The 60,948-nt window shown below is 40.5% G+C and overlaps 2 protein-coding genes across 12 annotated transcripts in view; both read left to right on the forward strand.

The window, feature by feature from the left end:
- Nucleotides 1–4,611, forward strand: part of LOC117458057 (T-box transcription factor TBX2b-like) — a 5,092-nt gene extending 481 nt beyond the window's left edge. The window contains exons 2-7 of the mRNA XM_034098295.1: nucleotides 268–535; nucleotides 628–774; nucleotides 995–1,071; nucleotides 1,150–1,307; nucleotides 2,339–2,805; nucleotides 4,348–4,611. Of these exons, the coding sequence (XP_033954186.1) occupies nucleotides 268–535; nucleotides 628–774; nucleotides 995–1,071; nucleotides 1,150–1,307; nucleotides 2,339–2,805; nucleotides 4,348–4,611 (1,381 nt within the window). The remainder of the gene's footprint in view (nucleotides 1–267; nucleotides 536–627; nucleotides 775–994; nucleotides 1,072–1,149; nucleotides 1,308–2,338; nucleotides 2,806–4,347) is intronic.
- Nucleotides 4,612–16,736: 12,125 nt separating this feature from the next.
- acaca (acetyl-CoA carboxylase alpha) lies at nucleotides 16,737–60,300 on the forward strand. Of its 11 annotated transcripts, XM_034099832.1 has the most exons (56): nucleotides 16,737–16,909; nucleotides 18,401–18,659; nucleotides 22,241–22,373; nucleotides 22,574–22,712; nucleotides 23,303–23,412; nucleotides 23,504–23,585; nucleotides 23,677–23,775; nucleotides 23,941–24,047; nucleotides 24,245–24,355; nucleotides 24,506–24,715; nucleotides 25,029–25,199; nucleotides 26,764–26,925; nucleotides 27,536–27,699; nucleotides 27,822–27,972; nucleotides 28,952–29,055; nucleotides 29,147–29,374; nucleotides 29,514–29,664; nucleotides 30,091–30,225; nucleotides 30,625–30,771; nucleotides 30,860–31,048; nucleotides 31,990–32,090; nucleotides 32,220–32,308; nucleotides 32,880–33,004; nucleotides 33,089–33,202; nucleotides 34,337–34,450; nucleotides 34,528–34,617; nucleotides 34,717–34,835; nucleotides 37,044–37,067; nucleotides 37,478–37,627; nucleotides 38,069–38,212; nucleotides 38,794–38,896; nucleotides 38,981–39,088; nucleotides 39,179–39,235; nucleotides 39,504–39,548; nucleotides 41,365–41,406; nucleotides 42,064–42,279; nucleotides 42,378–42,533; nucleotides 43,198–43,422; nucleotides 44,220–44,324; nucleotides 44,498–44,653; nucleotides 44,768–44,914; nucleotides 45,483–45,752; nucleotides 46,358–46,455; nucleotides 46,632–46,752; nucleotides 46,919–47,029; nucleotides 50,411–50,554; nucleotides 50,667–50,787; nucleotides 52,343–52,439; nucleotides 52,520–52,616; nucleotides 53,393–53,528; nucleotides 53,597–53,774; nucleotides 53,856–53,968; nucleotides 55,105–55,259; nucleotides 55,967–56,137; nucleotides 58,585–58,721; nucleotides 58,803–60,300. In XM_034099832.1, exons 2-56 carry the CDS (start codon nucleotides 18,430–18,432, stop codon nucleotides 58,927–58,929), a joined length of 7,329 nt encoding a protein of 2,442 aa, XP_033955723.1. In that variant the 5' UTR covers nucleotides 16,737–16,909; nucleotides 18,401–18,429; the 3' UTR covers nucleotides 58,930–60,300. The 11 variants fall into 11 exon arrangements, with proteins under 11 accessions (XP_033955723.1, XP_033955725.1, XP_033955724.1 ...); XM_034099834.1 differs by lacking the exon at nucleotides 44,220–44,324; XM_034099833.1 differs by lacking the exon at nucleotides 39,504–39,548.
- Nucleotides 60,301–60,948: the final 648 nt, after the last annotated feature.

A 60,948-nucleotide genomic window follows, 5' to 3' on the forward strand; every position in this document is an offset into this window, starting at 1 on the left:
GCAATTAGGCTGTTTATTTATGGTGTTTATTTTTACATAATAAAAAAAAACTAAATCCGTTTCAGATCCGGCCCATCACTTATTTCTAGGGGTTCCTTTTAAATTATTGCACCGTTATTTGATTGTTTTTTGACAAAAAACAATTCCCACTCTGATAAGATGTTTAAATCGTCCAACATAAGGTTTAAAAGTAACACAATGGGATGTGCTTGCTCGCAAAAAGTCAAAATATAAACTTTTAATTATTCGTTTATTTACCTGCTACAGGAGGATGTTTCCGGCTTATAAAGTGCGAGTAGATGGTCTGGTTGAAACAGCAAAGTATATTCTGCTGATGGACATCGTCGCTGTTGATGACTGTCGCTACAAGTTCCACAACTCCCGCTGGGTGGTGGCTGGAAAAGCTGACCCGGAGATGCCAAAGCGCATGTACATCCACCCGGACAGCCCGTCCAAAGGGGAGCAGTGGATGAGCAAGCCTGTCGCTTTCCATAAACTCAAACTCACCAATAACATTTCGGATAAGCATGGATATGTAAGTAATTTAAATGTAATGATTATAGGATTTTGTAAATAGACAAGGGGTGATTTAAAAAAATAATCACATTTTTGTTTGTCTTTTTCCAGACAATTTTGAATTCCATGCATAAATACCAGCCCAGGTTTCATGTTGTGAGGGCCAACGACATCATGAAGCTTCCGTACAGCACCTTTCGGACTTATGTCTTCCCTGAGACCGAGTTCATAGCTGTCACTGCGTATCAGAATGAAAAGGTAACCCTCAGCCTCCCCACAGAGACTCACAGCAAGTTTATTCTATTCCTGCATGTATTACAAAGGTTTCACCTGACTGTGTATTTTAATGTAAGGAAATTAGAGAAAAACATGGCAGTTGGAATTGCAACTGAGTGGTCTTTTTAGGGTTAGAAATAAAAAAAAAACGTGTCCCACATGAGCTGTACTTACTTTCTGATTTATTTATTTTCTCCTCAAGATTACACAGCTGAAAATAGACAACAATCCCTTTGCCAAAGGATTCCGAGACGCAGGGAATGGGAGACGAGAAAAGAGGTATTTGTTTCACCATTTTGATTCATCATGATATTAAAGGACGTAAGGGTAGATCTAATCTCAATCTATGGTTTGCAGAAATAAGCCTTTCACCATTTCTTCGCTGCACGAGAGCCAAGGCAAAGCGGACCAGGACTATGCTGATTCTGATGACTCGTGCGAACACCCCAGAGATCCCTTGTATTCCCCTCGCGAGCTGGTCAGAAGCCCCCTGATGTACACACCAACCTGTCCAGGTGGGTTACAGTTTAATGTTAAAGCAGACGTATGGTTGTGTTGATGAACACAATTATGCTTTACAAACAAGTATCCTTTAAGCAGAAAACGTATCAAAAGTATCAAAATGAATACTGCAGAACCCTGAGATACCGTGTTTTTCTTACATTCCTCTGCATCGTATGTACAAGGAAGAAGAATGTTATAAAAACGCGGTATTTTTGCCTTCTTTCCCCAAAATACAACCGGGCCAGTACACTGAAAATACTAAACCGTTGACTTTAATTAAACGTATTATGTCAACAAATTACACATAATTGTATAAGGTTATTGAAAGCATAATATTACGTTAAAATAAATAATCAAGTCAGTTCAACTTAACATTATTGCTTTGAACTTAACAATACAATTATGTCTAATTTGATGACATAATACATTTAATTTAAGTCAACGTTTCAGTTTTTTCAGTGTGTGTTGCTTTTAGATGAAAAGTGGGCTATGAGGTTTCATTTACTTATTTCGAATTAAACCCCAGATATTTGTTTTCAATTTGCAGTCTTCAAACCACAACATGTGTTTTCATCCAACTGTTTGTCAGCAGTATCAAGACAGTCCGTATAAAGACCATAATGAAAATGGGTGAAGTTCCCCTTTAAGTCAATTGATATGATTAAACTGTCACAGAAATACCATATGGGAAAGCAAGTATACTAGGAGTAACAACAAGGTGTATGACAAAGCTGACGTCAAACAAATTTAAACTTTCACAAACGAGCTGGTCAAAACAAATCATTATAAGAGTTGGAGGGGAATGAAGGAAGGTTTTTCTGATTTAGATCTCTACATAATTGGACTGAATTTGGAAAGAAACAAAGAGCCTTGATACAATTAATTAACTGTTTGGGCGCCTTGTAATTTGTCATGCATGAACACTGCCTCCTCATGGCTCAAGACGTTTGTCATCACTGTCCCCTGTGTTCTAAAAATATACTAACGAGGCAGAATCTTGCTCTTCTTACTTTTAACTGGACATAGTGTTTTGTTCCCACAGATGACAATAATAATGGAAGTGACTCAGAAATTGAGCTCGAAAATGAGGACATTGCAGAAGCCAGTCATTCGAGGATTGAACATACTTTCAGCGACGACAATCAGGACTTAACAACAGAGAGGACAACGTTTCCATCATCAGATAAGATGAACTCTTTGGAGACTGATTCTTTGGAAAAGCACGCAAGCGGAATCAAAGATGGTGTGCTGCCAATGAAGTTACAAGCGCAGAGATTATCATCCCTCAACGGCGATTACCTTCAGACTTTGGATTACTCGAGTGCGCAGAGCCAACAGTTTCTTAAGTTCGGGTCGCCTTTGTTGTTTCATCCGGGACAGTTGTCGGGGAAACCAGAGGGTGTGTTGTCAGCTCTGCCTGGAGTAGAACATGGAGGACTGCCATCTCAAAGCATCGCATCTTCATCGCCCTTCTTGTTTCACCTGTCACAGCAGATGCTTGCATCTCAGGTACGCTTTAACAGAAGTGTGCTACTCTAATATCACACATTTTTATATATTCTATTAACATAATTATTTAAGAGCCAAGCGATACATTTGCCTTCTTTCTAATACCCAGCAGCGGGCAACTCATTTGCAAAATGACGTTTGATTGTATAGAAGTCTAAGAGAAAATGTCTCTACTTCTCACTTGATTAATTACCTTGAAATTCATTTTACATTTTTAAGGTCTCAATTGCTAACTTAAAGTCTACAACAATATGTTCTTTATGTAAATTAGGATCCAATTAAGAGTATAATAACATAATAAAGCAGGACGTGAGGGCGTGGCTAACTTATAATTGACACTTCCGAGACATTGTCCGGCATGGGTTATCTCTGTGATTTCATCATCAACTTTATACTTCAAATAGTTCACAGTATTAAAGTTAACTGCAACAGTTTGGTCTCCTCAAAAGGTCTTGTTCACGTTAAGTTGTACTTTTCTCCACCGTGTAATTTCTAGCTCCAAAAAAACTAATAAGCAACGGCCAAAACAAAAAATGTAGTCAACAAACATTTTATATACAAGAGCACATCTTATCATCTTCCACCACTCCAGGGTGATATATCTAGCACCCTTCTACTTCAAGGCAACATGTTCAAAATGATTAAAAATCCATTTTTATATATCTATGATTAGATTATACCAGTGGCGAACCGTCAGGGCCTTCAAGGTATTCAGAGAATACCCTGGAACACTCAGATAAAACAAATAAAAAATCGATTTAATTATATAAATAAAATGTATTTAAAATGAATAAATGAGAATCGTATCTGTGTTGTTGATCTGTAATATTACAGTGTTACGTTGATTTATGTGTCCTTCTCGGACCATGCACTACGCATTTCAGTGGTTTTGTGTTAGAAAAGAAAGCAACCAATCAGATCTTGTTCTGGGTCTCTGGGTAGAATATCCTTCAACCAAGGTATTCTACATCCTTGATCGAATGCCCTGGCCGTTGCACTGAATGAGAGCGTACGTTTGGACTGACAGTTTGATCAACCAATCATATATTGATTTGTAGTAGTAGGGCTGTGACAACTTTTTATAATGTCTAGTAATCCATCAACATTTTTTTTAAATAATCGATAAGTTGTTTGAATTAAATGTCCGAAAATGGTAAAAATAATATTCCTTTAGGGTTTTCCAAAGCCCTAGATGTCATCTTAAAAAGTCATCTTTTGTCCAAAACGCAAATATATTCATTTTACTGTCATAGAAGATCAAATAAAACAGAAAATATTCACGTTTAAGAATCTTGACTTATACAACGTTCACTCTTTTTGCTTAAAAAGTCAAAATAGCAAGGGATTCATTTAATAGTTGACGACTCATCGATTAAAAGTCATACAACCAGTGAGGCAGGGACCCAAATAGAATTGTCTCTATGGACACAAGCGGTTTTTTGACAGGACACTGTGCCCATTGTACAAGACTGTATGTGATAAAGTATCAGAACATCTTTTGGGTTTTAGGAGAGGAATTAACCGTTTTATTCTTTACTGCAGGGACTCTCACTGTCACCCTTTGGAGGACTCTTCTCCTATCCCTACGGCTACATGGCAGCCCCAGCTCTCCCCTCCTGCTCGGCGACCTCCACACTGGCCAGGAACCAGTGTTTTCGCAGCTCTCGGCCTTGGTTGCGATTCAATCCTTATCAGATCCCCACCACCCCTGCCACCACAGGCCTCACCTCAAGCTCCAACACCCAACGTGAGCTGTCCAAATCAGGGAGCAGAGAGTCAAGTCCAGTGTCTCACAAAACCAAGTAGATGGCTGCTCCACCGAAAAATATTAAGGGTTCTAATATTGAACCCCAAAACTCACTTAAAGGACTTCAATAACCACTTCCTCCACAATAGACTCTCCTATGTTAGCGGGTGACGAACACGGACAACTTTATTATAATACACATAATTATCACCTAAAATAACATTTTTGTAGGAGAAACTGCATGTTTTGCTGCCATTCAAACTGTCATGATACAGTATCATCAATAGACCTTTCTAATAAACACTGATTTGGTGATTTAAGACACCCACATATGTTACCATGAGGCTTCATTATATTGACTGGTGTTTTTGTGATATTAGAATTTATATATCATAATCGACCTGCTTTTGAAATAATGGTAGATATGCAAATGACATTTATTCCTTATTCAAATATATCAATTTATTTACCAATAAACATTGGGGTGTCTTGATATTTAAATATCAAATCATTTCTTATTGGAAAGTTCTATGTTATAAAAAAAGATATAATCATGATCATAGGAATTCCTTTGGGAACAATTAGATATGCAATACTCAATGGCCAAAGTGGAGTGCTCTTGGACAATCATTTGCTTTATATATATTTGTATTCTGTATGATGGTGTTTATAGTTTTTTGTTGTCATTTGAGTTTTCACATTTGGTAAAGATCAAGACTATAAAGCCTTGTGAGACTGTATACTGATGATCACTGTTAAAGCTGCCATTGAGATATGAGAACATCTTACCTGTTCACAGTTTCATATTCTGTTGATGTACCAAAGCTGCATCGTGGACTGGGAGGGAAGACTCAGGATTACTGTTTTTCCTTACCAAATTATTCAGGTGAATTGTTTTTGCATGTGTTTTTCACAATTGAAATAAAAATGTTGATCACATTTCTTGCAGTTGTGTTGTATGTTTATACGGCATTTAGATAGTGTGTGTTATTTTTCAGCTTTTTGGAAACCTGCGGCACATTGCATTCAAATATATGCCCCAAAACATCCCACTGTGTTCAACGCTGCTCTGAACTCCAGAAACGGTAACAAGTGTGTTACCAGTTTGCAAGAGTCCCAGTTAAAAGTGTTGGCAATTTCCAAAATGACATATTACGTTGAAGAGATATGGTTGGGTTTTACTAATAACCAAAAGGTGGGGCTATTGGTGGAATTTGTATCAATGTTCCACACATTTAGAACTAAGAGTTTCATTTTATAAATATCCTGTTTTGTTGCTGTAGTGCATACTGGGAGTAACATAATGCCACATGTTACATACTTTATCCGTCTGTATGTACAACATTTCCAGGTTAATTGCATCAAGCCATGCCATCAAAAGGTTACCAATTACAGACAACTGGTAAGTGCTACACACAAATAACTCATAAGTTGTGTTTGTTGTTATCTAATTATGGTAACAAAAATGGTGCCATCAAAGGAACACAGTGTTCAACCATTTTTCTGATATGCCTCATAGTTCATGAGTTATTAGACAAAACATAAAATATGTAAATACATGTTTTAATATAGTATCGCCACCTGTGTGCCACATTCAAATACTTTACCATGTATTTTAGATATTGATGAATATATAAAAAAACTTTAACATAAATCAAAAATAAAAATAAGCTGAATTTTAAGGATTCTAAGTGACACGATGTATGGCTTAACAGCTTCTTCCCTTCTGCTACCGGCCTCATTAACAATGTCCGCTAACTTCCTACCCACCCCACAGACATTATGCATTACATTCATGCACATCATGTGAACAACATATTGTTCTTTTTTTCTACTGTGAGCCATGTTCATGTTTATGTACATCTCTCCTTTTGAACACATTTATTGGCACATTTCCGCACAGCCTCCACTTTGATAATACACAAGTCATATATTCATTTTAAGATTTTTGTTTATTTAGTATATCTACATTTTGTGTAAATACTTTATTCGTTTTAATGTTAAACCGTATTTTCTTGGCATAGCTTTGTTTTTATAATGGTTTTATTTTTGACCTTCTCTTACAACTTATTTTTCTACGTTGTTTATGTTTGCACCACCATACACCAAAGCATTTGTGTTAACGAACCTGGCAAGAAAACTTGATTCTGATATGTCATTTTATTCTGGAATCACTGCTTCATTGTTTTGTTTGTAAAGCTTCACTGCGGGCTCATGGTGGTTCTGTGCATCACCTGCTGCATGCCATGCCCTGCCCTTGGCCACAGCAGTGGTGGCTGAGCAATAAGAGTGAATGAGCACATCTGCGGTCCTGTGCACTTCATTCCATATGCATGAGTGCAGCTCACTGCTTGTGAGGGCAATTCCCCAAACATCTCTGCCTGTGACAGCAAAGCTACACTTGAGTTGCTAATCCCTCCACTCGTACATCTGCTCAAGCTGCTCCGAAAAATACTTTATTCTGAATACATCAATTACTTATTGACTAGTGTAGTCGATGCGGGGTGTTTTGAAATATTTCTTGGGTATTTAGAAGTGGTTGCCCTTTCCACACAGTGTAAGATCATGATTATTTATTATGTTAATGTAGGGCACACAAAAAAGAGCTGAGTGGTTGTTGTGATTGGTCAACCGCTTAGAGATGTCCCGCCCCTTAGCCTAACCGGTAGAAGCACGCGTGTCACGTAATGATGTCACTATGTCACGGAAGTAAACAAAGGAGTCCAATGGAGGCGTTTGGTGGGAGAGAAACTCCTTCTGGAGGGAACTTTGGAGATTTAGCTTTTGCAGACCATTTACATGCACACAAGCCTATATAACCCCAACAATAGCATAATAAGGCCCTTTTAAAACATGACCCTCCATAGTAAAACTGTTCCCTATTCAATGTAGCTGCCTGCTAAAAAAGATCTGGGGATCTCCGGGCAAAATATTTGATCTGAAAACTCTCCCCCTGTGCTGGCCATGGGCTCCTCTCAAACCTCCATTGTGTGCATTTTCTTCTTCACTGAACGTAGATTTATAATGAAAAATAATTCTCCACTGGCTCAAAAAGGTAGCGGGAAGGTCAACTGCAAAGTTTTGCAGACAGCAGAAAATATCTCCCTGCAGAGTTCTGGGGGTGGGGGTGGGGGTGCAATACTATGCTATACATGCAGGGCAGTTATCTCACATTGCATAGTGTGCAGAAAACTAACTGAAAGACTATTACAATAACACACAAGCAGGTTAATATTTCAAAAACATGGTGCTGCCAGTTATAAGTGATCTGCAATGTGTCAAGAAGAGAAGCAATTCGCCATCTCAGGTCTGGGATTTCTAAATTAATCATTATCCCTTGCATGGCACGGTGTCAAAGCAACATTGTGCTTCTACTCACATACTCCTGGAAGAATACTCTGCATATTGGTGCTCTAAATTTCCTCTGAATGTAAGTGCTGGGATGAAATAAATGTCAACACAGATGGCTTAAAGAGACTAGAAAGTAATCTAGCATACAATATGAATAATGCTTTTACGGGGTGTGTCAAAAAAGCCTGTGTAATCATGAATAAAGTACTAGAGTTTGTCCTGCGGGGCTTTGTCGGAGTGAGGATACAGAAAGGTGAGATGCTTAACGTATGAATACAAAAAGGAGTGGACATACTATGTTGTGTAAAGGCTTGTAAAGGGGAAGGTTGAAGGTGAGAATATTGTTTAAAATGTTCTAAAAATGCATTTTAAATAAGGGACTTCAGTTATACAGTGTGTGGCTCCTTTCATTTATAATGTATTTACATGTGTGTACTTTGTATCTGTTTGTTCTGTATTATTATGCCAAAAATTGATAAAGTTTCAGTTCACCTACAAATAAATTACATATAAGATAAATGTAATCATTCAAACCTCCCTACTGATCTTTATTCTCCCATTTGTACTAAATGTTTTACATCAATGTATCTTATCATTTAAATATATATGATAAGAAAATAGAAACAAAAATAATAAGATCAAATATGTACTGTTAAAACTGTATTTTCTATTGTATTGTATTTCTAACGCAATGTGGATCTATATAATCAATTAGGCTTCATTAAAACAAAGATTTAGAAGACGAGTGGATATCTCTGCTTAATTGGCTTACTACTTACAGATAGAATGGCCTCTTACGCCATCTAGTGCATGGGTTCTAGTTAAGAGAACGTCGGGGGGCGCTGGAAGCAATATTTCTGAATGGGAGGAGTTTTTTGGGGGGTTGTTTATTTGATAGGTTATGTTGTTATATCTAAGATTTGAAAAAAAGAGCGAGGCAAAGTCCTTGTATGTGTACATTTCCAGTGGCGTTTTCTCCCGGAGGATCTGTTATTTCAGAATCGTTGTCTGTGCTGCCATCTCTCCCTTTTGACAGAGTATTTTACAAAGAGTGAAACAGCACCCCTCTAAATGTTCCGTTGAAAGTGTGGTTAAACACGGTATTGCACTCACTGGTGCCCTAATGCCACGATCCAGAGGAGGCCAGCGTTGCGTTCCGATAATCCAAAAAGCAGCTCCTAAATTCTAACCCTGGCTGCAGTAGAATAGTCCAAAAATCAGCTCCTAAATTCTAACCCTATCGTCTATTCCTTGACCTCTGAGTGAAACGTCACGGGGTTAAGGGATAGTGGATAGGAGAATTCAAAAGGATTTAGGAGAAGAGACTGCGGTGCTTTAGAGAATTCGACTGCACTTTCACTATCCGACGTGTTTATGATGCGCCAGCGGACGTCGGTCTGCTGCTGTGGGGAAACTATGGAAACCACAGTTTTCTATACAGCGGACTACAACATGGATGTTTAATAAGAACGAGGGACTAACTGTAAACTCATCTAGAGACTCTGCACCGTGCTCTGATGCTGCTGCTTTGCTTTATGAACCTGGACAACAGAGAAACATATTCTTCATGACCAAAGTTGGAATTGAAATAAAAAAGGAAAGTTAAACTTATGCTCGTCACCCTCTCCCTCCGGTCCAAATCAATACAAATGTATTTATTATAAACGTTAGTCCTTAACATATATCACTGTGTATATCACCATTCAAACATCTTTTAAAAGTTGAACAAACTCCACACAGCTCAGTAAAGACTGTGAAATGTTGACTTTATTTGATAATTTCAGTAAAAACTAACGTTCATATTTCTCTTTTTGATTATAATACGGATGAACGTTCAAAACAAAGCACTTTGGCAACTTACCACCTATGTTTTAAAATGCTTAATAAGCACCGTAACTTTCATGATATCATTTCTCGGTCATAATCGGTTGTTTCCGTGAACGGCCGACTGTTGAGTGACGGCAAATGCTGAGGCTGCAAGGCATTGTGGGGCAGCATTTTCGCTTCTCCTGTCGGTTAGGGAGGTCCAGTGGTTCCTAAGCTAAAGGAGGTTATAAAGGAAGTTTGAAACCTCCTTTCCTATCATTCTCATCATTCTAGAGAATTCGAACGGCACTTATCATGGCTGCCACTGAGGGACTTCCGGGTCATTTCACTCCTTTAGGAAGGTTCCTAAGCTAAATGGACTATTCGACTTCAGCCAACGTGACTTCACTATTATTTAACAACTCTTTTTATTGGGTTCTTTTATTTGGGGTTAAGTACATTGTCAGAATAAGTGAGAAATGGATTTAACTTCTGTTAGACAGCTATCATACTGAATATGTATTTATTATTTACTGTGAATGTGTGCAAACATGTATGGCATATGGCTGTCTAACAGAAGTTAAATTCATTTCTCACTTATTCTGACAATGTACTTAACCCAAAATAAAAGAACCCAATAAAAAGAGTTGTTTAATAATAGTGAAGTCACGTTGTAATAGCAATAACTCATCTCTCTCGGTTTTTCTTTTTGAGCTTTGCTAAAAGCCACTGTGTCAACTGTCCATCGTGAGTTGCCGTCCGGAGTTGTCCAATATGGCGGACCATCTCGCACATGCGCAGTACCGATCGGGCAGGGGGACGGATCGGGTAGTGACAGGGAGGTCCAGTGGTTCCTAAGCTAAAGGAGGTTATAAAGGAAGTTTGAAACCTCCTTTCCTTTCATTCTAGAGAATTCGAACGGCACTTATCATGGCTGCCACTGAGGGACTTCCGGGTCATTTCACTCCTTTAGGAAGGTTCCTAAGCTAAATGGACTATTCGACTTCAGCCCCTATCTCATATTCCTTGACCTCTGAGTGAAACGTCACGGGGTTAAGGGATAGTGGATAGGAGAATTCAAAAGGATTTAGGAGAAGAGACTGCGGTACTTTAGAGAATCCCAATGCACTTTCACTATCCAACGTGTTTATGATGCGCCTGCGGACGTCATGAATGTGCATCTGCTGCTGTGGGGGAACTATGGAAACTACAGTTTTCTATACAGCGGACTACAACATGGATGTTTAATAAGAACGAGGGACTACTGTAAACTCATCTAGAGACTCTGCACCGTGCTCTGATGCTGTTGCTTTGCTTTATGAACGTGGACAACAGAGAAACATATTCTTCATGACCAAAGTTGGAATTGAAATAAAAAAGGAAAGTGAAACTTATCCTCGTCACCCTCTCCCTCTGGTCCACATTAATACAAATGATCCCAATACGTATGATTGTATGAACTATGAAAATATCTTAAAATCAATACAAATGTATTTATTATAAACGTTAGTCCTTAACATCTATCACTGTGTATATCACCATTCAAACATCTTTTAAAAGTTGAACAAACCCCACACAGCTCAGTAAAGACTGTGAGATGTTGACTTTATTTGATAATTTCAGTAAAAACTAACGTTCATATTCCTCTTTTTGATTATAATACTGATGAACGTTCAAAACAAAGCACTTTGGCAACTTACCACAAACGTTTTAAAATGCTTAAAGGGATAGTGGAAATCCGCGAATTTTGGGTTTAACTTATGTATTTTTATTAAAAATAAGCATAATAAACCATTTTTTTTAATTTCATGCGCCTAGTTTCATTTTATTTTCAATTTTACTGCTCCCGACCACGCCCTCTCAATGAAACGAAATACTTCGGGAATCTTCGGGTGATGACGAAAACAAAGGAAGACGGGCACAAACATTGGCGGACATTCAATAGAATTTTCATGTGAATAGCCGACCTTTATTATGGTGAATAGATGTGTTTTGTATGGCTGTAGTGCGACAGCAAATGCAGAGAATGGCGTTTCGACGCATGCGTTTCCAAGAAACCCAGCCATTCGTCGTCAGTGGGTGAAATTTGTTCAGATAACACGGGCAAACTTCACGGAGCCGAAGCTGACGAGTACTTCGGCAGTCGTGTGCTCCCGTCATTTTACTGACGATTGTTTCGAGATTCCTCTGTCTCTAGCTCAAATTGAAAGTGGAATACATAAGAAACGAGTATTTTATTATGTTTTCTGGCTGATTTAATGCATCATTAGCCTGTACCATTGTGTACAACGCCATTTATTACCTGTCGATTAGGCGACCGGAGGCCTCGTAATCCGATAATCCGGTACACAGTGTCGAATGTGTACACTACAGTCATCATATAGACATGATAGACTAACAGTACTGTGAGTACAGCCTACACTTGACAGGCAGCCTGGCTAGCCTAGGATTAGGACCATACTACGTCAAAAGACCGATTGGCTCTACCTGTATATCATGCTAGTATACAATTCATTTAAATGTATTCATGTAATTAATGCCCATAAGGCTGTTACATATACAATAATAAATGTGACAAGATAATTTATGTGAACCTGACCCTGGTATGTTATGAAATGTACCCTACATGCAGTCATCCTCGGGCATAGCCATAGGCCTACAGTGCATGCATACCAACTTTTGCAATATATAATATAGCGCCTAGCGTGAGCTATGCTTAGGGACCTACCAGTCAAGATTATTTGTGCGTAGGGGTGCATCATCTGGCGCCTGGTCCTGGTCATCCTCGCCATTGCCCATGCCGTGAACTAACTCCATCACCTCGGGCTCGAACAAATAAGGACGTAATGGTCCATCGTCTGGCTCAATATTCTCACCATCGTCGCTTACTGAACCGGATTCAGATTCAGTTCCTAAAACTATACATTTTCGCAGGAACGCCGAGAGGATGTTTCTGACTCGCTATCATCACTGGATACCTCGTACAATCCTTCTTCTTTGTCTGGTATATTTGCCCTTCCACGTTCATTCTGCATAGACGCCATGGTTTGTTATCGTTTCGTCTTCCTGAGTTTTCCTCACTTCCGGTTTGGCTGAATCGATAATTTCGTTTCTAAAAAAGTTCGGGGAAGCTGCAATAAAGTGCTTCTAAGATGCGTAAGGCAATTATTATATTTTTTTAATCAGGTGTGATTGTTTTGGTACGTAATTATGCTTGTATATAAGTTAAAACGAAACTATTTGGGGTTCAATTTCCACTATCCCTTTAATAAGCACCGTAACTTTCATGATACCATTTCTCTGTCATAATCGTTTGTTTCCGTGAACGGCCGACTGTTGAGTGACGGCAAATGCTGCGGCTGCAAGGCATTGTGGGGCAGCATTTTCTCCTCTCCTTTCGGTGAGGGAGGTCCAGTGGTGTGGTTAACTTCCTAAACCAAAGGAGGTTATAAAGGAAGTTTGAAACCTCCTTTCCTATCATTAAGAGAATTGGAACGGCACTTATCATGGCTGCCACTGAGGGACTTCCGGGTCATTTCACTCCGTTAGGAAGGTTCCTAAGCTAAATGGACTATTGGAACGCAAACAAAATGATTTTCCCTTGGTGAAACAACTTTTGAGAAAGTGACCAATCAAATGAGGTCCCTGTCTTTTCTATCGGATCATAAACGAAGTAGCAATACATTTTTGTTCAGACACTAAAAGACTTGATAGACTGATGCAGAGGTGGGAGAAGTACTCAGATCTTGTACTTAAGTAAAAGTAAATCACAGTGTATGAATAGTACTCAGTTACAAGTAAAAGTCCTGCATTCAAAATGTTACTCAAGTAAAAGTACAAAAGTATTAGCATCAAAATATACTTAAAGTATACCTACTAAAAGTAAAAGTTGTCATTCTGCAGATTGGTCCATTTCAGAATAATATGATATGTTTTATAATGATTGATCATTAAAGTGTTCTCAAAGCTGGCAAAGGTGCAGCTCGTTTAATGACTTTGTATACTGCAGGGTTGCTTGTGAATTTACTGCAGGTGGAACTAAAGTCTGATTTAAGAGTTGATCATATTTCCCATAATTAATCAAAATCTGCAAAGTAATTTAAGAAATTAAATAAACGCAGTGGAGTAAAACACTATTTAACTCTGAATTGTAGTGGAGTAGAAGTAGGCCTATAGTAGCATAACATAGACATACTCTAAGTACCTCAAAATTGTAGGCTACTTAAGTACAGTACTTCAGTAAATGTACTTAGTTACTTCCCACATCTGACCTGATGGCATTGAGATGAAGAACCCGTGCAGCCGAAAATGCACTTCAAACACAAAGCAACCATGACAAAAAAGAGGAAATAATAAAAGTCCTTAACTATAAAAATGTATTGTGTAAACTTACGTGATGGTCAGACATTTTTCTCACTGCACTAATCTGATTGAAGGCAGAGCAGGGGATCGTTTTTGGAGGAAGCAAGTTCATACGCAGATGCATTTCTGTCCAACTGAGTTATTGTTGCATGTCAAAGTGAGTGTGTAGTTCTAACAGTAGTTCTATCTTGGTGTTAAATATCGTGAACATGACGCCTAAAAAACAAGCGATAACAAACAAAGCCATGGAACTGTATAACGTTTCATGAGGAAGCATTACACGTGAAGTGTCGGCCCTGTTCTGGGGATCGTAATGTTGCTTCTACTGTACATGTCGGCACAGAAACAGCACATGCAGTACACACTGCTCAAAGTGGGAAAGCCTTTTCCGGGACACACCCCTAACTCCTTTAAAAACCGCCCACAACATCGCTCAGAAATCTGATTGGTTGTCTGCGGACTACCGTTCTAGAAGTAGATGAAATAGATAGGAAATGTTTAATGTAGTACTGTGAATATTTTTGGGCCAGTAAACTACACGCCATACATATAATCATAACATGTGTTGACATGATGGCATTATTACAATTATGTAAATGTTATGAATATCACAAAAAACATGCAGATAATAAAAACTAAAACAGATAATTCATTGTCAGAGGTGGAAGATGTAATCAGATATTGTACTAAAAGTAGAAATACCAGAGTGTATGAATACACTGGTAGGTACAAGTAAAAGTACTGTAATCAAAATGTGACTCAAGTAAAAGTAAAAATATACTTGAAGTACCAAAAGTAAAAGTACTCATTCTGCAGATTGGTCCATTTCAGAATAATATATATTTTATAATGATTGATCATTAAAGTGTTCTCAAAGCTGGTAAAGGTGCAGAGTTGTAATGACTCTGTATACTGCAGGGTAGCTTGTGAATTTACTCCAGGTGTAACTAAAGTCTGATTTAAGACTTGATTATATTTCACATCATTCATCAAAATCTGCAAAGTAACTAAAGGTACAAAATAAATGCAGTGAAGTAGAAGTACACAATTTATATCTGAATTGTAGTGGGGTAGAAGTACAAAGTAGCACAAAATGGAAATACTCAAGTAAAGTGCAAAGATCTCAAGATTGTACTTAAGTACAGTACTTGAGTAAATGTACTTAGTTACTTCCTACCTCTGATAATTGTAAACAATCATCTTTAAAACTGAGAATTTTGTGGACAACGACTATGCTATCACCCAGACCCGGCGGCAGACATACGTGTCTGGGCGGGCATTTGATGTACAAGGGCGGGCCCACCCCGAAACTTACATTTCCCGGGAAAACTGAATTGTGAAATAGCTGACATGCTGAAAACCCAACGCCTGCAGGGGGGTCTGGGGAGATTCTCCCCCAGGAGATTTTTTGAAATACTAACATAAAATACACATTCTGGTCCTCTCTTGAGAAGAAAAATAAATAAATCTATTACTACACAACATATTTTAAAAAAATGAATGCCATTTCAGTTTTTTGTTACTTTGTTCTGAAAGCTGAACCTGCTGCTCCTCACAGAGAGAAGAGGGAAGAGGCTGTGAATTACTTTACATTGTGGATAAGGGTGGATTGCCCCCATTGTTCTGTGTGTCAAAATGAAAGACAGCCCACACATCAATCATCAAACCGTGGGGTCTTATTTAATTACGTGTTGATTTCTATCAACACGTAATGTTGTATCGATGTATATAGAGATGTACTGTAACTACAGCAAAAATATTCTCCGTCGGGACTTCCTGCAACAACACCACGTCGTTATCTTGATTCTGATTGGCCAGAAGACATTATCAAATATGTTCTATTGAGAAGATGATCACTACGTAACAAAAGTTTTCAAACCGTTTCTAGTCTTCGGTATTTCCAGACAAGTGACTGCTGAAATCAATCTTACTAACTGCTGTCTGTGCAATTTACTCCGCGCGAGTTGGCGGACTTTATTTAGCTTACTTTAAAATCATTTTTCATGGTGGGGCTAAGCCATTTATTGGTATGGCTGTAGCCTACCCAAGTATACCCTGGCGCCGCCACTGAACATAATAATAAAACAATTACAATGTTGTATTCAGCCCTGATTAAAACAGCGGGCCCAAATCCTGGATGGCCGGGCCCAGAGCTATTGCCGGGCCCAAATCCTGGATGGGCCCGCCCATGACGCCGGGTCTGCTATCACCAACTGGATACATGTTATTAAAGTGATTCTATGAAATCTTAGGAGTGTACTACTGTTAGTAACACTTTTCTTCAGTGATATCAAACAGATTAAACAATAGCCTTGTTTTGTCATAAACTACAATTATATATTTATCTTCATTTTATTGTGTTCAAATACTTGTATTAAGAGCAATGTTAAATGTATGTTAGGATATTTCGCTTGTCAAATATTTGAATAATCTATAAGGAACAATATATTTAAAATAAAATGTCAGATGGTGAAGGTTAATTTGTATTACCTCATCATATAACATACATTATATTGTATATACAGTAAGTGTATTACAATTTGCTGAAGCCATTTTAGGACTACAGTAAACGTCTTCTATGATATGGTGTATGAAGTATTTTCTACCCAGTCTATTTCTATAGCGGAAGTAGCTGTCAGAGGTCAACGTCCAGGAGTAACCCGTCTGCGCATCATCACATCACCCCACTCTCTGCTGTTAAAGCGTCTGTTAGTTACCTCACCATGATGTGATTTTGTTGAAACATCACTAGAGACAGAGATGTCTGGCAGACACAACTAATCGATTGATCTGTTGAACTCAACTTGTCCAGGATTACGTTTCGGTGCATCTCCACCGGTGAGTTGCCAGACGATATGTTTATCTAAGAGTATTGATATATTTCGTTTAACGGTGCGTTTTGAAGCTTTCGGCCACACTGCAGTACTGTACACCAGCAGACAGTCAGCAATACTGTAGTGCCAGTATAATTGTATTAGCAAACGTTACTGCCGGCCGGTAAGCTAGTTTACAGTACAACTACGTTATTAGCATCTGCGCGTGAGCTTATCTGCGGCTGCTGAGTAGGAAGCTAGCTTTGACAGGTATCAGTCGGTACACGCTAACATTGGCTTGCTAGAATTCAGTTAGCCAGCCATGCTAATAAACAATATGGGTTTAGTACGGAGTTTCGGTCCTTTTTAAATGCAGTTCTCGGTATCCTTTGTCATGTTCCCCCCGCTCATAGTTGCTGTGTGCTTGTTTTTCTGGTCCTGCGAGCACATTCGATAGGTAAGGTGTGCCTCACCTGAGAGCGTGCGCTTCAGTTGTCGCAACGTAAAGGCAGGTTGAACAGAAACTGTTTATTGAAAGTTTCATAAGACTGGTATTAAATCAGTTTTGTAAAGTAACTAAGTAGCAAGTACTGAGGTATTGTACTTAAGTAAAAGTAGTATTACCAGCGTGTATGAATACTCTGTTCCAAGTAAAAGTCCTGCATTTTATATGTTACTCAAGTAACATTGAAAAAAGTATTAGCATCAACATATACGTAAAGGCAAAAGTCTTCATTATGCAGATTGGCCCATTACAGAATAATATATATTATATGTTTAGATTTTAATTATTGATGCATTAAAGTGTTATCAAATATGGTAAAGGTGCAACTAGTTTTACTTATGTTGTATACTGCAGGATAGCTTGTGAATGTACTCCAGGTGTAACTAAAGTCTTATTTAAGAGTTGATTATATTTCACATCACTTTGCAAATTAACTACATGTTTTATATTATTGTAGTGGAGTAAAAGTACACTATCTCCACTGAATTCTAGTTACTTAACTATTGAACAAGAAAGCGAATGAGAAGTCAAAAAAACTTGGGTATGTACTATTTATTGTTTTACAGTAAATTGTGCCTTGAAGTCAAATTATGAAACATAAAGTTTTAGTCATACTATTTTTCGACAATTACAAAGGCTAAACATGTTTATTTTTTAATGTGCACTCACTTGTCTGCATACAGGATTCATACATTTTATTTGATAATTATTTAAATTATTTAGGGCTGAAACAATGCTGAATGTTCTGGTTCTATCACATCTAAACAATGTCATTATTGACTTGCATTTGTGTTTACGCACTTTTTTTCTGCACGCATTTTACTCCCATTTTAAGTTCAAGTGTTGCAATCATAGTTGCAAGATACTCAACTTTGTATAACCCGCTTTTGCAATAATGACAAACAGCATTCCCATGCCAGCCAAAGGCAATCTTGTGTCACACCATACCCTGATATTTGGACTCTGTATCTCCTTTATAACTGTTGCTGCCACTGTGGTGTTTCCTGCCAGTATTCGCAGCCTGTTAGTGGGGCCCAGCCATGGCACAGCAGGACGGTGCTGCCAAGAAGAACCCTGCTGTTGCAGCGCTGCACTCTCACTTCATCGTGGGGTCAGTGTCGGAGGAGAACTCGGAGGATGAAGTCCTAGGGAGGCCGGACTTGCAGCTGGAGGAAAAGGAGACTCGCTCCTTGTCGCCGTCCTCTGATAGCTCGAGCAGCACCTTCGAAATGGGATTCGACAACATTGAAGGCCCCAATCAAAATCTCAGGTTAAAACACTATCACCTCAAGACTACAATGTTTCTGCTTTTTAAATGTGCAGATTTGTCTCGGATATTGTGTGTATAACTGTATCTTTAGGGTTTAAGATAAGCAGTCTGGTGGCATTTTCTTTTTAGGATTATTTTCTAAAATCTATTAGACACTACTGTCTATCAAATTGTAATGATTGTATTTATAACTTCATGTATTTTACTTAACAGACTGTACATGGTTTGTCATGCTTTGCTTTCTGTTATTTTGTTCATGTATTTCCAGCTATAAAAAAAACAACAACTGCAATTCAAAAGCTGCCTATGAGACGAATCCTATCGCAGCAGGCCTTAAATTCAAAACGAACACTCAGTTCAGTCTATCTGGGTAAACATTCTTACGGCATATGTGAAAAATGTGGTTTCTCCAGGTTCTCTGCTGAAGGGGTTTCTTTGTGAACGGAGTCTGTGTGGCAACAGTTCTGGAATAGGCTTCATAATGTTGGTTTGGGAAAGTTGGGACAATGTTCACACTCAGAAAGTCCCAATGCGACGGTCAAAAGGGGCTTTTCAGTGCTGACGGAGAACTGTGTATAAAGCTTTAGTATCTCTGCCAGCCCCGGGTCTTAAACTGCCTAAACCTCACAGATGGAGGCTTGTAAATTGAATTTTCCCTAAAGCCTCACAGAATTGAGATTCACGTCAGATACACGTGCAAATATGGTTTCTCAATGTTGTTATCATAGGCTGCCAGCAACGGGAATAGTGTTGTTATTTGTGCCTGGTTTCTAACTTACAAAGGGCAGAAGCTCGAACGGCTCCACAGCTGCATGGAAGTCAGGGCCTCTGTCAGTAGGGACTCATTTTCCTCTTGTGAGCAAACCCTATAGCGATGCAAAAAAAAAAAAAAAAAATCAGCCCACAGAAAGCAGCCATCCAAGTAACACCCAGTCACCGCCACACCTCCCAGTGGATTATCATATCCCTCCCCCTGGGCTTCCCACTCCACCCTATGGATCCCTTTTCGGGTGGAGCTTGATTCAAAGAAATCTGAGCACGAGGCAATATGACTGTAAAGTGTCTGGTCCTGCTCCGTCAGTGGCTATACTGGACACCCTTTTATTTCACTCACCTTTTAATACACTTAACAAACACAACAGTTGGATGACATTACTTTAGTTTATACTAGGGCTGCAACAAACGACTAATTTGATAGGCGATTAATCTATCGATTAATGAAACGATTAATCGACTATTCGGACTATTATGCCTTGCACAATTTCTCAAACGCTCTTATTTAGCCATTAACTTTTAGATTTAGCTTGAGGTTGTTTTAGGCATGTGGAAACTAACAATGAAGACAATAAAGATGAATACTTGATTAAAAAATACATATTATTAAATTAACTAAGCAAATTGTTTACAAAATGAACATTGCTTTTCATTTAAATTAAATAAATAATATTTCACATCAAAAGAAACAAGTGTTTTAGCAAATAATAAATTATCTGATGACAGAACTGTAAACAGAATAGCTGAAACTTTAACAAACTAACTAATTCAGTTTCCTCAAATCATTACCCCATGTTTGTATAATGTAGTTAACTCCGTGTGTTGCTGCTAGCATACATAACACCTGACGTGGAAACATTACTCGTGGACGGGGCTACAGAGCTGCTAGAAAGACAGTGGAACCCGGTGCATTCCTCCTTCTGGATGTGGAGCACTTTTGCTAAATGTTTAGACAAATTGCTCGTGTTACCGCCCTGACATGCTAAACTCTTATTGCACTTTAGGCAACGAGCATCGAGACGGGTAAAGTTTAACAACACCTCGGAGCGGCGTTCTCTCCGCCACCTCCGCAGTGTGTTGCTGCATGTAGCAGCCGCGTGTGTGTAAACGGCCCCGCCCCTCCCACACAGACCGGGGAGAGAGATCTCGTCTGATCGAAAATACCTCATAGACGCATTTGTTTGTCTTTTTACATATTATAAACGAGCTGGCCACACTAAGACTGCGATATAATGTTTTTGTATCAATAATACATGACATATATGTTTTAAATGTCTCCAGTACCAATAACGTTGTAGCTTAACGGCGCGTAAAACGCACGTGATGACGTCACCAACGAATCGACGACTGAATTAGTTGGCAACTAATTTGGTAATCGATTAAGTCGATTAGTTGTTGCACCCCTAGTTTATACCAAAACACACACAGATGACCAAAAAACAGATAAACAAAACTTAAATTGACATAAGGAAAATATTTATTTTAACAATTTACACAATTTAATAAATCTGACCGCTCTAGTAAAATAGCCCTACTATTGGCAATTTATTCCCATTTCATGCTGGGTTCTTTGTGTATTTTGAAATGGTTTGTGGATTTTAAAATAAATATATTTAGTTATAAGGGTACATTAATTCAGATTACTACTTGACTATGCTTTATATATTAATATGTTATCAAACAGAATAATTGTATTTGTAATCTGTGAACACTTTAATCCATAACCACCAACATCATTTTAAAATGTGGCAACATTTGAATATTGGTCCACAAACTTGTTACATATTTAAAAAAAAAAGGAAGAACGCACGTCATTACACACTATCATTATGTACTTGTGCATTTGAGAATATCTTAATTTGAAAGATTGTGGGCTAGGAATCGAGCATTGTTTTGTAAATGTTTCTGAGAAATAGTTGTCAAGGTTTCACATTAGTACATGTATCTTCACAGAAGGAACTGCATGAGGGGAAAGATTGTAAGGCCTTTCTAACACTTTCCCACATCACCTCTACTGATTATCTGTATCTCACCCTGGGCTATAACGTTAAACCCAAGAAACAGTAGTCACATCCTCGGCTCCTCCTTCCTTCGCCCAGTCTGTCTCTTAACAACACGACGTGATATCAGTGTCTCTGTATCTCCTGGGCTATAAACGGGAACAGTTAGCTACCTAAACATGTGTTTTCCGCTCTTGAAATGAGAGCTTACAACGTATCTGTTTGTTATTAACACAATTAGAGAAATATAATGTTTGTTTTTTGCAAAATATATTTAATTAACATCTTTAATAATAATAAAAAAAAAAAAACAGTGAAGAAACACTGCTAAAATGACAACATCAAATCAAACACAACATCATTTACTTGTACATTTTTTATCAACACAAGAAGTCACCAATACATTTGATAAATTCATTAAATTAGAATTATTTCAAATAGCAAATTCTACAAATATGCTTTTTCTACTAACTCGAATCAAAATCATCTGGTTTATTGCCAAGTAAGCTTACCCATAACATATATGTTCCGGTTGTATATGGTGCATACATACAAAAGAGTACAAAAAAATAAACAAGTATATACAAATGTAAAAGCAACTTTAATACAAACATTATATTTCATAGTGAAAATTACTGTCTGTCGTGGTGTTTTCAAGTATAATGTGCGTACTGTGTGTGCATGCATGAAAAGCCGTTTCCTTTGCCGATCGTCAGAGAGCATCGTCTACCCTGCTTTGGAGTTATCAGCACAGCTCCCTAATGCCTTGCTCCTTCCTTCATGCGTTCTCTGTGTTTCTTAAAACAGGCCCAGCATGTCAGGGCTGCACCTGGTGAAGCAGGGCAGAGACCGCCGGCGCATTGATCTCCAGAGAGACTTCACCGTGGCTTCTCCTGCTGAATTTGTCACCCGCTTTGGTGGCAACAAGGTTATCGAGAAGGTAATGATTTCCTTCCTTTTTTCTTTTGTTTAGCCCACTATGTTCAACTCCTTCAACTCCTTTGATGGTGAATAGAAACCAGTGAGGAAAATAAATGGTGTGTTTTATGTCGTTTAATGAGTGAATATATATCAAGGCAGAATAGATAGATAGTCTTTTAAACGAACAGCATACTGTAAGCATCTCTTTTGCTCCTCCAGGTGCTTATCGCCAACAATGGCATTGCAGCGGTGAAATGCATGCGCTCCATCCGCCGCTGGTCCTACGAGATGTTTCGCAATGAAAGGGCGATCCGCTTTGTTGTCATGGTGACCCCCGAGGACCTGAAGGCCAACGCAGGTGAGATTTGGTTTTCTAAAACATCTGAGGAAGTGCACCAGCGGTCACAGCCTTTGCCTTTCAGCTCTTGGCTCTGGCAGTGCATCCAAACAGGAGAATTACAAGACAGTGAAGAGTAGGGGTGTGGGGGGGAAATCAGGAAATCAATTATTCGACTAAGATAGTGAATGTATTCAAAACTACTTCATAATATTTATATATTTTTTTTAAACTAGATATTTCTAGTAAAAACCAGTTTGTGTACGATTTGTTCTGGAAAATCAGTAAGTTTCTGAGAAATAAGGTTTTATACCTTTTTTATTCTTTATCACTGACAATTAAGAAATACTAAAAACATTTTAGTAAGTGTTTTTTAGCATAAATAAGTAATACCTTTTGTCTTATTTTTGTGTTTACATTATTGCAATCAACTTTTCTAACATATAATATAAGCATGCTGGTGTAGCTCCTTACATTCCAATGTATTCTGAATGAATGTGGCCCTATTAAACGTGTTGGGGTTTTGGAAAGATTCATACCCCTCAGTGAATGTGACTGCTGCAAGACGATTACGAGAAAAACAAGGCTTTCTGTCACTCTGTCTTTCACAGAGTACATCAAGATGGCCGATCATTACGTGCCTGTGCCAGGAGGGACAAATAACAACAACTATGCCAATGTGGAGCTCATCCTGGACATAGCTAAACGCATACCTGTTCAGGTACCACCACACAATCAATATATCTAGTTTTCCAACAGCAATTACAATTTGTATCATTGATGAATATACATGTTTGAATTGGTCCCTACAGGCAGTGTGGGCTGGATGGGGTCATGCCTCGGAGAACCCCAAACTGCCAGAGCTGCTTCATAAGAATGGCATTGCTTTCATGGGTAAGGGAAGCTGTTTACTTTTTCAAATGGCGCTTACAATATGAGTTTACACGATGGAAATGCCTCTTTTTATCGCTCACTCCTTCCTCAGGTCCTCCCAGTCAGGCTATGTGGGCTCTAGGAGACAAGATCGCCTCGTCCATCGTGGCTCAAACGGCTGGCATTCCCACCCTGCCCTGGAGTGGCGAAGGTAGCTCACAGTTAGTCTAAAACAAGTCATGTATAAAGGCCTCTTATGACCAGCTTTGAGAAATGTATCAAAAACAATCAATGATTCTTCAACTGCCATAGATTTAACCTGAATTTAAAAGGCGTTTGTTTGAATGATGCTGAATAATCTGTTTGTCTTTCTCAGGTCTGACGGTAGAGTGGACGGAGAGCGATCAAAAGAATAAAGTTATCAATGTTCCTACTGACGTGTACGAGCTCGGCTGCGTCCTGGATGTGGAGGACGGCCTGAAGGTAAGCGTGTTATTTAACTGACGGTAGCCATACAGTACATGAACAATATTACTGTGTACTCTCTTCCACATTCCTGCTTTTCTTTTTACATACGGCTCAAATACAAAAAAAGCATTTGACATCAAGACAATATAGTGCCAAATAAATGTTGCATGGGCTTGAGTATACAACGAAAATATGCATGTTTCTGTTGCCAGGCCTCAGAGAAGGTTGGCTACCCCGTGATGGTGAAGGCCTCAGAGGGAGGCGGGGGGAAAGGCATCCGTAAAGTCAACTGTGCTGATGATTTCCCTAACCTCTTCAGACAGGTACGTAGATAATGAGATTAAAAGCATTTAGTTAGAAACATCATGCAGAATGTAATGCATTATGAATAGAGTTTGACTATTAGAGATTTAAACGGGAACATCGGGGGACAAGAGAGATTCAGAATAAGGGTTTTGTCTTCTGTTTTCCAGGTCCAGGCAGAAGTTCCAGGATCGCCTATTTTCGTCATGCAGCTAGCCAAGCACGCCCGCCACCTCGAGGTCCAGATCTTGGCGGATCAATACGGCAATGCCATTTCCCTGTTCGGTAGGGACTGTTCTGTGCAGCGACGGCACCAGAAAATTATAGAGGAGGCTCCAGCTACCATCGCCCCTTCAGATGTGTTTGAGGATATGGAAAGGGTAATTAGCATCTTTTTTACTTTAACTTCTTATGTTTATCATATTTTAGTTCTATTTTATTTTATCTCTTATTGGGCTTATTTTACTTTAACTTAGTAAAAATAACTTAACTTATTATGTTCAAAGAAATATCTATTTCATTTAATATTTGTATTGCACTTACTATAACTTCCAAGGTCTATTTAAATACATATATTTATTTAAATGTGTTTTATATAATATTTGTATTTTATTTATTTGATTTGATCTTTTATTTAATTTCAATCTAAGATGGATAATGTGAACCTTCGATTGAGTGGTTTTCTCTCCTCAGTGTGCGGTGAAGCTGGCTAAGATGGTGGGCTACGTCAGTGCAGGTACAGTAGAGTACCTCTACAGCCAGGATGGAAGCTTCTACTTCCTGGAGCTCAACCCTCGTCTGCAGGTGGAGCATCCCTGTACTGAGATGGTGGCTGACGTCAACCTGCTAGCTGCCCAACTGCAGGTCAGTGCCACCCAGAGTCACAGTGCAAAAAAAAGAAATTCAAGAAAAAAAAAACCTTGTTTCTGGGAAATAAGTCATATTTCTGGTCTAATAGACGAGCAATCCTGTAACAAGCTAAAACGTGTTGCATTAATACCTAACGGTGTACATTTCTTGGCAGATTATTTTGCTTGCTTGAAAATCTGACTCCATTAAAGAATATTTTGCTTCTATCTAGTTGGGCTGATTTTGCAGTGTACACACTTTACATTGCATACAGTCAGTCCTGGAGCAGACAAAGTTAGCACGCTTCACCGCTTTGCACTACAAGGGGCCCCCCTATCTCTATGGCGACACAACGCTAAGGAAGAAGGTTTTACACAAAAGCGGCGTGGTAGATCCAGTGGTTGTAGAGGCACTCGGTCACGTGGTCCGTTCTGCAGTGTTCAGGATTGTGTGTAAATAGGTCAGTGGCAGTCAGGCTGAAGGGCAGTGTTGATGAGGAATCTGAGTGGATGTTACTATGGGAGTGACCCACTCTCTGGCACAAAGGATGAGGGTCTTTTTATCAAGGCAATTACAGGACTCGCTATCTTTCAGGAAGATGGCATTTTTGATAGTCTAGAAAAAGTGTCAGAGTTTTTTGTTGTTGAAGAAATTCAATCATAATTGTGCTTTAATGCATTGTGTACCTGTTTGTTAGAGCCTTCTCCTTCATATTTCGTAGTTAAACTTCCACAGTGGGTTACATCAACAACCTTTTCAGATGGAAAAGCTGACTAAAATAAGTTTATAGATGTTTTTTTCAAACGATCAAAAGCCGATTAATTGATAGTGGGGAGATTGTTCCACATTTGTTGGCAGCCAAAGAGCAGTCCCCTCGGGTAGCCAACAGATTTTGGTTTGATGACGCAAGCGCACAATCAGTGGTGTAAAGGTTTAGTAGCTCACACAATCTCTGGCACAAAGGATGACGGTCTTTTTGTCTAGACGACAGTCCATCAGGAAAATGGTATGTTATGGATGTTGTTGACAAATGTCAGAAAGCATGCAGAAAAACCCCATATGTGGTTCTTTCAAAGCAAAAGCTACCGTACCCGTTTGTTCAGGGTAACACGGGGTTCTCTGAGCCTTTGGTAACACATTTGGAACACAGTTAGGCCAACAGGTTTCAGTTCGATGACCTAAGTGGATGCCAAGCAGGGTAAGGGTTTTTCTAACTGTGAAATGTAAGTAAGGCCATGCGGTACCTTTTTAGTAAGTGATTAAAAAACAATCTTAAAAATCTATCCTGACCTTAACTGATTGCACATCGAACACTAGATTGTTTATGTTGCTAATGCGGTTTTGATTTCTCTTACATGACTAAGCACTGCAACATTTATTTTGTTTTGTAATTATTTATTTGAATTGTTCGAAATAAATGTATCAATCAATTGCCAATAATATTAAACGATCTCCATTTGTTATAGCTGATAAGTGGGCGAATGCAATTGCGATTTTTAGTAAATGTAATAAAGTTGGATGTATGTGCGTTTCAGTGCATATTCTTGTGTTGTACTAATATACCACTATTTCCTGTCAGATTGCTATGGGTATTCCTCTGCAAAGGATCAAAGACATCAGGATGCTTTATGGGGTGCAGCCCTGGGGGGACTCTCCCATTGACTTTGAGGGTCTGTCCACTGCCCCCTCCCCACGGGGCCATGTCATTGCAGCAAGAATCACCAGTGAAAACCCCGATGAGGTAAGCCTCTCTTTTCCTCGAGTAGACGGAATAATTGCACACCGGTTCTCTTATAGGCGCGTTTCCACTGCAGGCCTCGCTCGGTTTGGTTAGGCCTTATTAGGCCCGGCTCACTTTAATGCTGCGCTTCCATTACAGTTTAGGAACTGGGGCAGTTACTATAGTAACGCAGTGTCAAATTTGCTGTTTTTAAGTTCAGTTTATGATCCTTTTTGACTTTTAATATGTTTTTATTTGTTGTACTTAAGGCTGCATAACGTCTACATAGTGAAAACATAAGAAATGTCAAGAAGTCACATACTTTTACAACTTAGGGAGAAAATACACATAAAATACCTAAATAAAGGGGAAAAAAAGAACACTCGGCTAACTTAATATAATCACCAAAAGCAATCCCAACAAGAAGCACAAAGACTAAGCTGACCAATCGGTAGAAAACAACCTGGTAACAATGGTGAAATGAATGAGAATAAATACTTGGGAAAAAAAGAACAGGAAAAATACACGTTGGGAAATGAAATGTATAACAATATCCTTTTAAAAGGCTCTGAGGATACCAAGCTCCTGATCCTGTGCAATCGAATGATCAGATGACACGTGTGATTTGCAGGGTTTCAAACCGAGCTCCGGAACAGTCCAAGAGCTGAATTTCCGCAGCAATAAGAACGTGTGGGGCTACTTCAGCGTTGCAGCGGCCGGGGGGCTGCATGAGTTTGCCGACTCCCAGTTTGGACATTGTTTCTCGTGGGGAGAGAATCGGGAAGAAGCCATCTCGTGAGTACACCCAGGATCATTGGATTACATCACATATGTACAATGTGAGGTTTCTCTTTTGCAATTCTGTAAACGAGGTTTTTATCGTTGGCTTATGTCATTTTGTCTTTCTCTTTCTCTAGGAACATGGTGGTGGCTCTGAAGGAGTTGTCTATCAGAGGAGACTTCAGGACGACAGTGGAGTACCTCATTAAGCTGCTGGAGACTGAAAGCTTTCAGCACAACACCATCGACACGGGCTGGCTGGACAGGCTCATCTCCGAGAAGATGCAGGTATGCAGACATGTTGCCGAAGTGGGAAACTATAATGGGAGGGAAACTAAACCACACTTCAAACCGTAACGAGAACATATATTTGGCACACAGACCCATATCATTATGTTAGTGCTGAAACCACAATACATTTAGTTTGAACAATAGTCAGACCCCGTCGGCCAGTCGGCAGTTTAAATCTAAAGTCCCAGTAAAACAGAATATGTGATCAGTGTAGGTACAGAAGCGATTTAAATCCTTTGCATTGAAGTGCTAACAAATGGGGAGGCTGGCATTGTTGAGTTACAGACGACTTGCTACACACACACACACACACACACACACACACACACACACACACACACACACACACACACACACACACACACACACACACACACCTCTCTTGTATGTCATGTAATTATTGGTCAAAATTGTTAGGGAGGAGTTTGAGTAAGCAAACATATTTAGTTTTACGGGGAAAACAAGGATTGGATTTCAAATAATATACAACATTACTTTCATATTTTTTAACTGTTTTATATTGATGCACAATAATATGATGAAGCAATCGCATATTTTCAGAGTCCGACCCGGAAGTTGGACGTTATCTCTTTTAAAAGATACTCTTGGATTTGGAATATTGCAATTATTAAGCTTGGTGGCAACTGATTACGATTCTGTAGGTTTTAATGACACATAGACGCTTCAGACGTTTGGAGTATTTGCTGATGTGTTTTATGTTGAGAAAAACATGAAAATATCTTAAACCTATGTTAAGCAAATACCTTATTTCAGGCATCTAACCAAAAACACATAAACAAAACCCATTCACTCCAAAATGAGCTAAACGGAAGTGCTGAAATGAGTACTCCATTTCTTGAATTGTGATTCAATAGTGAATTATTGATGTGATCAAAAAAGAGTTTAAAGCACTTTTAGCTTCATCCTGACTGTACGTTTGAAGGTCTGGCTAAGAAGTATATTGTAATGTGTGCAGGCGGAGCGTCCAGATACCATGCTGGGAATTGTGAGCGGGGCTCTTCATGTGGCAGATGTCAATCTAAGAAACAGTGTGTCCAACTTTCTGCATTCTCTGGAAAGGTAAAACCCACGGCATGTGAAATGAATCCATTTCAAGCAGTAGTTAAAAAGAACAGCAGATCACATGAGATGCTTTCTCCTCTGTGACCAGGGGCCAGGTGCTGCCAGCACACACACTGCTCAACACTGTGGACGTGGAGCTGATCTACGAAGGCACGAAATACACTCTAACAGTGACACGGCAGTCTCCCAACTCCTACGTGGTCATCATGAACCACACCTCTGCGGAGGTGGACGTCCATCGGCTCAGTGACGGAGGCCTTTTGCTGTCTTATGATGGAAGCAGCTACACCACCTACATGAAGGAAGAGGTGGATAGGTAAAAGGAAAACAAAATGTTAGAATGAAGTAGGATCAAATGATACATTGTGTATTTATGGCTTGAAAAAACTTCACATGACATTATTTACACTTAAGTCTTCTGATTTTGGTTCTAAGTGTGGATTCTTCCCCTACAGGTATCGCATCACAATTGGGAACAAGACTTGTGTTTTCCAAAGGGAGAATGATCCGTCCCTGCTGCGATCTCCTTCAGCAGGAAAACTCATCCAGTACACAGTGGAGGACGGCGGGCACGTGTTTTCTGGACAGTGCTACGCTGAAATTGAGGTACAGTATGTTAAGGATTATGTACGGAAGCCCAAAAACGCCACTGAGAAAGAAAGGCTGATCCCTATTCTACTTCTGATTCACTTTTCTCTACTATGTTCATGAAACGTTGGAAACATTTTTGCAAGAGAATATATTTTGTACAAGACTTAAAAAGTATTGTACTCACCCTCATAGAAAACATGGATGCTGTTAGTCTTATTTAGAACATGGGGGGATTCTGCACGTCAGCCTCTCGTGCTGAAGTTAGTTACAGCAAAAACACACATTTGTATTTCCGTTTATTTTGAGATTTATAAAAACCCAACAAAAATGTTCTCCACCTGTTTTGAAATCAGGGCTCAGGGCTTCTGTAGTTATGTGCATGTTCTCCACACAACAAAATAGGATTTAATTAAATCTACACAACTTTATGCTGAATCCCAGGTGATGAAGATGGTGATGACTCTGACAGCTGCAGAGTCTGGCTGTATTCACTACGTGAAGAGGGCTGGAGCAGCCCTGGATCCCGGCTGTGTCATTGCCAAGCTGCAGCTGGATGACCCGAGCAGAGTGCAACAGGTACTGACTGTCTGACTTGCAATCTACACAGATATATGTTCTATTCATATGTCTGCTAAAAAATGACATGCAGTATTCCTTTTGTTTTGTTCCTTTCCGAGTTGGGCTTTGATTTGAGCTTCAGAGGTGTGATCCTACACAAGACATGCTCTCTACTTAATCTTAGCCTGTTATTTCTGTGTGCATCTTTGTGTCGGAGTAACTTCATAACATCAATATTTCCGTGCGGCAGGAAGTTGAGCTGCCAACAAATACAAAGACGTTAATGTCTGAAAGGAACAAAACATCTAACACAATGTTTTATTAATGGCATAGGATCCCATTGCCGGTAAATGAACCAGAAGGGTGACGATCAGTATCTGGATAACATTGTTGTAAACATAAGTATTTGTGTTGCAGGCAGAGCTGAACACGGGGCCCCTGCCCGCGATCCAGGCAGTGGCTCTGCGAGGGGAGAAACTCCACAGAGTCTTCCACACCACGCTGGATCATCTCGCTCACATAATGAACGGCTACTGTCTGCCGGAGCCTTTCTTCAGCATTAAGGTGAGCTCTCACACCTGGAATAACGGCGGCATCAGCACTTCTCACTGCAAGCGGGTTCTTTAATGTATTCCTCTTGTGTGTGTCCTAGTTGAAGGAGTGGGTGGAAAGGTTGATGAAAACGATGCGCGATCCCTCTCTGCCGCTGCTGGAGCTCCAGGACATCATGACCAGTGTGTCAGGGCGCATCCCCCCTGCTGTGGAGAAGTCCATCAAGAAGGAGATGGCTCAGTATGCTAGCAACATCACCTCCGTGCTCTGCCAGTTTCCCAGCCAGCAGGTGCGGCAACACACACACGCCATGCCAACTACCGCTACAGAATAATTCTTGTCGATAACCGCAAAACCCCTTATTAGTCTTGTTTCAGAGCTATTCAAAATAATGAATAATAAAATCATTCACTTATATCTGGAAACGTTCACGTCAGATTTATGACGTGTACTTGAATCAGTTATCCATGTGTTCTTGTGATGATGATGAATCTCATTGTGTGGTAAACTGAATGCTGTGCCAGTGTGTCCTGCAGAGAATCACAGGTTGTTTGGGAATAATGCTAAATATTTGAATACCATGATAAAGTTCGAAGACAAAATGGCGGTTAAAGAATTTACTTAAAAAGGGGTAGAATTGAAGAAGAGTGATTTATTGCTTCTAAACTTTTTTTTGGTTCGGTTATAGTATTTCTTAATTGTAACGTCTAATTTTCCAGTCGGCTATTAAAATACTTTCTTCACCTCCCCTTCATTTTTCCTAAATGTTCTTGTTCGTACCAATTGTAAGAAACCTGAATGAGTAGACATCTGTGCAAGTAAGATGGTCAGCAGGATGCAAGTACTCTGTGTGCATAAGGAATGATTGGTATTACACATACAGAAGCATCTCGGTTCTCTGGGAGTCTTTAATATGTATTCCTAATAATTAACTGAAGTAAACCAACTAATTAACCGTTATAAGAAAAGATGCTTCGCTTCCACTAATTTGCTGAATAATTGCAACCACCCATAGCATTAAATGTGGTAAAATAATAATACATACACTTCCATATATGTATTTATAAATCGAAAGAAAAGCAGTGTTGTAATGAAGGGCTTTAAATAGATCACATATGTCACTGCCAGTCTGGATATCAAGAGAACCAGTTCAACAGTGGCAATGGAACAAACATTCTTTCCGTCTTCACTGCCGTTGTAATTCAACTCTGATGTTGTTTATCTTTCCAGATCGCAAACATCCTGGACAGCCACGCTGCTACCCTTAACAAGAAGTCAGAGAGAGAAGTCTTCTTTATGAACACACAGAGCATCGTCCAGCTGGTACAGAAGTGAGTACCACACATGTATATATATATATATATATATATATATATATGTTTCACTTAATCTCATTGTCCCATGAAGTACAACACTGCATTCTTCTGTTTGTCATAGCATACTGTGTTTGTCTCCAACAGGTATCGCAGTGGCATCAGAGGACACATGAAGGCGGTGGTGATGGACCTTCTCAGACAGTACCTGAAAGTGGAGATCCAGTTTCAGAATGGTGAGGGACTCGGCAACACATTTAACATCATCCATACTAATACCATCTCCTCACACAACAATGCTTTAGCATATTACTCGACCAATTCACAGACATGTGGCATAAACAGAAGAGCACATATTCAATCGGCAGTATTATTATATTTCCTGTAAAAAAAAAAAAAAGGTCTAGTTTGATACTTTAAAAAAAAAAAAAAAGTTTTTAAATGTATTTATAGAAGGACCATGCATACAAAAACATTAATCTCAGCAAAGAGAAGAGATGCAATATGCCAGATTATAGCTAATTTCCATCTGTGGTCCTCTTCACAGTCTACACTTCAGTCTGTGGACACAAAGTTGTACTTTTCATACGCAGTTACAAGGCTGCTTCTAGCTTAAGATAGCCTAGGATTCTTTACTTAATGCATTCACTTGTTTGGCCTACACATGTACCACTGTGCAGATCACCTTTCAAACATTGCACTTCCACATTCTTCCACTTGGTGGAGCTCTTTAACCAATAAAGCAAGTCATTCTTTGAGTTCCCAGTGCAGCATTAACAAAGCGCTTCTATGTCTGCTTCTTAACAGGACACTATGACAAATGTGTGTTCGCACTGCGCGAGGAAAACAAAAGTGACATGATCAACGTGCTCAACTACATCTTCTCCCACGCTCAGGTCACCAAGAAGAACCTGCTGGTTACTATGCTCATCGTAAGTGTGCTTCCTCGCTGAGTCAGAAGGAAGAGCATTACTAAGTCTAGCTTGTAATGTGATGTTGTCCACTCCTGTGTTTAGGATCAGCTGTGCGGCCGTGATCCCACTCTGACAGACGAGCTGATGGCCATCCTGACTGAACTCACCCAGCTCAGCAAGACGACCAACGCCAAGGTGGCGCTGCGGGCTCGACAGGTGAGATGTGAATTCTGTCAGAGGTTGTTTAACTCATCTTTGATGAATTATGGATTTATCTTTATGTAGGTCTGTCATTTCAAAGTGGACTACCATAAGATTAACACGTCTCATTCCTATTAAATCACATTTTAGCAGTTTACTATGAGCTCCGTAAGATTTTTACCACATTGTGTCAGTACCGATTTCGGTAGAACCAGTTCCCAACCACGTCAAAAAATATGTATTTAGCTGGAAACACACATTTTTACATGAAGTACCTTCACAACGAAAAATGGGGGAAGTGGCAGTTCAAAACTGTTCCTGAGAAAGACGCCAAAACCCCCCTACAGCTTACTCCTTGCCCCGACACCTTTCCATTAATATGTCTAGACTCTAGGTAAGACATGCAGTCTCTCCATTAATGTCTAGGTCCTTTATGTGCATGAGGGCATTGTATGCTAATGTGTGATGTATTGTTACATAAAATGTAACATTTCCCCTGAGGTATTAATAAAGCATGTCTTCTTCTTTTTCTCAATACTTCTAAAGAAAGCCTTCTTAATCACAACTCGGTGCCTCTTTAAAAACAATCAAATGTCTTCCTGATAATAAGGACATTGGGTGTAGTTGGAAACGACACCCCGTTACGGATCAGTTAAGACGGCAGAGTCTCAAAAGGCCTGACGACCAGATAATCTGTCTGACATGCTTACTGATATGAATGTTCACTAAGTAAAGGAACGATCATAATGTCCTTGGTGTTCAGTTCTCCACCTTCCTTGGGCCCTAAATCAACGTCGTCGTGCACTCTGATTGGCCGAGAGGGGAATTGCACCGAGCTGCTCTCAATTTCCTAATTAAGAGCCAACAGGTGATCTGAATAACCTGCAATCAACTCATGGGAACTGTGGCTTTCAGCCGAGATGATGTCGTGGGAAAGGAAAAAGACAAGTACTAAAGTACAAGGGCCCGCCACAAGATGTCACTATCTACTCTTTTTTTTGTTTAGTTTTATTGGTGAAGAAAGAAACATATGAATTACAGAGCAGTTATAAACCATTTAAGCTCGTTCAAAGGCAAGTAGAAGAGAACGGTCAGCTTTAACGAATCATTTGATAATATGAGTTGACCATAATGATCTCCTTTGCCCAGGTGTTGATAGCTTCCCACCTCCCTTCTTACGAGCTACGTCACAACCAGGTGGAGTCCATCTTCCTCTCTGCCATCGATATGTATGGCCACCAATTCTGCATCGAGAACCTCCAGGTAGGTCATTAATGATTTGCTACGTGTAATGCTTTGAAAAGTGAAAGTGTTATTAAATATGTTTTCTTTCTTTCTAGAAATTGATCCTTTCAGAAACATCCATCTTCGATGTTCTGCCCAACTTCTTCTACCACAGTAATCAGGTAGTCCGGATGGCTGCGCTGGAGGTAAGAGGATCTTAATTCAACTTTGACTTTATTTGATCAACTATACACATACAGCACATGTCAAACTAATATATCCTCCGTCTTTATCTCTAATACCAGGTGTACGTTCGCAGAGCATACATCGCCTATGAGCTCAACAGCGTTCAGCATCGACAGCTGAGGGACAACACATGCATCGTGGAGTTCCAGTTCATGCTCCCCACCTCGCACCCCAACAGGTACCACGCTCACAAACTGCCCGCAAGCCCAAAGTGCATCACCTCTCCCCTTTGCTCTCCTCTCAAATGGCACTATGGACAGGGATCCAAATTAACACCAGGGCTTGAATTAGAATTTTAAATGAGTGGTAATTTGACAGCCCCAGCATGTAGAATAACATTTCCTTACTGTCATTTAAAAAAAGAAGTGTTCCAAGATTAAATAGCTGAGTTGCGTTGTATTCGCGCATATGTATCGGTACTAATGATTATATTAATACAAAAGCTTATTAAAATAAAGAGTAGCGTAATGAAACGTAATAATTATAAAAATAAATAAATAATAAAAAATAAGTACTGTAATGACCATGCATAATGGTAATGATAATAAAAGGAACAAAAATGTATTATAAATGAACATTTAAAAAACTAGTAGCATGATGACTGCACAAATATTAAATACTAATAAACAGGTTTCTTACCTGCTAAACATGCCTAAACATATATTTAAAAGCCATTAAAATAAATGCTATTAAAACGCCATAAATCAATGTTTTAAAACTCATAAAAATTGAAGACACGTTTTTTTATTTAAAGGTAGGGTAGGTAATTCACTCCAGAAACACGTTTTGTTATATTCCATGGAATGCTCTTAACATCCCGATGGCAATGAATACATTAAATGCTATGACAATAAATATATACAAATATTTCATCTGTGGAAGCCGTGGCGCTGTAAAAAGCACTATCTGGGGCAGATAATTGGATGGCCTACCTTCCTGTCAGCCTTCCATCTCGTGCACAAACTTATCTCGTGCCCTCATTGGTCATGTGCGCGTCCGTGTGTGTTGGAGGAGGGGCTCTGTGAGGAGGTCTGAAGGACCATTCTTACCTACCCTACCCTTAACCCTTTTAATGCATTATAATATCTCAATATAATTGTAAACATGTTTTTTATAATCACATCATGCTAATCTGGATGGCAGAAACACATACATTGGTCTTGGATTGCATCTAACCTCTCTTAAACTGTAGGAACCCTGGGTAAAAAGTATTAGTCAGGTATATATCCTATCAGCAGCACATGTTATTGTTTCTTCAGTATCACTCAGTCCCCCCCCCCCTCCTATATATAGTAGGTATTTAGTTTTGCGTCACAGCTCTCTGTGTTTTTCAAATTCATCCAGATATTTTTTTAGCATAGGTGCAAGTGTGATACTTACACAAAACACTTGCCTATCATTATTATTATAAAAATAAATATCTAAGGCGCTGGTGATAAAAAGAGTCCATGGTGCCATATTTCCCGTTTCACTTTCCCAGCTATGTGTTCATCGTTGTCCTTCGTGTTAATCCTCATGTGCAAAAGAGGGTGTTATGCAAGACTGAAACACTTTTTTGTTGCTTCGTCAAACCATGTAGTTCCCCTTCCTTGTATGTTCTGGGGAGAAACCCTCTGGCCGCTCTTATCCATGTAGAACCTGAGCATTTGAGAGAAACTCTGGATGTGCCTTGTCCATGTAAAATAGGTGAAGTACAGACAACATACTGCAGCGTTTCTGTTGCACTTCGCATCCCACCTGTGTCCTTGTGTTTGAATGTATGTGTATTTCCCGTCATCCCTTCGCAGTTGTACTGCTTTTTTCTGCGTGTTGGGTTTGGCTTGTTCATGCCGTTAGAAATCATTTTTAACACCATGACATATACAATCACAAGCATGCAATCAAAATATGTGTGTGTGTGTGAATTAACCCTCATCTTCGGCTCATCACTGTGACCTAAAGATGGCATGAGAGTGTGAAATGATTTCTCTGTTCAGAATATATAATGCATGTCGTAAAAAGGGAGCAGTCCGGGAGTGAAATGTGTGTTTACGAGCTCGAAAGCCATTTTCAATTGACTTGATCCTCCATTCTTTATAATTGAATTCATTTAGATATCGATTGCGGCAAAAATATAAATTCATCACCGTAAAGGACACACACACACACACACACACACACACACACACACACACACACACACACACACACACACACACACACACACACACACACACACACACACACACACACACACACACACACACACACACACACACACACACACACACACACACACACACACACACACACACACACACACACACACACACGGCTACACCTTGACTGTCTTCCTCTCCTGATGCCTGCCACTAACCACTTAGTAATCAATGTTGTTTGATTGCAGAGGGAACATCCCCACACTAAACAGGTATTGTAAACATTCTTTTCATTGCATAGACTAATTGTGACTAGCTAGCAGCATGGTCAAAGCAGTACTTCCTGTTGTAAATATTCATCTGGTGATAAGGTCAACACATTGTTTGGTTATGACACTAGTGGGTAATATTTCCCAAAATAAAGCAGATTTCTCAACTGGAATTTATATGAAAATATTTCAGAATTTTACAACAACAGCATGGGCCCTTGGCATTAAGCCTCTGCGTCAAACGTGTGTGTGTGTGTGTTCATGAGATTCCAAACAACTGTGTGTATTCGTTACATTTATGAACATTTGCAATATAACTTGGAATGTAAGGTGCTTTTGAGATACTGTAATTTAATATACATGTCAGCCGAAAGTGCAGTTTCTGAACCTGAAACCTGTGACTGTCCTGTCAGGAAAATGTCTGCTCCGGTCCTGGACATTTCCAAAGTGGCAGACTCTAGATTACAGGACAGTAAACGGCAGGATCTTAAAGCACACGATAGTATATCTGAGGATGAGAACGCAGAGAAGAGAAATGCTGCGGATTCGGAATCTGTGGACAGGTTTGACACACAACAACCTCTTTAGTGCTTTCAACGGGTGTAACTACTGGGACGGCTTACAATCAAAAGGACTAACACCCACCCACACGTTGGACCATGGATATGTAATTCCTGTTGGTCTAATGTGTCCTTGTTCCTGGTTTTAATTTGACTAACACATGGTCTGTCAACAATCCTGTATAGCTTTCATTGTGTTCACATTTCATTATGACTTGCTTTTTCTAATCTGAACCTCATTCAGTTTTTACACTAAATAATCCCCTAACGCATAATGGTGTTGTGCTTTAATACTTATTATAATTCACAGCATATGGAATTGCCCAAAAAATAAGGGAACAAAAACTGTTGCGAGGTTCTTAAAGCTGGATGGGGATATTTTCACCGAGTCATTCTAGTGCTATGGCAGATCCACATTGTGTTTTCTCTCTGTCAATACCCTAGGATGTCTTTCTCATCCAACCTGAACCACTACGGCATGGTGCACATCGGCAGCGTCAGCGACGTTCTGCTCGACACTTCGTTCACACCGCCCTGTCAGCGCATGGGAGCCATGGTCGCTTTCCGCTCCTTCCAGGAGTTCACCAGGTCAGTTCATTTCAATCAATCAATTCAACTTTATTTACGATAAGATAAGATGGACCTTTATTTATCCCCATAGGGAAATGCATGTGTCATGACGGAACAAGTAGAAACACAGATATTAAACATGGAATAAATACAGCACCTTTCATTCGCTTCACACATCAAAAACCAAATGAAAACAACAGTAACCCCCTCTTTTTCCATAGGCGGAGCGTTGCATAGCTTTGTGATTAATAAAACTCTATGTCCCGACACAAGTCAATAAACAAAGGACTCAATAAGAATAAATACAATTTAATAATAAGTGAAAATGTCTTATGGTACCCCTAAAAGTATGAACAATGTCAGGCTGTTCCAAAATGATGGACTGTAAAAAGGTAGGTACAATTTTTAAAAGCCAGTACTAGAAGACCCAACGGTTCATAGAACGAAAATATATACAAATATTTTGAAGCCAGACTTTAGCAAAGGCTTTACATGTATGGTCTTTCTTTGTAAAATATACTCCCCTTTTTGACGTATTTCATCACCCGGTTGACGTTTATATCACAATTGGGATTAATTGTCTTTTTCCTCCTCTCCAGGAACATAAACGACGTGTTGAGCTGCTTCTCCGACTCTCCTCCGACAAGTCCGACCTTCCCAGAGGGAGGAAACCCCGTCCTGTACGGCGAAGAGGACAACAAGGTGAGGATGTTCCCAAGCCTGTCATTTACCAGTGTGATCGTGCACCTGATTAGGATGACAAAGCAATTCCACATGTAATCCTAGAGTATCCTGGACGAGCCGATCCACATCCTGAATGTGGCTATAAAGACGGACAGCGACATCGACGATGACGGCCTTGCCGCTGTATTCCGAGAGTTTACTCATTCAAAGGTGGGGACAACGAGGCTTTTGTTTCGACGGTTTGTTTTTTTCCGACGGCTCAGGACGATCTTATCTTGACTTTTTCCGTCTCGTTCCTAGAAATCTAAGCTGTTTGAACATGGCATCCGCCGCCTGACTTTCCTCGTGGCCCAGAAGGTGAGCCTAATCAATATGAACTAAATCAACTTCCTGTCTCGACACCCGGCTGCCCTGCATGTCACCAATTCAACAGTTCTAAAAAGCACGTCTCCAAATAATTACAAATGAATTTTTCTGCATGTTTTGTTTTGCTATTTCTAATACTTTGATTACATGGAATGACACCGTGTGGTAATAATTAGCATTTTACAATTTAGATTAACTCTCCCGTTTGTCTCCGTATCTCTTTCTGCATGCCTTGCTTTTGCTGGGTTTATGATGACAGGATTTCAGGAAGCAAGTCAACTGTGAGGTGGACCAAAGGTTTCATGTAAGTAAGGAAGACAAATGGGAATGAGGACGAGTTGCTTTTAGTTTTTCACCAAAAGTATTGATCTCATCCCATAACGATCGGTTAAAAGAAGGCGCACGTTTAATATTCAGGCAATCGGTTGCAGCATTTCTGTTTCAAATACTACAACTATAACATTCCTCCACCGATTTGATCTACCAGTGAGTGTCTTCCATTACAAGCCACTGGGTTCTGCACCTCCCTGATTGTACCAACGTAAATGAAGGAAAACCTGTCCCACTATTGTGTGGAATCAATACATGTTTGGGTTAGCCACTTTTTGTTGTCATTTAAACTCCAAATCCATGACCTCATGTGCCCCATAACATCGATTGTAAGCTATGTGACAACAACACATTGTTAGCACGGATAGCAATGTTGGAATTGAGTTTTTGAGACATGCTCCATCTATTGTGCTGTAGCACATAAGCGCTATGTTTGGCCCATTATCAGCAGCACACCCACTAGCATTTGGAAGATAATGAGGGATTGAGAGCAGGATTAGATTTTAGAGAAATCCCCCCATCCTTTTGCTTCTGCTGCCATTTTTGACAATAGTCTTTGATTTTTCTTTTGATGGCACCACAGTCTTTGATGAGAGCTAATCATGCTAACTCATGTCACCGTCATTATGTGGCCCTTGTAACACAAAGGGCTTTTTCAGTATTCCGTATCCTAACATGCTTTTTCCCCCACCTCCTATATAAGATATCTAATCACAGCGTCGGTAGTTTCCAGTGCGTGTGCTATCCGTGCAGCTTGATATTTTGAAGGCTGTATTGGCCAATGAGAGCATCCCCAATCGGTCTGGCTTTGTTTTGGCAAGTGGGACACTTCATCCAGTAACGTCAGACAGGGCTACCCAGCATTATTCAGGAGATCAAATGTCTCTAGGAAAAATAAATGTTGTATTCATTAGCATAGGCAGTGGTGCTATAAATACATGCATAACACCGTTATTATGTGAGTGAATACACAGTGATTTCCTGATGGCTAAATGACAGTAGTAAAGATGCAATGCATGTTAAACAAGGTCCTGGTCATCATTGCATAATGCTCTATGCTTATAGGTGTAGCCATTTTTGTAAAACATGTATAATTATCGTTTTTATTTGGCACAGACAGAAAAGTACATGTCACAACAGTGTAATGACATTACAACTACACAACACAATGGAAGAAAACTGAAAGACACATGACAAAACTAAAAACATTTTAAAGGAAAAGAAAAATAAGCAAGAAAAGTAAACATGTTAAAGCATTCCCCAAGCAATTCAAATAAGGCAAGGCAAGGCAAGGCAATTTATTTGTATAGCATAATTCATACATTAATGCAATTCAAAGTGCTTTACAGGATCAAACAGAGAAAACACAATACATTGAGAAGAAATACAAAACACACAAAATAATTAATAATAATTAAATAAATAAATAACTATGTAAACAGTCCGGATACACGTAACATAAATACACATGACATGCAGAGCGTATTCAGTGTTCTCCTTTGAGCGAATCTCTTTCCACTTCGTGTGTTTTGCTCTTTTGCAATGGCTTGTAGCAATTATGTTATCTCACAGAAATTGGCTCCTGAATACACTTTTTCCAAAACTTAGATTAAATTGAAATCCCAATTTAATTTATTGCCCCCTGCTGTGATTAGCTTTCTAGTTGGTACCTTTCTAACTGATTTGAAATTGCTAACACCGCTGTGCTTGTAGCCGTTGTTTTTCTAATCATAAAACATTGTTGATTTATTTTTGTTCTCTCTATCTCTGCCCTGCTATCTTCCTCACAGAGAGAATTCCCCAAGTTTTTCACATTCCGTGCCAGAGACAAGGTGGGCTTCGACATGTCACACACACACACACACACACACATGCACACGCACACCTAACCATCAATTTTATTGAGTTTTATTTCCGAGTGGACCGAATTCGTGTTCGCTCGGATAGAAATGACTGTGGAAGGATTAAGGGATATATACTTGCATCACATTGTTAGGATATTGAAGTTAAAACCCACACATTACAAAATAAAACATATTTATTGACTTTCCTTAGGCTGGAATACCATTCAAAACAATGTGGTGGTTATAGGAAACAACTTTTCACCCCCCGGGGCAGCTGCTGAATTTCACTCTATCACACTCAGTGGTGGCTCTTCCTCTCCGTTACCCCTGATAGTTTCACTACAATGACACCGCCAAAACTCATTAAAGTAATGAACTCTTTAATTATGTCTCCCATTTAAGAGAAATGACACCCATTAGCGGCTTTCTGAGATTGAGATTGCCCATAATTTCATTGACTTAATACAGTGTGTTGCTCACAGGCATCTTTTTACTCTTACATCAACGCGTGCTCCTGAAATTGCCAATTTGAGCTGATGCTGTTAATGGAGATGAGGGCAGGAAAGCCTAACTTGTAAGAAAAAGTTCTTACGGAAAGTTTTCAATTAAAAACGGTTTCTACTACCGGTACTTGTTTTCCAATAGTTTGAGGAGGACAGGATCTATCGTCATTTGGAGCCGGCGCTAGCTTTCCAGTTGGAGCTCAACCGCATGCGCAATTTCGCCCTCACTGCCATCCCGTGTGCCAACCACAAGATGCACCTGTACCTGGGTGCCGCCCGGGTGGAGGCGGGCGCAGAGGTGACGGACTACCGTTTCTTTGTGCGAGCCATCATCCGCCACTCCGATCTGATCACCAAGGTGAGACAACGGAGGAACAGCCTTTGTTTCCCTGACACCATTTTATTTTTCAATACTGCCCCCATTGACACTGTCCTTTCTGTCCGTTCCTTCACTAGGAGGCCTCTTTTGAATACCTCCACAATGAGGCCGAGCGGCTGCTGCTGGAAGCCATGGATGAGCTGGAGGTGGCGTTCAACAACACGACTGTGCGAACGGACTGCAACCATATCTTCCTCAACTTTGTCCCCACGGTCATCATGGACCCATCAAAGGTTTGAGACACACACACACACACACACACACACACACACACACACACACACACACACACACACGCAATGTCAAATATGTGCTACATTACTTTAAGATTACGCTTTAATCCTAAGAGACTTACTTACACGTCCGTAATAACTCAATTATACAATCATGTTTTAATGATTTAAAGGTAACGATTATTTTACCTTTACACAAAACAATTATTTATTTCATGTTTCACATTTCCATTATTACATTAGTCTATAATCAGAATCAGATGTGGTTCTATTTCCAAGTAGGTTTACACATTCATGGAATTTGCTTTGGTATACGTGGTGCATTCAAAGACACAGAAAAAGAATACGTAGCAAAACACAATAAAATAATGATGTGTTACCAAAAGTGATTTGCTATAAATAATCATTTATATTACATAGAATAAAGCAATGTTAATTATTTTTCCAATTCGTTTAGTTGTCTCCTTAAAAATAACAAAAAGATAACTGATAAAAGTAGAAGTACCCTTAAAATCGTAACAATACCCATCCCTCACACTGTAACTGTTTTAAACGATACTGTTGTGTGCTCATGTGATTGGGCATGGAAAATCCTTTTTCAAAAGTCTTGTGTTGTGAGTGTGTGTGTGTGTGTGTGTTAATTAGAGGCCTTCTCCAACCTCAGATCGAGGAGTCTGTGCGCTCCATGGTGATGCGTTACGGCAGCCGCCTGTGGAAGCTGCGCGTCCTGCAGGCCGAGCTGAAGATCAACATCCGCCTGACTCCAACAGGAAAGCAAATCCCAATCCGCCTCTTCCTCACCAATGAGTCGGGCTACTACCTGGACATCAGCTTGTACAAGGAGGTCACTGATTCTCGAACGGGACAGGTGGGGCCCAAAGACCGACAGGTGGGGCACTCGCACATCTTCCATCTCATCCGCTTGTTGTCCAGGCCAAGGGCTTCAGCTCCATCCTGGAAGTTCAACATTAACTCTTGAAAATTCAAAGATATAGTTTGTCTTGGAATATAAAAGTAGAATATAAACAAATCTGGCTTTAAGATGTATTGAATCGTTTATTTAGTGAGGTAAATCCAGTATGGTGTTGTGCCCCTAGTAATAACCCTAACCTCGCAGCTGATCAGGTGAGTTACACTTCATCCAGCCATCCATCCATCTGTCAATCAACACATCCAGTAAAGGGAACATGTGAGTTAGGTTGAACTAGGTTGAACTTGAGTTTAGAATAGTTTCAAGATAATGTGGTTGTTGCCGGGCCCTGCTGGGCTTTTGTGGGCCTTATTCAACATGTGACATCTGTGATTGGAAGTGCTACCATCAAACATACCAGCATTATAACATTATGTCATTTTTGTCACAGGTGATTGGTCGTGTCTGTCTGACGGCAATGATAAATGTTATAGCCTGATGTAATCTCTATGCTGTTACCACTTCCTGTTGTCCTTTAACATCTCTCATTCTGTTTTTTGATAGTATATAAATAGCTAATTGTAGGGTTGGACCTAAATATGACACTATTTGAATATTCCTTTGTTGATAATGTATTTTAGTTGTTTTTCCAAACCCCAAAATGTGTGTAAAAACACACCAAACCTTTTTAGGAAATGTTTCTTTCATTCATACCAAGAACAATACTATAGAATAATCTAATCCTTAAAAATGAATGTTTTTAATTAAATCAAAAGACTCGTGTTGCAACGGAGAAATGTCTGGCTGAGTCATCAACCCCCCGGCCAAAGCTTCGACCTTTCGCTGTCGATTGCAACCCAAGCTCCGGACCCAAAAAAATGGTATTGGGGACCTAGCCCTAAATTGTTACATCATGCACTTTGTATTGGTTAATTGCTGTAGCAGTGGGTATGACAGATGCTCATTATCATTTTCAAATTCATGATATCTTGGCAGAGGTGTCAGAAAAAGGTCAGTATCTCTATAAAGTCACTCTCTGTCTCTCTTTGTTCAGATCATGTTCCAAGCCTATGGAGACAAGCAGGGGCCGCTGCATGGCATGCTCATCAACACCCCCTATGTGACCAAGGACCTGCTGCAGTCTAAACGCTTTCAGGCGCAGTCTCTGGGCACGACCTATGTCTACGACTTTCCAGAAATGTTCCGACAGGTGCAGTGACGGCATCTAAAAACGATAATCTCAGCCATTGGGCTTACGATCCGCTCAGAATACAGACTGGCCCAAAAGTGCATATGAAATAACTTTACTCTGTTTCCTCCCCAGGCTCTGAAAAAGCTGTGGCACTCTTACCAAACGTTTGCCCACTTACCCAAATGCCCTCTTCCTTCTGAGCTGCTCACCTTCACAGAGCTGGTTCTAGATGACCAAGGTCTGCTGGTGCAGATGAACCGGCTGCCGGGGGGCAACGAGGTCAGTTCTTTGTTAGTCTGATACATCAATACAGACATTTACTTTGCTTTGACATGACATCTTTGTTTGTCTATCCACTCCTTTTTTTAAATGTACAATTTCCTTTTCACTCTGTAGGTGTCTCGGTGTTTCTTTGGCTGTGTTCTTGAGTACTTTTTAAGAACTTTGTGTAGATATTCTATGTATGCCAAGGATAAAATGCTGAGATCTGATACGTGTCAATTAATTGAATACGAATACATTATATACGGTATGGTACATATGTAAAGATATCTCATATGCCCTATTATATATTTATGGCACACTATATATAGTTAGAAATGGTATTTTATGTATAGATATAAGGCAATAATTGGGATATAATTATGGTAAATTACTATATGTATAGATTGGTAGTATTTACTTTGATAAATGTATAGTACATAATGCATAATCTGATATTTACTGAGACATGTTTATGGTCCATGGTGTACAGATGTGTAGGAGTTGCTGTGATGTCTTTATGGCATATGATGTATCGATTTATATGTTCTTATTGTTTAAACATGCCTCTGTCCCGTCTGTACAGATTGGCATGGTAGCATGGCGGATGACCCTGCGGACGCCAGAATATCCAGCGGGACGCGAGATCATCGTCATAAGCAACGACATCACGAACAAGATAGGTTCGTTCGGGCCCCAGGAGGACGTGTTGTTCCTGAGGGCCTCAGAGATGGCACGAGAGAGCGGCATCCCTCGGCTCTACATCGCAGCCAACAGTGGCGCCCGCATCGGGCTGGCAGAGGAGATCAGACACATGTTCCACGTGGCCTGGCAGGACCCAGCTGACCCTTATAAGGTCAGCCTGCAAAGAGTCACAAAGAGTTGTATTTGTGTGCTTCTCTTACATGATTCTAAAAATACACCAACTCAATAAAACACAATTATCATAAAACATATGAATTCTCTTAATTTTTACTTGTGAAGTTAATCTTCCCATCATGGATTTCATTACTTCAGACCGCTGCCTGCTGTTTTCTTTTTTAATGTTCTGTACGTTTGATTGTATTTCTTTATTATGGTATTTTAGAATCTAACCCTTTTTTATACCTATTTGTTTGTTGCAAATATATACGTTTGTGATTTAGTTTTTTCCTATTTTCTTTCTTTATATGTTTTAAATATACTGTAGTATAAATGTATTTTATTGTCATTCTATCGGATTATATAATCCTTGGTTTTTTTCTTTCAAAAAATAGAATTTAAACATGAGACCTATTTCTCCTGCAGGGTTTCAAGTACCTCCACCTATTATGTATTTGTATATACTGTACGTATTAGTGTGTTAATCTGATTATCTAATACTTTTGACCACCTTTTTTTTCATTCTTTTCATCAAAAAATATACTTTTTGTTTTCTCTTCTTGTGATTAAAACATAACAAATGATGTGTTTCCCCTGCAGGGTTTCAAGTACCTCTACCTAACACCTCAGGATTACAAGAAAGTATCAGCCCTGAACTCTGTGCATTGCGACCATGTGGAGGATGAGGGAGAATCCAGGTACGCCTTATTGTATTACACGTTGAGGAAATGAATCCGTGGGATGTTGTATTATCAGTCAAGAATGCATGACTCCATGCTGTCAAAGCCAATGAGATTACAACAGAGGTGACAATGAAGGGGAAAGCTATGGGAGGGTCACGTCTGGCGTTGGCTGAATATATGTTCCCATGCAGGTACAAGATCACTGACATCATTGGAAAAGATGAAGGGCTCGGTGTGGAGAATCTGAAAGGGTCTGGAATGATTGCCGGAGAATCCTCCCTGGCTTACGATGAGATCATCACCATGAACCTGGTAAGAGTGGAGTGGACGCACTTGTGTACGACAAACCCATGCAGACACATCGCCTCCTCCTTAGCATTGAGCTCTCCCTTTGTGTGGTCTTTGGAGGAACAAAGACTACCTGTGTACCAAGAGCTGATTAGCTTGCAAGCCTTAACGTGATTGTGTTGACCTGCAGGTCACATGCAGAGCCATCGGGATCGGGGCCTATCTGGTGAGGCTCGGACAGAGAACCATTCAAGTGGACAACTCTCACATTATCCTGACTGGAGCCGGAGCCCTCAACAAGGTCACTTCCTCCACCATACAAGCACATTTTAGCATGACACAAAAATGGTTGATACAAATGGAATCGCATGACTGAAAAAGCACTAAATGTGTTATCTCTAAATACACTCAATCTGCATTTTAATGAGGACGCCACTAGAAATAGTCTTTCATTGGCTATTACATTTTTCACCTAATATCTAATGGAAATTATCCTGGTCTTAATAATTATTCACCGTATTTTACTGATAATCATCAGAATGTGGTTACCCTTTTTTAAATGGCACTGGACGGCATTGGAAAAGTGCATTTGTAATGGGGGAATCGCACATTAAAATGATTTCCTATTTCACCTACTTAAGAAAAAATTGCACCAAAACAAACTTTACCCTACATTTATTTAGGAAAGGTGTTTTTGTATTGCTCAGATAGTGCTCATTCTTTGTAGGTGCACATCGTTTCAAAGTGTAAAATAAGCAATCATAAATCCTAATATCGCCCTGCAGATAACGTTCTTTTCTTTCATACATGATAAATCTTGTATTTAAAAAATCACCCAAATTTTTCATTGCAACCCGCTATAAAAATGAAATCGCCACATCCCTTCTATGCTGTATCATTGTTATTTGTCAGTGATAAATTAACATAAACTGCAGATTTTGACATTTTAAATGACACCGGGTAGATGAATGCCTATATTTCAAAGAAAGGAAATGAGAATAGTGTGTGCTATGATTTTGGTGCTGTTCCAACCGGGCGATCAGGCCTCCTCCTGCCTCGCTCTGTTCTACCAGGTTCCCCTCTGCGATCCCAGCCACGGGCCTGCCTGCCACTCACGGCGGAATAATTGAACGTGAACCATGAAGTTGTATTTGCATAGAAATAGAGTGACATGCCGGAGGCTGCAGTGCAGGACAACCATATCATTTGTTTTTAATCAAAAAGAAAAAGTTTTGCTGAGGCAGATTGTTTTCTTGCAAGCAGTTGATTGCTGTGTGTGTGTTACGCTTCACTACTTCCTTTGTCTTGTTTTCCATTCTCTGTCCTTGTCAGTGCATTAAGATAACTCCATTTCAAATTAGATGACAGATCGCAACATGGCAAATCATGCACATGGTCCCATGGTGGCACACCTATTTTCTGGGAGCTCAATCGTGTTTTAGATGCCCCGGTGTTTAGCTCTATGTGTGGGAGTAGACTCATGTTCATTTTTACTGACGAATGTCAACATGGTCTAGGAGGTGATGTGTTCCAATATATAATTTGTGTACAATTAACGGTGTTTACTTTAAAACGGCACTAATCCCACCAGCTATACAGCATACATAGGGCAGTCTGCCTGCTTATCACGTGGCTTCCTGGCTATTAACTGAAGCGTAATGGAGAGCAGGAGCTGCAACCCAGAGATCATCATTCCATTAGCTGCTGGGAATCTCTCATCTTTTCATGGGGAGTGGATAGTAACTACTAGCATAAATACCCCAGTGAGCTGTTTCATCCAGTTCTCCCCTTCATTTGCTTCCTCCCTCTGTTCCTCCTCCTCTCCTCTCTGCTGCGGAATCTTAATGAAGCCCGGGCGATGGCCGGCGGCTCCGGGGTTTTGTGTATGTCAAGGTGACTGCAATGTTTCTCGGGGCCGTGGGCTCTCCTGACAGCTTTAGGAGGGCGCCCTAGATTTGTAGCCGGATACATAACCATTAATGGTAATAAAGAAAGTAAATGATGGCTGAAAAGGTGAGAGCGGAGGGTAGGGATTGAGCTCCTCTCTGATTTTTATGGAACCATGTCAGGGCCCTGCCACCTGTTCGAGGCTGCTTATGAAAATAGGGTGGGCTGTGGGAGGATTTGATGGCTTCCGGTTGGCACAGGGCATTTGTGAAGGTAAAATGGGTTTGGTGGCTTCCACTCTTATACAACAGCCTCTTTCACAACTGCTGGATGGAGCTATAGAGATGTTCAGAATATACGGTGAAACAAGCTCCCCATTAATATCAGGACAGCAGAACACCTACTCAAATTCCCTTGCATACTAAAAACCCACCTTGGCCAACAAAACAGATCAAATATGTATTAGCACTTAAGCATGTCTGGCTTATTTCCACTTAACTCGTGTGTCTTATTCAAAAGGAATACACTTGCAGAACTATTGACATTTGAACTTTGCATCTTCCTCATTGATTGCACATATTATAAGTTGCTTTGGATAAATTATCAGCTAATTGAAACATGATGATAAAAAGGGCTTTAACATTGTTGAATTAAGTGCATGTGAAAATCTGATAATCCCCCAGGAAGAGTGTCGTGTGCACCCTCCCACCTCTGGTCGCTGTGGTTGAGAGATTTCTATTTGCTGATCACTTGTATAGACTCTGTATGCAGGCCCCCTGCTGTTACCTGTGTGCGATCTCATTGATCCAAACCCCCCCCTCCCCCACACCAGAAGCCTGGAGACAACACCTCCATGAACAGCATTTTCTTTCTGCATTCAAGGCAAACATATATAATGCAGTCTGAGAAGTGTTGATGAAACTCTCCTCCTGTCTCACTGACGTCCGGGTGTTGTTGACTAAGAGATGGAGGGGAAACGGCCATCTCTGGGCAGCTGTGGCTCAACCTTTAATTATAACAGAGACTGATGGGGAATTATTCATAGGGCCCTTAATTGTACTTCTCATTCCTCTGTCCTAGGCAGGCAAACAGCCTTGGGAGAGCTGTTTCTACGGGTAAGGCAGGCTCTTTCTTTGCGCGCGTCTTAGATATGACCATAAAACAATCTTTATTTTTAAGTCAGTTTGACCCTGCGAGGGACGGGATGTGCAGCGTCTTTTAATGTAGATTATGCTCTTAGGAGTGGTTAAGTGTCCGGGACGGGGTAATATGACTTCAGAGTAGGTTTGGGCGGAGGCTGTGTCTCTACGGCGTCTCAGCAAATGTCTTTGTCAATTCTCCGGTCGTAACTTCCAATACATCTACAGTGTCTGACATCAGTTCAAAGCTCTCCAGTGAGTTCCTGTTCTTTGCTCCAAAATTGTCTTCGCAGAGACCAGGTGTATAAATATACCTGTACAAATGGACTGTCAATTGTATAAATCCCTAACGTATTAATTCCATGATGACGTTCTGAGTGTTGATATAGCAGCTACAATATTAGAATGTCCAAAATGTATTCACGAAACGAGCGTATTAAAAGTTGTCTCCTTGTTGTACCGCGGACAAACCTGTCGGGGCATGAATTCAAACTTGCAGTGTTTTTGGCATCCTTTTAAATTACTGCAATAGTAATATCAAAGTTTAATTGTTCACTATTTTAGGACATTTGACCAAACAAAAAAACAACAGGATCACAACAGAAAACTATATTTGTCCTATTGTTAAATGCACACTTATCTTGTTCCCACTCCAGGTGCTGGGCAGAGAAGTGTACACATCAAACAATCAACTTGGTGGCATCCAAATCATGCACAACAACGGCGTTACCCACTGTGCCGTGTGTGATGACTTTGAGGGAGTGTACACGCTGCTGGAGTGGCTGTCCTACATGCCCATGGTAATGTTTGGATGCATCTTCTATCGGTGTGAGAATAAACGTGTGACCATGTTGAGAGTTGGATGTTGGATGTTGTTTGCTGCTCTAAAATTAAGCTATTTCCTTTTTTCAGACTAATTCGAGTCCAGGGCCAATCCTTGATGCGAAGGATCCCATAGATCGGCTGGTGGAGTTTATCCCTACAAAGGCTCCGTATGACCCTCGCTGGATGCTGGCAGGACGTCCCAGCCAGAGTGAGTCTCTTTTCGTGGAACCGTGTTGCTTTTCTGTTGCTAGTTTTGAACAAAAAAGATAAACATGTACAGATAATAAATTGGGCCATATTGAACTTTCACCAGCGTTTTTTCACCATTTTGACTATTTATAGACTAAATATTCCGTCTTAATAACAGATTTACTGACAAAAACAATCGCAAGTTACAGCTAGGCTGAACAACTTATCCGAATCCTATTACAATTGTTATATAGACGAGCACTGTCCCAATTGAAGCAGAAGCTGAAAACACCATTCTGAATGACATATTGTGATACTGCTGAGATACCCTGGCCTCAAATCATATGCAATGGACTTAAAGGGCCCTAGTATGCTCATTGTGAGGTTCATATTTGTATCGTGTGCTTCTTCTGTGACATTTTGACATGCTTTAATGTTCAAAGAGATCTTTCTTTTTCTTAATTAGAGATGTCCCACCCCTTAGCTTATCACCATGTGTTGGCGTGTAACGTAGTGATGTCACTATGTTACGGAAGTAAACAAAGGAGACCAACGGAGGCTCCTTTAGATCTTTTGATTAAAGAGAGAATAACGATGCAAACGAATGAATCGGACAAAAACATTTGTTATTATAATTTGTCCAAGTAGTTCAGCCTTGGTTGCAGCCGTGGTTGCAGCCGTGGTTGCAGCCGTGGTTGCAGCCGTGGTTGCAGCCGTGGTTGCAGCCTTGGTTGCAGCCTTGGTTGCAGCCGTGGTTGCAGCCTTGGTTGCAGCCTTGGTTGCAGCCGTGGTTGCAGCCGTTCTCTCAGCGGCCTCATCAAACACTGCACTGAACGTTCTATCGCCTCATACATTATTATGTTTGTGTGGTCATTTATATACTTCAACATTTGCTCATTTCCTCCACTAATCTTTTCTATTCAAAGTGCTTTATCAGCAGTTGTAAAGAGCCACACTCCTATTTATTTTGTGTTATTTATAAAGTAAAAAGCTTCATAATTGAATCCTTATACTCCCAGGGTTAAAGGTGAACATAATTCATCACTAGAGAGCCTGTTAAGAAACTAATAGAGAAACAATGAGGTATAAGATCATACGTCTAACAGCTACTGTAGATCAAGATAGCGCCGAAATGGATTGGGCGTGTTTTACACTGCAGGTCAGGACTTAGCAGGTTCCACATCAGTGTAATTACGGCTTGGGACAGGAAAGAGATTGGGGGCTGCGAGGGTAGCCAGTCAACGACTCTGGTAGTCATGAGTGGTGAGGCTTAATTGAATGGTAACCTCACAGCCTGGGCATGTTTCTCGGGGTGCGCGGGCAGAAAAACAGCTGAATCAGCCCTCCTTCTGCAGTCATCCATCATGGCTTGCTGCCAAGAGTACACATTCTGAGGGAGGAGGAATACACAAGTCGGGACCGCAGGAGGAATAAAGCTGCAGGTTTTGAAAAGAACACCATAGAAAGAGAGGATATATGTCCAGGAAATTGATTCAGTTGCATTTCCAATTTGAAATAAGTAACTCACCTTTCATTCATGTTGCACTCACACGACTCTCATTCCTCATTCACAGCTCCAAAGGGCTCCTGGCAGAGTGGCTTCTTTGACCAAGGCTCCTTCATGGAGATCATGCAGCCATGGGCTCAGAGCGTGGTGGTCGGCAGAGCCAGGTGAGTGTGCCGGCAAAACACACTGGCAATAGTCACTGTTAACGTAGTCAAGGTCATTTGTACATGTCTTCGCTCTACAGGCTGGGTGGGATACCTACTGGGGTGGTTGCCGTGGAAACCAGGTCAGTCGAGCTGTCAATCCCAGCCGATCCAGCCAATTTGGACTCCGATGCGAAGGTAATGGGTCGCTCAATGCATGTATTCAAGAAGGACTCTGGTTATATAACTTTAAAATAATATCTGCAATACATTTCACATATTTTTCTTAAATAACAAAACGGTTTGATTTGACCCTTTTGATGCGTATGATCATATCTGCAAGATCATGCCATCACTTGGAAATGTATTCCTTATTGTCAAGTGTCATGTTTGACACAATTGAAATGAAATACAATTTACATGTGGTATTTTCAAAATTAGAATATTCTTCTTAATTATTATGTTCAATTAACTAATATTGTTTATTGATTCCACTTTTGTATTTATTCATTGATCATCTTTGGGATGGATTGTCCGTCTTATTGAGTGAATGTAAATTGCCTGTCATGTTCGCCAAAATGCGTTTTCTTTTTTTTGTCAGTTCCTACATGCTCTTACCATAATAATTATAATAATAATGATATACTTTAATAATAAAGTAATTAACTTTTCTGACCTTAAAACACACAAACTCGCTTTGGTGCTTCACTTCTTTATCTCTCTTTCGAGCCTTTCCCTGTTCACAGCTTCCCTCCAATACACACCTGAAACGCTCATCCATGCTCGGAGACTGAACCAAGGGGTGTCTAATGGCGGCCCCTTTTATAACAAATATAATTAATTGTTATCTTTGCTGAATTCCACTCAACAGCCCACAATAGACTATATTTAATCTCACTTTCCTCAGCCCAAACTCGAGTGTTCTGATATGTACAGAGAGCCTTGTGCTGATGTATACCGATTTGTATATTTAGATCATCCAGCAGGCCGGACAGGTGTGGTTCCCAGATTCTGCTTTCAAGACGGCGCAGGCCATTAAGGACCTGAACAGAGAGGGGCTCCCTCTGATGGTGTTTGCCAACTGGAGGGGCTTTTCTGGAGGAATGAAAGGTACTTCTACTTCCGCGGTTATCATCGATGCGGGATCAAACCCATTCTCATGAACTCTCCCCTCTTAGATATGTACGACCAGGTGTTGAAGTTCGGGGCCTTCATCGTGGACGGGCTGCGGGAGTACAGGCAGCCGGTCCTGGTTTATATCCCCCCCCAGGCTGAGCTGAGGGGGGGATCCTGGGTGGTCATAGATCCCACCATCAACCCTCGTCACATGGAGATGTACGCTGACAAGGACAGCCGGTGAGTTGGAAAGCAAAGGCGCACAAAAGGCCTCGTCTTATCAAACCCGTCTAAGCTCACTTAAATCACTCCCGTCTCCAGAGGTGGAGTTCTGGAGCCCGAAGGAACGGTGGAGATCAAATTCCGGAAGAAGGACCTGGTGAAGACGATGAGGCGAGTGGACCCGATCTACATGAGCTTGGCTGAAAGACTGGGTGAGTCCTCCGGTTTCCCCGCATTCTAATGATAGCCCTTTACTGGCGTCCCCCCTCGGCCTTGTCCTCATTTGTTGGCCAGGAGAAATCCATCAGGTCGGAGCATGTGTGCGTTCACAGTCGTTCTTTATTTGGTGTTGATAGTATCATCTTCACCGCACTCCCCCGGGAGACGTGTCAATCACAGCCTGCTCAGATCAATCCCCAGCTCTCCGTCTCTCCGGCACAGCGTATTGATTTTCCTCCAGGCTCAGAGAAACGGTGCTCCAATTCCACGTGGGCCCTGCGCTGAGGGCCGATGGGAGCAATGGAGGGGCTGCCGGGGAGTGGTTACAGAGCTCACAGATTGGAATTGACAGAAATCAGTCTTTGGTGACAACAGCCAGGGGTTTTGGGGGTGGCTCCGAAACAAAAGGAGTTAATTCACCGCCGCATGCTCATGAAGAAAGCTCATTTGATGGTAATGGGACTAGGGATGTGACGGTATGGATTTATTTTCTTACCGCGGTGGGAAATCCCCAGTGGTTTGGCGGTTTACGGTTAATGGGTTCAGAACAAGCATGCGACGGGATATTTGTGTGGTTTAAACAGATGTTTCTGCAGATGATGCTTCGCTTTACGTGAGAAAAGAAGAGTCCGGAACTGTAACTACGTGACAAAACATACGTTAGGATAGTAGCACCTAGAAATTGCTTCTGATGAACATCTTACACATCAAGTCAAAGTTATTTCAAACTATTATTGTGCAAACGGTTTGTTTAAGTTTACAGTGTTCTTTTGTGCACATTTGATTCAAACTGCTAGTTTGTGAGAAATAATAAGACGGCTATCAAGAATTCCGAATTCTTAGTATTTTTATAACTTTAAATTGTATTCAGAAAAACGGGTGCATGCAGTAATGGTCGCTATGGTACATGACCACACCTACATCACACCAGGAATTGGGGTCCAAGTAAACCAATAACACTTAAGATTGAAGTTATGGAAGATTAGTCACAACCTTCAGAAGTGTTTTATAATACTGTAATACTGCTTTTAGGATGACCTGTGACTCCTTGTCTGTAGGCACAGCTTGTAATCGAAACCGACAGGCATTTGGTTTCACACAATAGTTTGACGGTACCATTTTCCAACAGGAACCCCTGAGCTGAATCCCTCTGAATGTAAAGAGCTGGAGACCAAGCTGAAGGAGCGAGAGGAGTTCCTCCTGCCCATCTACCACCAGGTGGCCGTGCAGTTCGCAGACCTCCATGACACCCCGGGTCGCATGCAAGAGAAGGGTGTAATAACGGTGAGCACTCCTCACATGCATGCACCGGTAAAGTGTGAACCGCAGTATGTGACAAACCAGAAGAGCCCACAGGGGAGTCCAAGTGTAGCTGCTGCTGCTGCTGCTGCTGCTGCACCTGCCTGTGTGAATAATGTTTGGTCTGCGAGACTCGTCCTCATAATTATCTTGCGATGACCCCGGTCAATCACCTTAGAAACTGCAGAGCCGCCTCGGGCAGGCGCAATCTCATCCTGTGCCCTCACACTCCCATTTTTCACACACAACATACACACACTCCGTTTGACTGCCATCCATCTGTGAAGACCCTTCTGGTCATGTGAGCGGTCTGGTTGGTCCACACAGTATGGGCTTGAAGGACAACTGCATTTGAACCAACCCTCATTAACAGCGTCTCACTTGTAAATCCACAACGAAATAACGAAGCACATTGTTTCGTATTTGTGTTGCATCGATCCACGCTTCTACAGCCCGGGACTATGTCAAAAATAAAAGGCGTTTTTTTTTTTTTTAAACCAAATGAAACTTAAACGTACGTCCTTTCTGCCAGGCAGTCTGTCTCCTTAATGAGTTCTATGTCTTTGTGACATCACTGCAGAAAAAAACCAAAAAAAAACCAGACTGACATTTAATGATTTGTAAAACAAAGGTGATAATGGCTCCTCGTAACAGAAGCTGCAACGACATTAGCATGTGTTTTTTTCTCTCAGGATATCCTCGATTGGCAAACATCCCGTCAGTTCTTCTACTGGCGCCTGCGGCGTCTGCTGCTGGAGGACACGGTGAAGAGCAAGATCTCAGCGGCCAACAGCGAGCTGACAGACGGACAGATCCAGGCCATGCTGCGCCGCTGGTTCGTGGAGGCCGAGGGGGCCGTCAAGGTAAAACCCCCCCGTGTGCTCATGACCTTTGTGTTATATATCCAGAGAGTTCGGGAGGAAATGTAGAATGCCATAGTTAATGTCTTGTAGGTTTGCTTGTGTGTGAAATGGACTTGGATTTGTATCTGTTTGTATATGTGTTGGTTTGACAGTTGCAGGGCTTGTTAGCTATACCAGAGTTAGCTATGGGCGTATTTACATTTGTCGTGTCTGGGCAGGAAATAGGCAATAGATATAGAATATTCTTTTGTTTATCCCCTTGGCGAAATGCAGGTCTCTAGCTTGTACAATCCTATACATTGATTTAAAACAATTGATAACAGGTGTGCATTAGAATTACCATATCATCCCGGGTATGGAGAGACTACGAACGATTGAGACGGAACCTCAACAACCATATGAAACGGAAACATTTAGAGGCATGCAGTGTTTGTGTATGTGTGTGATGGAGTCATGATTGTGTTGATTTTAGCGGTCGTTGTTTTTTAATATATATGAGTTTGACGAACAACGTTTTGCCAGTCGAGCTTTATTTCACTGGTCACATTTTGGTTCTTTGCAACTTACATTTTTCAAATTAAAATAGATTTTGCAATGATTGAATGTAGGAACAAAAAGAATGCTTAGAATACCACAGTATCCGTTTCCTCTTTCCCGACATACAAAGCCTAATAACCATGGAAATCAGGAAAGGTTTTTCTTTCTTCCAATGCCCTAAAGCACACCAAAAAGACAGAAGACTGATTAAGCATAAGCAGCACATATGTGGAAGAATGATCGTCTTTTCTCTGCCTTTTGAAATGGCTCATTCTGAAATAAGGTCAGGGAAAGTGGCTACATTCTCAAGTGAACCCCCTGGGAATGATTCGAATGGTTGTTTCTAGCGCGTTTCTTCTCCTGGAGGTGCACTAGATAAAGAAGTAGTAACCATTCCTATCGAATCATTGCCATGAAATACTGATGGACTGATAACCGGTAGTTAATGAAAATAAACGCCCCTCAGAGATCCATAAATGCATCATGGCCAGTTTGGGGGCTCAGAGGAGCCGACCCTGCGTCTGAGATCTCCTCAGAAGTGGCCCTCTTGTTCTCTCATATATTATCCCAATCAGGACGGCCTGTCTTAAGCCACAATTAATCACAGCCCTGGCACGTGCAGATAGGAGAGCAACACGCTGTTTCTTAATTAAAAGCAAACAGATTAAAAATGATTAATAAGGGCATTAAATGTTCTTGTGGACCTCAAGCAGGACTGTTCATAAAAAAGGCAAGAGCCCATGAAAGCCCTCAGCCCCCAAATCTTTGCTAAGCCCTCCAGCCTGCAGGCTTTGTTTGGGATCAGAGATGGCGACACTCATGAATATTAATTCCTCTCTATCAGGTCCAGTCAACAAGACATCCGGCCCCCTTTGAGCCTGTCCGTCTCCTGTGTTCTAGTTGATGTTACACTATGGGTTGATGCATGATATCGTAGAGTCGAGACACATGTTTACATTTTTTGGGACTATTTTTAAGCTTCATGTTGAAATTAGTTAAAAGAAAAGTCTTATTCATCTAGAAATACATTTAATAAATTGAAGAAATATTACAAGTTACCCATAGATTACTAGTTACCCATATAACAAAAACTTCACTAAATGATATATTGAATTGAAGATTGCACAGATAAAGGAATAACTGTTCTACGCAGCACAGTAAGAGGAGGGGAGCTGTTCAGTTTAAGAAGACTTAAAGAGACAATCCTTAAGAAATAGACTTATCTTGTTACCTGCACATACAGCACAGTGTCAACCAAAAGATACAGGAATATTACTATGCCAAGTTTCGAGTAATTCAAATACTGGTAGTAGACTCATGTTGTTAATGTATACTGTATAGGGTTATCACAACTTAAAACACTTTCAACTTTGTGTATAATTATATCTTTGGAAGAATGGAAAATAAAAGGGATGTGCAGTTGAAATAAATGTGTTCCAGTTGGAGGAAGTCCCACTATGATGGAATCTCCTCCAGATTCACCTTTATTTGAACGGGATAAATAATTGGTACAAGCTATATTAGGATGTCATTTGAGTTGGAACCATTTTTTTAACTCATACTTTAAAAATGGCTGAAAAGTAGACAAGTAGACTGTGACAAATGGGAAAGCCCAACTCTAAATAAGTCCATATATTAATTATACATTGACTGTCACATTTTATTTTTGATGATATGCTATCTATGAATGAATATATGAAGAAAATAAATCCAGTCCCTAAATGTTCAAACTTTTCACTGTTTTATTCGGTCTAGTTTGTCTAAAAAGCCATCGTCAGCACGTGGGACAAAAATAAAAGAATGATGTCTTCATATAATATGTGAAACGCATCTTGTGTTCGAGGCTTGATATCAAAAAAGGGAATACTTGAATCGTCCTCACAATGAGTCATGTCCCCTGCCTCACACAGGCCTATCTGTGGGATAATAACGAAGAGGTGGTGTCCTGGCTGGAGAGGCAGCTGGCTGAAGAGGAGGGGGCCAGGTCTGTGGTCGACGAGAACATCAAGTGCATCCGCCGAGACCACATCCTCAAGCAGATCCGCAGGTGAGAGCCCGCAACCATTTAGATTCACAATGTCAACAAATCATTTCCCTCCCTTGATCTCCTTTTTACTTTTATTTCCAGCCTCGTTCAAGCCAATCCGGAGGTTGCCATGGATTCCATCGTGTACATGACTCAGCACATTTCGCCCACGCAGAGAGCCGAGGTGGTCCGCATCCTGTCCACCATGGAGACGTCGGCCTCCTCTTGAGGGGGGGGGCGGCCTCTCCTCCCTCTGCCTGGCTGATGCTCTTCTCGGACCGCCTCCACAGCCAGACCCCGCTCCTGGGCGGGGACCCCGAGTCTGGAGGAGCCAACGCGAGGGCCACCTGGCAGCTGCCGGGACCCCAGATGAACCGTTGGCTATGATTCTCAATAAGCAAGAGCTCGGACAACTAACAAATACTGAACATGTTGTCCAAATATCTCCGGCTAACGTATCGCGCGTACGCTCGATAAATCTGTGTTTTTTAATTCAAGAGCAATTTAAAAAAAAAAAGAAATAAAAACTAGTCTCTAATAATCTGCCCAGGTCTACCAGGGGCCTCAACACGACTATACCGTTGTATGTTGTTGTCATATGACAATGGTTTGTGACATATGCTTGTTAAAAACCACAAGTGTTTTGATGACCAACAGACAACACATGCCTTGGGAGGGGGCATTAGTGAGAAAGAAGGGGGTTTTACTTTCCTAAGCAGGGAACACTTAGTTACTGAACAAAGGCGGGGGGAACACTACAACGGATCCGGACAGGAGAGCCCAGCGGGGAGCGGGCACAGGGTCCCTTTTAGACCCCCACTGCTTCACAGTTACCCTGTGGAGAGCCCGCCACGGGCCGCGCTCCTCGCAACAAAACCCACAGCTGCCCCTTCTGTTCTCACTCACACGGTTCACACACATGCTGCTGCGGACGCACTTTACTGTTTACTGTTACCTCACCCAGAATCAGAGTGGAGGACGCATCTCGCATACAAACACATCGGTACCAACGGTAGTATAGACAGAGGTGATGATGGTTTTAATGAGTATTGACAACGATACTAATAGTGTTTGTTTAGAAATAGCCTGTACCCCTTTTTTATGAATACTTAAAACAAACAAATTAATATTTTTGAATTTGCACTAATTCAACTAATGTCGGCGTGTGAAAGAGTACTGTTCACTGGATTTACATGTTACACATCGAACACATTGTTTCATTCACTGTAATCCAAACTTACTGTTCTATTTAAAGTGTATGAAATGTTACTTATTTTTAATATACGTTTTTGAGAAACATGTTTGATAATTACTTATCTGCTTGATTTGTTACTTGCGGACAAGCACATTGTGGCAACTGTACGAGAGTACACACTGCACCATAATGCTGAAATAAATGTCTGGATCTCATATCCTCTGCAGAAGAAATGCAACGTCAGCAATGTGAAATGGCTTTGTGGTCAGTGCTGTGCCTTTGATTTGCCTGTATTGACATGTAGTTGCTTTATAAGTAACTGGTTGCTTCCTGCACAAACATGGAGAACAATTTACAGTGATGAGCTCTAACTGTCTGCAAATGTAATAAAGCCTACCCAACTCAGTTTGAAGTCAAACGTTTATTTTTTTTTATTTTTTTTGTTGCTTTAAATCTAAGTAACCAAACCCAAGTTTCCAAGAAATTGCAGTAATTTAATTTGTCAATTTTCTTTTTGTATATATTGATGATCCGCGGGACAGATAATCACATCACTGGAAGCCTCATTAATTCCAGCAGTCAGAACAAAGTCTATTACTCTGGAGAGACATTTTCTGATTACTCGAAAATGATAGTCTTCCCATTCCTCAATCCACAGATGATTAAAGTGGCATTTTCTTCCTGGCTTTTAAACTTCAACAGTATTAAGGAGGATGAAGCAGATCAAACAAATATTGAGGGATCTATCTCAGCCCCTCTTTTTATTTTTTTTGTTTCATTCTTTCACATCATCCCTTGGCTCTGTCAACTCTTTCCCCGTCCCACCAACAAATATGTGAGACAAATTGAGTTGCATGCACCCAATACCCACCACAATTATAGGAGGCCCAATAAGAAAATGAGTCATTTGGTTGTATAATTGGAAATGTGCCTTGCTTGGTCTCTCCGGTCTCCCACAGGGTTTTGCTCATTTGTGGCGCCATGCTAGGCTGGCTAATTCTTCTTTTAATCACCGACAAACTGCGGAATAGAGTTCCTCCTAAAACTCTTGGC

The sequence above is a fragment of the Pseudochaenichthys georgianus genome, chromosome 14, assembly GCF_902827115.2.
Source record: "Pseudochaenichthys georgianus chromosome 14, fPseGeo1.2, whole genome shotgun sequence".
NCBI classification, from domain to species: domain Eukaryota; kingdom Metazoa; phylum Chordata; class Actinopteri; order Perciformes; family Channichthyidae; genus Pseudochaenichthys; species Pseudochaenichthys georgianus.

Excerpts from the sequence above, each read along its gene's own strand:
- acaca (XM_034099832.1), top strand. The coding sequence starts at position 18,430 with ATGGCACAGCAGGACGGTGCTGCCAAGAAGAACCCTGCTGTTGCAGCG. Across the intron at positions 34,451-34,527 it reads TCTGCATCGAGAACCTCCAG|AAATTGATCCTTTCAGAAAC; the intron begins GTAGGTCATTAA and ends CTTTCTTTCTAG. Across the intron at positions 37,068-37,477 it reads AACATCCCCACACTAAACAG|GAAAATGTCTGCTCCGGTCC; the intron begins GTATTGTAAACA and ends CTGTCCTGTCAG.